Below are 72,089 nucleotides of genomic sequence, written 5' to 3'. Positions count from 1 at the left end.
GCCAGCTTCTTGCCATGGCAGAGGTAGGGGGTAAAAGAAACCTACTCCACAGCCAGGCCTCTACTATTGCCCCTTGCACCTCATAGTTCTAATCGCTTTTTTCTGTCCCCTGAACCAGTGTGCAGGCTTGTTGGTTTCCTGATACCTAAGTGTGATCTAGAACCTCCGTATGAATAGCCTTGTGCTTCTTTCTCTGAGTCAAGGGGTCCTGGAATCCACATTAAAATGAGAGGAAAGTAAATATCCTATGTGAACCATGCTTTTCAGATTTGCTTCCATGGCTCCACCTTTGACCTGCCCTGGATAGTAGGACTGTGTCCAAGGGAGCACCTTGGAGCACCTTTAGGACCTTCCTGCAAGGTCCTAAGACCACCAGCCTGCATCAAGTTTCCCGAATAAAATACTACAAGTCAATGGGCTGTTTTACACATTTGATTTGCTTATTCAAAGCTTTTTAAAATTAAAATATCATTTACTTATTTGTACACCTAAGATCTAAAGACTATGATTTACATATATGGTAATAATACTCTTTAATTACTGATATCAATTAGGATGTTTCTATTGCAAGTAATGTACAATCCTATTCCAACTGATTTATTCAAAAAGGAACTGTATTATTTCATAAAACTTCAAAGTCTAAAGTAGGGAAGTTTTCAAAAGAGGGTTGACTTGGTATTCAAGGAAGTCACTCAGGATCTCATATTGTTCTCATCGTCTGCTCTGCCTTTCATGGTTTTGCTTCATCCTAAGACTGGTGTCATTACCCCCAACAGAGGTTGGGTTTTTGTCCCACACTGGGTTGTGTGAAATCCTCAGGGCTTACTTCATGATCCTCCCCCGTGTCCAGCTCCCACGTCTGTGCTGGGATCTCTGTTCCATAAGTGTAAACCGGTCACAAAACCCTGGCTGTTCACTGGTTTCCAGAAACAAACAAAACTACCATTCTTCCCAAGCATTTAATGCATCTAGAAACAGCTGAAGATTTGCAGTCAAAGGAGGAGTCACTGCAAGCACTAAATGGTCCAGACTCTTTAAGTGATGCTCTCTCCTCACTCTCCCACACACATCCCAGCAATTGTCTTCCCTCGAGGAACAAACATCCTCACTGGCCTCCTGCAGAGCAGCTCTTCCCCTCCTCTCTGAAGCCAGAGCGATTTAGACTTAGATGCATTATGAAGCCATTTCTTTACAAAATAATTTAGTCACCACCATAATTAAAGTAAACAATAGAATAAAGCCATAATAAAGTTTAGCCCCAAATTGCCTTTAGAGAAAATATAACAAGCAGTTGGAGATTTGCCTGGTTCAGAAATAATGACGTTTGTTTAATTAACTGGTACCTATCATTCTGCCTGACCTATATTTGATACAGTAATGAGAAAGGGAACAGAGAGAGATAAATATGGACAGAGAATTGAACTCTGTCTCCATGACATCAGGTCAAGAACTGCCTCCTTCGACATCTTTCACCACCACCTGGGAGATGCTTGTGGAAGAACTAAGCCAATCTCGGGGCTTCCTAGGTGGCACAGTGGTTGAGAATCCACCTGCCAATGCAGGGGACATGGGTTTGATCCCTGCTCCAGGAAGATCCCACATGCTGCAGAGCAACTAAGCCCGTGCGCCACAACTATTGAGCCTGCACTTTAGAGCCTGTGAGCCACAACTATTGGGCCCATGTGCTGCAACTACTGAAGCCCATGCGCCTAGGGCCCGTGCTCCGCAACAAGAGAAGCCACGGCAATGAGGAGCCCGCGCGCCACAACTAAAAAGAAAGCCCGCGCACAGCAAAAAAGACCCAACACAGCCAATAATAAATAAATAAATAAATAAATAATAAATAAATTTAAAAATAAAAAATAAATATTAAAAAAAAAAGAACTAAGCCAATCTCAGCTTCTGCAAACAGCTCTGGTGACATTTCCTTGAATGACATCTGTCACCTGCAGAGACACTTTTGCCTCTCCATCACTTCCCAGTCCATAAATTGCCCCATAGAATAAATCATCTGAAATCCACATGTCATCACGGATGGGAGAGGGGTGAGGACTATAGTGGTAAGCAACAATGTCTTCAGGGCAAATTCTAAAAGCTCAGAGTTTAAATAAGTTGAAGTGCATTTGTCTTATAAACATTATTTGTGCGTAGTTGACCTACTATAGAACACGCCCATTTTAGAATATAGTCAATGATATTGTAACAACTTTGTATGGTGGAAGATGGTAACTGGACTTACTGTGGTGATTATTTCACAATGTATAAAAATATCAAGTCACTATACTGTATACCTGAAATGAATATAATAATGTATGTCAAGTATGACAATTTAAAAATGCTTCCATTTTAAGCATGTAGTTCATTACAGTTTGATGGATGCCACACACCTGGGTAATCAGCACTGTCAAAATACAGAAAATTTCTATCATTCCACAATGTTCCCTGTGCCCACTGGAAGTACTTTTTATTTTTTAAGTCATAGAGCATTTATTTTAACATTTTTAAGTTGGGTAGCATAAAAAAGAACCTGTGCCCTTGCCAGAAACAACATTCAGATCTTCAATCCTTAACATAAAATCAGATAACACTTCTCTAAGTATAGTTTTAGCACAGACTAGCTACTAATGAGAAGCCGTTGCCACAGAGCTCTCAAACCTGGCTAAAATTTGAAGTTTAACATTCCCCCAAAAACCTGAGTAGGAAAAAGGTATTTTCATCTACTTGACATATTCTGAAAATACAAAGATCTACTAAGGCTGCATGGTAGGTAGTTAACACGAGTGAGAGGGTTGAGGGAAGGAGGAACCAAAAAATGGAAAGAAAACAAGACTTCACTTGAAAAATATATCAGATTTATGCATTTATGTTGTAAAATTGTGTGTGTGTGTGTGTGTGTGTGGAAACTGAATTTAAAATATAAGAAATAACTACAGAGACACCTTAATTCTTAGAAAAATGTTAAAAGTCTCCTAGTGAATCCTCTTCAAGACATTTCTTGTTTTATGTCAGATCAAATAATGTTCTCTTCCATCTTAGAAAATACATACAAACTAAAGTCTAAAACAGATTATTGACTGATGGAAATCGAGTCTGAGACCTGGCGTGAAAAGTGCTTTTTCAGCCTGTGGCTGAATATTCTGCTCCAAAAGTGCTTCCCTGCCTGCTTCTGTAGGGATCAATAGCAGATCAGACAGGAACTTTCCCTGCCGCTGCTTTCTAAGAGATGCGGGAATTGGAAAAGTCAGAACACCAGAATTCCTCATCTTAAACCTCATACCCATCTCTGTCACATGGAATCTGTGAAAGCATCTGCAATTAGCAGGCATTTTCAGCCTGCTCACTTCAAAGCAGCCTGCAGCCAGGAAACCTGTGATTTCTAGTACGACTTCTCAACAAAATGTAAAAACTGGTGCACACCATTAGAAAATGAAAATATGACTGAAATTTTATCCCCAAACCGACATTGGTTAGGAAATCTGGGGAAAAAACGTAATTGCATGACAAAGGAAGAGTGGTCTTAGTCCTTTTTAAAATATAAAAGCAATTCATACTAATAAAAATACAGCAAGCTAGAAAGAAGGGAAAAAATTATCCATAATCCTACCTCCCAAAAACTGCTAAAGCTCTGATAAAATTTCTTTTGGAATTTTTCTTAATATAGTTGAAATCAAACTGTATGTAACATTTTGAATCTCAATTTTTCACTTAACATTGTAATATATACATATCATAAGTAATAATAAACACTATTTTTAATGGTTGTCATAATTAAGTCCTACAGAATAATTCTCTTAGCATTTCCCTAGTCTTGGACATTTAAGACAAACACCAATTTTAAGTTATTTTAACACTATGGTGAACGGGTTTGTATGTCTTTTCCTGTATTTTGGGATAGTTCCCTGGAATATATTTTAAGATGTACAAATTCTACATTTGGGTGCAAAAAATTTTATGCCTCTCACTATAAAACTCCTAGAGGAAAACATAGGCAGAACACTCTATGACATACATCAAAGCAAGATCCTTTTTGACCTACCTCCTAGAATTATGGAAATAAAATCAAGAATAAACAAATGGGACCTCATGAAACTTAAAAGCTTTTGCACAGCGAAAGAAACCATAAACAAGACTAGAAGGCAACCCTCAGAATGGGAAAAAATAGTTGCCAACGAAACAATGGACAAAGGATTAACATCCAAAATATACAAGCAGCTCATGAAGCTTAATACCAAAAAAGCAAATAACCCAATCCACAAATGGGCGGAAGACCTAAATAGACATTTCTCCAAAGAAGACATACAGATGGCCAACAAACACATGAAAAGATGTTCAACATCACCAATCATTAGAGAAATGCAAGACAAAGCCACAATGAGGTATTATCTCACACCAGTCAGAATGGCCATCATCAAGAAATCTAGAAACAACAAATGTTGGAGAGGATGTGGAGAAAAGGGAACTCTCCAGCATTGTTGGTGGGACTGTAAGTTGGTACAGCCACTATGGAAAACAATTTGGAGGTTCCTTAAAAAACTAAAAATAGAACTACCACATGATCCAGTAATCCCACTACTGGGCATATAACCAGAGAAAACCATAATCCAAAAAGAAACATGTACCATAATGTTCATTGTAGCACTATTTACAATAGCCAGGACATGAAGCAACCTAAATGCCCATCAACAGATGAATGGATAAAGATGTAGCATATATATACAATGGAATATTACTCAGCTATAAAAAGGAACGATATGGAGCTATATGTAATGAGGTGGATAGACCTAGAATCTGTCATACAGAGTGAAGTAAGCCAGAAAGAGAAAAACAAATATTGTATGCTAACTCATATATACGGAATCTAAAGAAGAAAAAAATGGTACTGATGAACCCAGTGACAAGATAAGAATAAGGATGCAGATGCAGAGAATGGACTGGAGGACACGAGGTTGGGGGGGAGGGGGCAGGGGGCGAAGGGGAAGCTGGAACGAAGTGAGAGAGTAGCATAGACATATATATACTACCAACTGTAAAATAGATAGCCAGTGGGAAGTTGCTGTATAACAAAGGGAGATCAACTCGATGGATGATGCCTTAGAGGGCCGGACAGGGAGGGTGGGGGGGAGTTGAGAGGGGGAGGGAATATGGGGATATGTGTATAAATACAGCTGATTGACTTTGGTGTACCTCAAAAAAAAAATTTTATGTCTCATTACATATTTTCAATTTGCCTTGCAAAAATATATTAAATATATATATATAAAATATATATATACATATATATATATTGCCATGCAAAAATATAATAAGGGCAGTTTGGCAATGTGTATCAAGATTCTCACAAATATTCCTACCCTTTGATCCATTATTTCCTTAGAGAACAATCAGAGGTATATGAAACAATTTAGTGTAAAACATCACAGTATTATTACCATTACCAAAAAAATTGGCCTCAATCAAAATATCCAAAAATAAAAAATCAGTTAAATTATTAAAATCCTATTTTCAAAAAATATGTAATAACAGGTAGCATGTCAAAATATAGCATATCATTAAGACTAAATGGCAAAGTCAGGATATAAAATTATATGTATAATATGAGCTTGAGTACACATACATACACACATATACACACATACATGTATATGTATATGTTCATGGAAAAAAGGCTAAAAACACATCAAAGTGTGTAATGATTATTTCGCTAATAATTTCAGAGGGGATGACTAAGAATTCTGCAGAGCTGTCCAATACCTCTGCTTTCCTCTGTAGTTGCACTCACCATACTTCATCTTAAATGCCTGTGTACTTATTGTACATTGCCTGTTAGAATATCAGAAAAAAATTTTTTGTTTTACTCACTGCTGTATGTCTAGAAAAGAACTTAGAAATTACCCAATAAAATTTGAATGCTTATGTGATTGACTGACAGAATAAATGAGTGATGATTGAATGAATTCAGTGATGATTGAAGTATCTAAAACACAAGGTGCCTGGCAAGGGACAGAAGAGGTGCCACAAAGAAGAAGGGGGGCAGAAAAGGAAGAAGGTATAGACGGACTTCAAAGATAAGCAGCTTGGCAGAGTGGAAAGAGCACAGACTTTAGTCAGCCTCACTGCTATATGACTTTGAGAAATGCTTCAACTTGTACCTGTAAAATAGGATACTATACTCATTTAGTTGTTGTGAGAAGTAACTGAACTATAAATATATAAATATACACATGCTGTGCCCTTCCCATAGTAGGCACTCAGTAAATGTTTTCTCATCCCCTTAGGTTACAGTTCGGTCTAGTTATTTCAATGCCTATGAAAAGCTGATCACAAATTTCTAGAGAAAAAAGTGCACTAAAAATTATTTGCATGTTAATTTTTAAAAGCTAGCCAAGCTAGAAGAAGGTCAAAGGGAAGATGCCCAAACACTTACAAGGTTAGGCAACCGGCCATAAGAGGATGTGGGTATGCAGCACACACTGAAGGAATGGGCCCCAGGGGTAAGTTTTGTACGGAAGAGAATCTCATCATTTTAATGGTGGGACATAAACGTATTCCCAGAATAAGGAAAAACTTCCCTCGTATGGATTTCATTACCCTTTCTACTGATGAGACAAACACATACAATATTAAATTCTGTCCTAGAGCCATTTGGCTAAATGTGTGGGTGTCTAGGGCCAAAAATACATTCATTGATTTGGGGATTAGAATCTATTTATATGCTTTTCAAACAGATATTTCTGTTCACCTTGAAGCGCTGGTGCTCATGTGAGGCTGGATGTTGAGGGATGCTAGTCTTACCACACGGCAAAAATGGGCTCTTGGAGACCATCAGAGCAGCGAGTGGGATAGCTGCCAACCAGCACCTGTGCCTGGCAAGCTGCCACCCTCAGGGATGTGGAACTGAGGTTTTCTCCAGCAGGCTGCTGAGTACACAGGGCTCACTCACCTCTCAAGAACAAGACACTTCCTTGAAGCAAAAGAGATTTTTGCAGAGAAATGAGAGAAATAAGTTATGGGACGAGAGCAGCTAGAATAAATATTCCCGTTCCCAGTCTCATTGAGACTCTGTAAACTAACTTAACAATGAGCATGCGCTTTTATTGCCTCCACAGAAACTCATGGTTCCTGCGTCTGGTGGCAACACAATAACTTGCCACTCTACTTGTTACTGTCTTTGAATTATTAGTTTACCCACCTTTGCCGTTACCAGCCATGGCAGGTTTTTTTTTTTTCAGTTGTGTTTTGTTTGTTCTGGACTGTTTGCACATGTGAATACGTGTGGCAGACTGTATACAAAGATGAATTCACGTCCCCAGAGTGTATTTTTCCCTTTGACATCTTATTTCATTGTAAATTATCAAAGTTACTATATTTTAATGTGTTACACTTTATTTGATGAGTCAGTTGATTTGGCCGATATTAGCCAAAGCCCGGTAAAGACTGGAGGGAGTTGGAGGAAGGAAACACACAGAAGGAGGTGGGAATTCACCACAGCAGCTTGGCTACAATTAGGTATCTGGGGAGAAGCTGTTTGTTCAGAGGTGGCGGAGAGACAGTAGTGGTAACAGGGAACCAGAGAGTGGAAAAAGAGAGCCTTGCTGACAGGTGGGAGGAGGAGTAGCAAGGTATAAACACAAGGTGAGGATGATAGCAAATTGCCAGTTGGCACCGGAGGGGAAGACTTCCTGGTAGGATGTGGTTCAGCCTTGGGGGAGGTGCGGATGATAATTAGGACCTGAAGACGTTGTTCTGAAAGGAGAAATCTCCTCTAGCACCACTACAGTGTAGGAAAATCCACATAGACACAGAACCTAAGATGCTAATGGATGGATAGGCAGACTGACAGGTGGGTAGACAGCTGATTTTTTACAGGAATATAGTAGCAATTTTAAGAATACTGAGGAAGCCCCCCAACCAAAAGAATGTTCCCTGTAGGTCTGCCGGGACACCACCTTTAGAAATTCTGTTGAGTTGTTCAGTGTGTGGTCCTTGGATCTCTGGATCAAAATGAGCTGTTTGCAACTTGTGCAGGTGGGTCCCAGGAGTCTACAGTGTAAGAGGCTCTCCAGGCAAGTTTTATACACGCTAATGTTTGCAATGCCAGGGCTAAGGCATTGTCCCTTGTTGGGTGTGACGGTCATGCTGAATGTATTAGATGCTTTCTAATAGATAACTGGCTGAAAGTCAGACAAGAAGAGAACAGGACAAGAAATATTCAGTGATAGAGAGGCCTTTCCTCTCTCCAATTATCAGGAGGGTCCTAGTCAGTAAGAGCCCCTGGAAATGTCCCTATGGCTGTTAGGGGGACAAAAGAAGACTCAGACTCCCACGGTTGCCACTCAGACCTTAGAGATCGCCAGTCTGTGTATTTTGCGAAGTTCAGGTAAAATGCCAGCCCTTTCACTATTCATGTCACATTCATCCACTGTCACCTGTATTTCTGAGCTCCCCTGCAGAATTTTGTCTACACATCTTTACGGACTTCATGTATTCATTTATTTAACATACACTTATTGAGCACTTACCATGTGCCAGACACTATTCTAGACACAGGGGCAGAGCAGTGAACAAAAGAGATAAAAATGTCTGCCCCAGGGAGCTTAGATTCTAGCAGGGGAAACAATTAGTATGAAAAGTAAATGCATATTAGATAGATAAATGCTAAGGGAGAAGTACAGCAGGAAATAGTAACAGGAAGTGTGTGTACATAACAGGAGACTATACCTTTTAGATAGTCAGGAAAGTCCTCTTTGAGAAAGTGATATTTGAGTTAAGACCAGAAAAAAGCAAGGGAGTGAGCAGAGGGACTCCCCAGGAAAAGCGCATTTAAGCAGAAGCAACAGCAAGATCAAAGGCCCTGAGGCAAGAGCCCACCAGCTTGTTCAAGGGGTACCAAGGTAGCCTTTGTGGCTGGAGGAGAGTACACAAGGGAAAGAGATGCAGGAGAGGAGGCTGTGGGAGGGCCCCACCATCTAGGCCTCAGAAAGCTTTTGTAGCTATTAGAAAGGTTTTGTCCTTTACAAGATGAAAAACCACCAAAGACTGTGAACAGATGAGTTCCATAGTCAGTCTTAAATTTGACATCATCACTGGCTATTTTGCTGAGAATAACTGGTTGGGGAGGTGGGGGGGAAGTTTGGCAGAAAGGAAGTTGGTTTTAAGAAGCCAAGGCAATAATCCAAGAAGAAACAGTACTAGCTTAGACCAATGTGGCAGCAGAGGGGGTGGGGAGAAGTGACCCATTCTGGATATATTTTGAAAGTGGGATGAACAGATAGGGTAAGAGAGAAAGAGAGGAGTGAAGGAGAATTCAGGTTTGGGGCCTGAGAAACTGGGAAAAGCCTATTGCAATTTACTGCAGTGGGGAAGCCTGGATGGGGGCAGGTTTGGGTAATCATCAGCTTATAGCCATGAGATTGGGTGAGATCATCAAGGTAGCGAGTCTAGAGGTGCAAGGACTAAGCTCTGGGGCACTTCAGCCTTCAGAGGTAGGGTGACCAACTGTTCTGCTTTGTCCAGGGCTGAGGGTTCCCAGGACATGGTACTTTCAGGAAAGCTCTAAACAAACTGAGATGGTTGTTCATCTGCTCAGGGTCAGGAAGATGAATGAGAGATCCCTGAAAAGGAATAGCAGAGCCATGGGAGACTCATTGCCCTGAGAGCTAAGTAAAGAATGAGCTTCCATTAGAAGTTAGCTCTCAACTCTGTCAAATGCTGCTGATGGGGCAAGTGAGACAAGGACTGAGAATTAACCACTGGATTTAGCCACGAGAGGTCACCAGCGACCTTGACAAGAACAATTTTAATGGAAGGTGCAAGGGACAGAAAACCTGATTTTAGTGATTTAAGCGTGTCTTTGTGTGCTCACACTGCTGTAGCAGAATACCATAGGCTGTGTGGCTTAAACACAGAAGTTTCTTTCTCACAATGATGGAGGCTGGAAAGTCCAAGATCAAGGCGCCAAGAGATTTGGTTCCTTGTGGGAACCCTGTTGCTGGCTTGCAGAAAGCTGCATTCTCACTGTGTCCTCACACTTTCCTCATTGTGTGTGTGTTGGGGGGATGGGGTGAAGAAAGAGAGAGAGAGAGAGGAAAAGAGAAAGATTGAGACCACTTTCTCTTATAAGGCCACCAATCCTATCAGTTCAGGACCCCACCCCATGACTTCATCTAACCTTAATTACTTCCTAAAGACGCTATCTCCAAATACAGTCACATTTGGGGTTAGGGCTTCAATATACGAATTTGGTGGGGGACACAATTCAGACCATAGCAAAGGGAGAAACTGGAAACAGCAAAAGAACATTTCAGAATCTTTTCCCGTGCAGAAAAGGGAAAAAGTGAACAGTAGCTAGAAGAGTACATAGGATCCAATGAAGGTTGTTTTAGTGTTTTAAGGTGGGTGGAACTCCAAGAAAAAGCATGTGTAATGCCAATGGGAATGATCTAGTAGAGGGAAGAGGGGTCCTTGAACAGGTGAGAGGAAGTGGGACTCAAGGACAACTAGGGGATAGACCTGAATGAGGGCACAGATGGTTTATCTGCTGAACCAGGAGAGGAGTCAGAAGTTATGGACCCCAGATGCAGTGGGTGGGCTTACCAAAATTCCCTTCTATTTACTTCCATCTTCATGGTGAAATAGAAGAAAAAGTGAGAGTGAGGATAAGATAGGAGTTTATGGCAGTTTGAGGTCAAAGGAAAAATTAAGAGAGTAACCTAGGAGAATAGGAGAGTAATGCACTAAGGAAATGAAATATAATTGCCAGGGTACATTAAGGATCCACTTAGCACTTAGCTCCCTTTTAGACTAGAAGTCAAACACTCACACCTTAGCATAATTTAGTATAATACATCCCAGGATGGATGGTGCCCAAGGAATGATCAGAGGACTTGGGGTTTGGTCAGTCAGTTTCATCATTCACTTATATAAGCCACTTAACCTCTCTGAACTTCCTTGTATTTTTATCTGTGAAATCAGGATATTCACACCTGTACTGGCTTCCTCATAAGAATCATGAGATGGAACACAAAGGCTATCTCCTAAAATGTCAAGTGCTAAACACATCAGAGATTACTAGAAAACTAGAGTGGGTTAAATCAGAATAGCCCAAGGAAAAGTAAAGGGCCCTAAAGATTCCTCAGGTCCAAATGAGAGGTCCTTCCAGGACGGAAGACCTGAGGGCACTTAGGGCAGCAGGTGAGAGGTGACATGAAAGGAAAAGGAAGTCGCGGAGGACATTACCAATGACTACTGGCCGCTGTGGCCCAGCACTGGCTGAGGCTAGTTCAGCTGAGGACACAGCATTCAGCAGACTCCCAGAGTCAGAGCTGTCACTCGCCCATTGACACTCTTGTGTGAGTTAGAAATAGGCACCCCTTTCTCAAGACCCTTCATTTACTTCCACTTGTGAGAAAACTGGCCTAGTATACTTACCTTATTAGAATAAGATATTTTCTTGACATACGCCTTAAAATTTTTCAGGCAACGAGTTGAAAGTTTTGTTATACCTAACAGACATAAAAATCCTCACTGTTATTGTGTGAATGGCGCCCCCTAGAGTTGTGTAGTGCACAACAGCACACAGCAGTTCTGTCTTCGCTGACCCTAAACACGAACCAACCCCCTCAGTGACCACCATCTCCAGATTATTCCTTTATGCCTATATTTAAAGTAATATCAGAATATAATGTCATTTTTAAGTGTTTAAGGTAGAAATTGAACATAATTGGCTTGTTTTAGGCTATACTCTTGGTAGCCCTGGATTAGGAGGGCTCTTTGAAGAGCATTGACTTCCAGGAAGGATTTTCATACACATATTCGGCAGGTGGGAATTCAACAGTACATATATTTTACATGCACTGTTCTATTAAAAGCCAATTAGCCATTTAGAGAACAAACAAGTTAGACTCTCATTTCATGGGGGCCCATTTTTCTAACCAAATCCTATGGATTAGAAGCTGAAGTTAAGAAGAGAAAGAATCATAAGACGTTGTTTAGCAAGGTCAAATCCAGTTTTCCTTTCTCACACAGACTTTATCCGTTTCTTGGATAATTGCCACCTTGTGAAATAATCACTAATAATAGCTACCTTTTAGTGGATCCCCAGCCTGGCACTCAGCTGAGTACTTTAAGTGTATCATTGCATTGAATCCTCTCAGCTACCTGATGAGATCGATATTATTAGCTTCTGTACAGATGAGAAAACTGAGGCTTGGAGAAGGGAGGTAATTTTGCCCAAAGTAAACAGCAAGTAGGTTGAGGAGTCAGGGTTCTAACCAACTCCCTTAGTGCCCACAGCCACCTGCTCTCAGTCACTGGTGTGTCGGTCTCACTTGGTACTCTACAAAACGATGATTAGAGTGGTGTTGTGAACATTTTAGACTGCTTGCAGACCATGAAATATTATACCTCGAAGTTTTAAGGACTCAGCTTAGCACTAGAAGACACACCACTGAAGCCAAACATCATGCGTCCTTTTACCTGTGGGATCCAAAGTTGTCATTCAGCATCCTGAACATCCTGCATGTCCTCGGAGCAAAGGCAAACTCAGCACCAGCATCTGAAAAGTAACTCAGCCAATAACATTATTTCTGTATATGAGGGCCAAATGGTATTAGCAAGATAAGTAAGTTCTAATTTTAAAACTCAGGAAAATATTTCAGAGCTAAAACAATCCACACCTTTTTGAAACAAGCCAAATAACTGAACAAAATTTTGTCTACAAAGCCCAAGTTCACCCACCCACCTGTCATTGCTACATTCTTTGTGATGCTCCCCCTAGTGGCCTAGAAGAGTTAGCTGCCTTAACTAGCATACTTGGAGGAAGATCCCACAGTATAGCAGCGTCTCATTTTCTTTGTTTTATTTGATGGAAACTGGTCTCTTCTCAAACTGTGCAGGTGAAATCAGGGGAAGGGTGTGAAATATCAGTTTAAAAATAACCACTTGCCATCTGTTGAGACAAAGGTAGTGAAGGACCTAGTGATTTTTACAATAATGAGCATTAAGGAAAACACTTGAAGCTCCTAAATCCAGCGACTCGACAACTTAAAGTGTGAGAACCAACCCCGCTGACATCATAGATCCTTCCTGCAGTCACAATGCTGCTGGTCCGCCCCTGAAAGATTCCCCAGAAACATGACGACTTTAGTCAAGATGCGATAGAGATTCCTTAGTACTTTGGCTTTCTGAGAGAGAAAATAAAAAAACTTCTGTTCCCTTTGCAAAAAAACATCCAATCAACAAAAAACAAAGTCAGGAAATCAAGCACCATGAGTTCAGGTATTTATCTCATGGATTACTCAGGGACTCTAAGTTTCTTGTACTCGGCTATGTTACTTATATTTCCTATTACATACAAACAAGGTAAAAAATCCCAAAGAAGATCCTCAGATGGCTTGAGCACAATATGATGAGGAATCATTTCCTATTATTTTAGAACAGTTTGATCTAAATGAGTGCATCTTAACAGTTTCCTGACTGTCTCACGGCAGTACCTGAGGTGCTAAGCTATTCTGCAGGTGTGATGAGGACCTGGGGGAGAATTGGGGTGGGGAGGAGGGAAGGGAAGAAGTGTAAAATAAATTGGAAGCCTCCCTTTAAATTTTCACTGTATGTACAGAAACTGCTCTCAATTTAAAAAAATAAATAAAAGATCACCACCACTGCAAAACTTCACTTGCCATAGTTCCTGATCTGATTCAGCATTCTGGTTGCCTAGATACGGATGTAAACAAAAGTGCCTCCCCGATTGCCACGGCTGAGGAACAGTTGATGAACCTGATGGCCCCCTTCCTGGCTCAGCCAGTGACCAAGAAAAGAAAGCAAGTACTTTTAGATATTCATATTCAAAATAGAATGTTTTGCTCAGCTTCTGTAAAGCTTAATGTTGCTTAGAAAGATATAAGCGGTCCTGGAAGAGTTGCTTTTCTTTTCACTTTCCTACATTTCTTGTTTGTTCTGCTTTGAAAAAGTGACTGATGCCAGCACAAGCTGCAAAGAAAACTGATCTCATTTTGTCAATACACCCACTGGACTGACTTTTAATACGTGCAGCTAAAAATTAACAAAAATTTGATAATTATTTATTCTTATGAAGCTTTAAAAGAAGCTCTGATAAACTCAAATTGTAGATGTTATCTCTAACATGAAAAAGAGAATAGCTAAATAGAATTTTTATTGGTGTGTGCTTGTCATATCTTCCCCATTAATTAAAAAGAACATTCAAAGAAGCAGTGCTTTTAGACTTTACTTTGTGATTCACAAACACCGGACCAGCAATGCAGCCTCTTGTGATGGGAAGAGGACTGGAAAGCTAGCACAATATCAACCACTGATTTTTGGTATCTATTGGCTGTACCACATATTGGCTGCGTGACGTGGACAATTACTTAACCTCTCTGTTTCCTCTTCTGTGAAATGAGCTAGTTAGGCCTGCCATATAAAGATGTGGAGTCTGAATGAGTCGCTACGGTAGAGGACAGAGCAGGTAGGAAGGACTCGGTTTGATTACCAACAACATGATCATGAGCAAGTTCTGTGCTGCTCTGATCCTCAGATTTCTCACCTATAAAAAAATGATCTTAAAATCTTTCCATAATAAAGAAGAATTTCAGTTCCTTAAGGTAACTATTGTTATCCATAAGTTAAAGGTAATGATTCCCACTTCACAGAGCTGTTTCAAGAATAAAATCACATCATATATGTGAAAGTATTTTATCGTCCATTAAGCCATAAAGCATTATTATGAAACGGATGAAAACTAATACGTGTAAAATGTCCCATAATAATCACAAAGTTGTTTGTGAGACAATTTTGATATAATTATGTTTGGTCTGTAGGGAGAAGAATGGAATAGCTGACTCCTACCTTCAATTAGCAAAAGTATAAAAATTTAGCCTTAGATACACAAAAAATTGAACAAAGAGGAAATAAATATGCCACAGTGTTAACAGTTTTTGCTCTAGATAGTAGAATTATGTAAAAAAGAGAATTTTTTTCTGTATCTTTTACTTTTTTAATCTTTCCAAATTTCCCTCAATTATCAGTTTAACATTTCTTACTTTAAAAGTATGAGTTGTAAGTGTGCTTTTACAAGGATGCTATTTATAGTCTTCCAAACAAGACTTTTAAATGAATAAAATTAAGATAGATATATATCCAATTGCTTCACTTCAGAAGGAGAAAGGAAGACCGTCACCCAGTAATTTAGTGTCCTTGGACACAATATTCATCACACTCTTTCATTCCACAAGCACTCACAAAGAACTACTAGGTGACGAACATACAAGGCCAGGGATCGACCCACAATCTCCCATAGGCCAGCAGATAGCAGAGGAGAAGAGAGAAGGAAAGAGCTGGCATTAAGTAGGTGAGGCGCCCAGGGCACAGTACTGTTCCAGCCGGAATCCAGAGTGAAAACATGAACCAGGGCAGAAGACCAATCCTGTTCTCTAGGGAGTCAGAATGGTTTCCATACCATGGGCACCCGGTGCCCAGTGTATTAGTAAATCCATTCGCTAGTCGAAGACCTGGCTTCAGAGCATCAGACCCATTGCAAACCACACCTGGCACTGGAGAAACAGGGGCTAAAGCACAATCACAGTGGCTCACTGGCTCCATCTGAGCAGCTCAATTTTTTTTCTGGTTCCCACCACCGAGTGGGCTGGTCAGAAGACCCTGACTTTTGTTGGATGTTCTTATATTAGCTTCCTTAGCTAATATTGTCTTATTAAAGATAAAAAACATATCTTACCTTTAAGTTTTATGGGAGGAGGCGGGTTTCCAATTAAGTTTCTTTGGCCCTAAATTAAGAAGTAAAATGTGGTCATTCCTAAGGCATTTGCAAAAAAAAAAATGATTTCTGTAGTGGATCTTAATATAGTGTGCTTACCTTCTAGTATGTAATAACATAAACCAAGAAAAAATATCCTAGAAACATATTTTCCTTGAATTTTTAACTGATGTGGAATACAGCTCATACTCTCCCTACTGAATCCAATTCAGTGAGAGGCTATAAAAATGAAGGTAAATCTGGGCACTCTTTTTTAAACTTAAAAAATAAAAGAACAAACATCTAGAAACAATAAATGCTGGAGAGGGTGTGGAGAAAAGGGAAACCTCCTGCACTGTTGGTGGGAATGTAAATTGGTACAGTCATGATACAAAACAGTATGGAGGTTCCTTAAAAAACTAAAAATAGAATTACCATATAACCCAGCAATCCCACCACTGAGCAGGTACCCTGAGAAAACCATAATCCAAAAAGACACATGCACCCCAATGTTCATTGCAGCACTATTTACAATAGCCAGACATGGAAGCAATCTAAATGCCCATCAACAGATGAATGGATAAAGAAGATGTGGCACACATATACAATGGAATATTACTCAGCCATAAAAAGGAATGAAATTGAGTCATTTGTAGTGAGGTGGATGGACCTAGAGTCTGTCATACAGAGCGAAGTAAGCCAGAAAGAGAAAAACAAATACCGTATGCTAATGCATATATATGGAATCTAAAAAAAATGGTACTGATGAACCCAGTGACAGGGCAAGAATAAAGATGCAGATGTAGAGAACAGACTTGAGGACACGGGGTGGGGGGGCAAAGGGGAAGCTGGGACGAAGTGAGAGAGTAGCATTGACATACATACTCTACCAAATGTAAAAATAGGTGGCTAGTGGGAAGTTGCTGCATAATGCAGAGAGATCAACTCGATGATTGGTGATGACTTAGAGAGGTGGGATAGGGAGAGTGCGAAGGTGCCGTGGAAGGGAGGGGGTATGGGATATATGTATAAATACAGCTGATTCCCTTTATTGTACAGCAGAAACTGGCACAACAGTGTAAAGCAATTTTACTCCAATAAAGAGCTTTAAAAAAAGAAAAGAAAAATAAAAGAACACTAGAGTTTAAAACATTTTGAGCATAAGCAAAATAGTGAATACACTTGGTAACCTCTTTCTTCCTATAAATGCTACAAAATTATGAACTTTCATACAAGTAGAACTTTCTAGTACTATTTTATTGAATTAGTTGTGTTCATGTGGCCAATTATGTTTAACACTAGAAGTTATGTAAATAACTGTGCTCTGTACTTTTATTTCTCATTGACTATAAGAATTTGACATCCAGATTTCTTAGAAAACAGAATTATTTGAATAGCCTAGTTTTCTCGGTTTTGGCTTTGTTTATGAAAATTAGCTGATTCCTCACAGAATTCACCGTTTCAGGAATAATTCGCTCTCCTAGGACATCTTTAGTTACTCAGCCAATAATCATTTGCTATTTCATTAAAAAATTATCTAAGAATAATCTACGGATTTGACTTTTCCAGAAAGTTTTTCCGGACTATGATACCAAATCTATGAAATGTGACTCTCTAGCAGATGCAACTCTCTTCCCAGAACTTGATTTTGGTTTTATTCTCTAGCAGTACAAATGGAGCATGTGCAAGATGAATTGGGCTGGTGATCTACCATCTATAGCATACATTTTGCTTTTAATTAAAACATTATAAGATGGATAAGATTTCCCTGTAAAGTAGCTAATGATACATTTTTAACCCGTGACCTTTGTTTTAGGTAAGATTATCTCCAGCCAAAATGTCAACCAAGAATTCTACAGATCTAGTTGAATATGTTGACAAGTAAGTCTGTGAATTACAACAGTTTTAACTATTTACTATATTCGATAATTATGTTAGAAATTCAAGTGCCTGAATGAGATCTTTGAGTTCCTCTAAACTAACTCTCTGCTTTCAGAAGGACTGCATCAAACCATCTCAGGAAGACGAACCTCTTTATCTTATTCCTCTCTGACTGACAGAACAAGCCAATTTTACTGCCTCCTCTTTAAATAACCTCCGTAGGTTCCTATAGATTTATGAATAAAATAACACAACATAGGCAATGAATGACATACGACAAGATCAGATATAGTTAACTGTGACTTTCAAAATAAACCAAATAAATGTGCTAACATTTCACGATAAAAACTCAGGAAATTTTGAAATAAATTAATCATCAGGACGTTTTTGCTTCAGCTATTTACAGTGCCACACCTGGAGCTTATCCAGGGAAGGTCTACAAATAGGGACAACTGTGGGGACTTGGAAATATAGCACACAATTGATACATGCACAAAAAGATCCTAGAATTCCAGTTTGTAAAGGCGGGATCACAGGGCAAGGCATATTAGTTTGAGTTTCTATTTGACTATGTCAGAGGGGGATTTGGTCTAACGTGCACATTAACATTTTCAGGGCATTGGGATTTAGTCTCAGGCCTTCCAGTAATTTCCTGCATGACTTCACTCATGACTTCCCATATGTCACTGGGCTTGCTCTCTCATTTACCAAATGAAGAGGCTGAACTGGAAACTCTCTAAGACCCACTCACTGTACCTTTAAAATAATTCTGATCTTAAAATATACATCATGACCACAGGGAGGAAAAAAATGACCGAACAAATGAAATTATTCAACATGAAAAGAAAAATCTAAATACTGGATTTTCATTTTTTAATTACTTTTAACAATGAAGATGATAACATTTTAAAAATCACTAATATTACAGTAGGTTCACAATGAAGAATTTCCCTGTTTCTTAGCCAACTGAATTTAATACATTCCAAATAGTTCAACCATAGTATTTCAGCCCCTCTTTTCTTGCTAACCATAATTTGTATTTGCTTATGTGACAAGGAGAGTATAATTTAGAGAAAATGGAACCAAACAAGGGGAAAGGTATTTTTAATGTTTAAAAATAAGACATTTGGATAGATGGCATTGTTTCTTAGTTAAGGACAACGAATATGGTATGCACAAAGATAATTATTGTAAATGGATCTATTAGCGAACCTTGACATCCAAGGAGAACATGAAGACCTGTTCCCACCTGACTCTCCACATGACAGAGGATAGAAATCATTCTTCTGATCTGTCAGATTCCAATAGGAACCCAAGTGGATTTCTTTAGCCCAGGCTGGTGACCTACCTCATAGGACATGAGAGAAAATTCCTGGAAGATGGCAACAAACAAAACTAAATCCAAGGGAAAAGTTTGCCACTCCTTGGATTTCAGAGAAACTAAAAGTAAGACAAAGGGAAAGAAGTATTCTATAATTCAAAGCAAAAGCATAATGGCCCCAACATTCATTTCTGCCTTGATCTCCCCCACGTTCCTTCTCTCTCTAAGTCACATATCTAAAAACTTTCTATGTACCACTTAAGATGGCTGGTTTTCTTTTGGTCTCTCTCCTCCCATCTTCCAGAGCAGGCTGCAAACTCCCTCAAGGCAGGAACTCTCTGGCCTTAATGCCTTTTGATACCCCTACAGTAGCCTATCATGATGCATTGAATATCAATTCCTAGGGAACTGTAGTTGATAGATTTAATGGAGGATAATAGTGGAGCAATTGAATCTTTAGGGCTCTGCTTAGAGCAGCAGACTCCTGGGTAGCTGATTAACTGGAAAAGCAAAATAGCATTTGGGCATTTCAGTCATCAGTGCAGATACTTTGAACTGACATAACAAATCCAACAGAAGAAACATACAAGACAATAATTTTTAAAATAACTTCTTCCTTCAACTCAGTATGCATTGAATGGCAACAAATGTATTGATATGCAAGCAGAGTGCTCACACAAGTAAAAGTCATTATCGACTCACTAAACAGCCTGAATATATGTTACATATTCTAAGAGGTTCTGCCTTATAAATCTATGTGAGCATATTTATAGGTAATACTAAAAACAAATAATAAAAACAACTGAAAAAGAGTAAAAATCCAGCAACAAAAGAGATAATGCCTATTCTATGAACGAGGTTTGGCACATTAAAAAGACAGGCAGACTGAGTGTGTACAGGGCCCTTCTCAGCCTCAGGCAGTTAGAGCAACACCCACACACTATTAGCACTTGCTAAATGTTAGGTCGTATTAATAATCCACTCAGCAGGGGGAGGCGGCATGCTTGCAATCATTTCTAGGACAATTATGGTGACATTGTATTAAAGGCAATGAATAATTCTGATTTCCACATGTGTTTATAGATTCACAATGAACAGACATCCACCGATTTCATGACAGTGCAGTCAATGCTCACTTAAGCTCAATTCAGCAGAAAAGCACCAGAACCTTTTTCTTTTTCTTCTTTTTCTCCTTTTTCTTACGCTGGTAGAAGGAGCACTGCATGGAGGCCAGGCACCTAGGTGTACTCTTGAATCTGCCTGTGATCAGCTCTGTGACCTTGAGAAACCTAAAATGCCTTCTCTTCTCCAGGCAGTCTCTGCCTCTTCTATAAAGTAGGGTGGGGTTTTCAGTGCCTGAGTCCCAAGGGCTATCTCTGTCAAGGTGAGACCCAGAATTCAGTTCCAGAATGCAGATCAGAGCCACCACTACTTTCTATTTCTCAACTCTGCCCACAATTTACACTCATAAACTCTCTTTTATGTAATAAAGTAAGTGGTTAAGGTTTAAGAATATACATTATTCCCCTATAGGATTTCATCTGGAATAGAAAACAAATACTGCCCATAAATTACTTTTTATTTTTCTTTAATTGACTCTCCTGGAAAAAAAAAAAAAGTTTCTCACCACCAAATCAAATAATTTCTAAGGTCTCTTCCATCCCTTGGGCTCTTTGGTCTTCAAAAACTGGTTATAACCATTTATTCATTTAACAAATATTCATTGACCCCCTACGACATGCCAGGCACTATGCTAGGCACTTGGAGAGTCTTCAGTGAACAAAACAAAGCTCCTGCTCTCATGGAGCTTTTGTGCTAGCAAGAGCAAGAGGGACACGTGGTTAGGTAGTCTGGCCAGGGTAGGGCGCATGGAGAAGTTAGTATCTGAACAAAACCCAGGAGATGAGTGAGTGGGCCACATGGACATATAGAGGAAAGCTACGTCGCTAAGGCAGGAAGCCTCCTGTGGTGTGGCAGAAACAGCATGGGGGCAAAGAGGGCTGGAATAAAAAAGGAGGGGAGGGTGGGGGGGGAGTCGAGGGAGGGAGGGAATACAGGGATATGTGTATAAAAACAGATGATGGAACTTGGTGTACCCCCCCAAAAAAATAATTTAAAAAAAATTTAAAAAAATAATAAAAAATAATAATAAAAAAAAAAAAAGGAGGGCAGTATAAACCTGAGCTGTCATGCTATCTGGGCCAAGAAGATGAAATTATTTTGTCCTGAGGAGTTGTCTAGGTTGGGCTATAGCCAATATACATCTCAGGAATTCTCTCAGGAGTACCTTTTGGGAAGATGGGGGTCTGGCTGACAGCCAAAGGATGGTATTTAAAATTTGGGTACATAAAACTATCAGTGAGTCAAATGAGCAAAATAATAAATGATTAATGATCTCCACTTGTAAGCAGAATAGGGCATTCAGGGTCTGGAAAATATTCATTTTCAAGGTTTTTTCTTAGTACCATGGCAGACATTTTATTACACCGTGATGCCTTGCTTTTGTTGCTACATGATGAGGACAGATATTTCACATTAGGGTACATGAGAAAGGAAGACAAAACACTGTCGGCTGAGCTTTTTACGGGACAGGTCATGTGAGATTGGAGATCTCTCGGGTTTTATTTTGTGATATCATATCCATCTTTGAGGGCAACTAGCTCCCAGGTGAAAAAGCTCAAGACAGCCGGTGTAGCTTATGAAGAGAAAGATACGTGGGGCACTCTGGGTTCTTAGCAAGTTGTTTATTACTCGGCAGACCCCCTGCCACCCCGCACAGTTCTCTGGCCCCACTGACCATATTCAGTGTTAACATTTCCAGCTCTTACTCTGTGTTAATCATCTCATTTAACCCTCACAATAACCCTAAGAGGCAGATCGTGTCATTATTTTAAAGATGAAGTCACTGAGGTTCATAGAGGAGTCAAATCCTTGCCCAAGGTCACACGATGCAATGATAGACCAAGATTCTAACACAGAAATCTGAATCTGTTATTCCAAAGCCTATTTTCTTAACCCCTCCCTATCCACCCCACCCCCCACCAGCTATTTTCTCAATACACACACACACACACACACACACCCTGAGACACCTTGGGACTCTTGGGACATCTTCACCTCCAGCCCATCCCTTGCAGCATGGAAAATACGAATGCAACTATGCCTGATCTTCCTCCACAGGTGTCCCTCTGTGGGGTGTAGGCAGCCTGGGTTCACAGCATCTTAGCTGAGCCTGGGAGGCACGGCCCTCAGCCACAGTGCAGTCTTTTATTCTCTCTCTGGCATCATCTCACTGTATCCCACCCTCCCGGGGATGGGCAAGACTCTGGCTGTGGGTGGACACAGCTACAGGAATTGGGCATTACTCACAGCACCCCCATTTCAGTCAGGGCAGGCGCTGCCCGCATGAAGCTCAGTCCCTCCTACCCCAGGAGGGACTGAATTCTTACCACACCTGAGAGTTGCTCAAGTGTGAAACTATGCTGAGGTCGGGCCGAGGCTAGTCTCAGTTCTCTAGGACAGAGAGGGAGCCCCTCCAACCTGCAGGCCACAAAGAGGACCCTTAGGACTCCACAGAGAGATGTGAGCCAGGCAGAGGAAAGGTAACTGGGGTGAAAAATTACATAATGGTGGAAGCAAGTTTTATATACATATATGTGTATGTGTGTGTGTGTATATATATATGCAGAGGAATATATTTATATTTATACAGGTTATATATAACATTATATATAAACATATGTATCTTGAATATATATATATGCAGAGGAATATATATGTGTAAATATATATGCCAGTTTTATATATATATATATATATAAAACTATATATATAAATATATGTATCTTAAATATATATTTATATATATATGTGCAGAGGAATAAATATATCTTATCTCTCTGAGAAAAATTCATATATAACAGGGAGAACTACTAATTGGTCTAAACAAAGCTGCTGTGATGTAGGTAAAAGAGTCAAAGAGGCAGGTTAAAATGTTTCCCAGCTGGATTACTGATAATCTCCAAGCTTTGGTTTCCACCTACATTGAGAAAAATTTTACTTATGCCAAGGACTAGTTGTGGGGATGAAATGAAATAATGTTTTTGAAAGTGCTATGTTGACTATAGACATTTTGGAGAAATAAAACAGTATAATAATAAATTCCTTACATTTCTCTTGGGCTGGAAACTCCCCTCAAATAATTTACCACTTGTATTACTTTCCTAGGGCTGCCACAAGGCAGTACCACAAACTGGGTGGCTTGAAACAGCAGATGTTTATTGTCTCACACTTCTGGAGGTTAGACGTCTGAACTCCAGTTGTGTGCAGGTTGATTCCTTCTGAGGGCTCTGGGGAGAATCTCTCCCACTTCTCTCTCTTAGCTTCTGGTGACAGCCAGCAACCCCTGGTGTTCCTTGATTTGTCGATGCGTGGCTCCAGTCTCTGCCTCCATCTTCACATGGTCTTCTCCTCATGCCTCTGCCTCCACATGGCCATCTTCTTAGAAAGACATCAGTCATGCTGGATTAGGGGCCCACCAACCCCAGTGTGACCTCAGTAGGTACGACTAATCACATCGTCTATGACCTTTAAGGTCACATTCTACAGTACTAGGGGTTAGGACTTCAACGTATCTTTTTGTGGGGACGCAGTTCAGCCCATAACGCCATCTAATCATTAGTAATAATTATAATAAGAACACACGTGTATGACCCTTGTAGACATTACAAAGCAGTTTAGATACATTATGTAAATGGATAAACTTCAGCCAACTAGGTGGGGCAGGAGTCATCTCCATAGGACACATGAGGAGCTCTCTTTTAATATAAGGATATTAAGTGGCAGAGGCAGAACTTGAACCCCCAGTTTTCCAACTCCAAGTAGAGTGGTCTTTCCCCTGGAGACTCACATAAATAACACACAAACCCCAACATGAGCAAGGTAACATGGGTAAGTGTCTCAAGAGCACTACAAAACGCTGTAAGAACTCCAAACACCGTCAGAACAACTTGCTGCTGCCATTTACGTGTTTCACTGTGTAACCCAGAGGTCCACCAAGCCCCGTGCACCCGGGGACTCAGAAACACCTGCCAACCTGAATGCCTCCACCAGAAAGCCAATCACAACAGGTACACTACTGACTCTGTAATTTTATTGAAAATGTTACTGAACATGAAGTGTTTGCCTCATATGTTACATAACTTGTCTCCGGAAAAGATCCACAACCAGTCTTTCTCTCCCGTCTCTTCTTAGCTGCAAAAGAGACTATTTGGAGTCCTTTCCTTTCCTGGCGGCTCCACGCAGACCCCTTGCTGACCCAACCCCACTGGGCTGCTTTTTCCTGTTATGTGTTATTTAAAACTGGAATTGCCCCGCCTCACCCACCTACAGCATTCCTCCCTGGTAAAACTCAGCAAGGGAGGCTTTTGGAACCACCAAAACCACCTGCCAGGGTAACGGTTAGGAACAAGCGATGGAGAAACCATAGAAAATACATTTTCAACTCCATCACTCCACGCACACACTCACGGATTATTTTTGTGAGGCAGCAAACTATTTTCTGAAATGTCACTTTATTTCACTTTTTTTTTTTGCAGGACTCTACGCACTGAGAATGTAACTAGTCATAGAATAAATCTCACAGAAATGAAAATTCTCTCCCATTATACCCTCTCGTGTTCTAGAAAGGGGTTTAAATTTTCAAATTTTTCTCTTGAATACTACAAGTTGCCGAAATGATTATCAAAATCTCCTAAGTAAATTTAGTGCTCTACTCACAAGAACAGAACAGGCAGAGAAGTGAGAGTCACTATGTACCAATGCATCTGCCAGCAACAGCACAGCTGGTGTAAGTCACACGGAATTGCAGAGAAATAGAACTCAGAGTCTGTGGAAAATCTGTTCAGATTCAGTTGTCAGCTGCACGATCAATGATTTATGTAAAGTCCAAATATCCCTCTGAAAAAGCCCCCTAGGAATACTTCTTCCTGTGGTTAGTAACTCTATTTACACTGGTCTGGAATATTCACTTATATCTTTCCTTTCACAAATTTAGATATATAAGTCCCACTGATATGACAGACTAACACAGCAGTGAATTTTTTAAATTCATGGTAGCCACATCTTGCTGCTAGTGAAAAGCCTCAATTTTTAAGCTTTTGGATGATCTGCTATTTTGAACAACAGTATTACCAGGAATCTCTCTTAGAAGGCTGAGAATATTCATGTGTTGAATGTTATTCCAGTCATTGGTTTAGAAAAGTCATTTGGAAAACAATTTTCTCTTTCCTTATGGCAAAAAAAAAAAGGAAATATATATATAAGCTCTATTTTTATCTTGTAGCAATCATGCAAATAGAACTAAACAGAGCATCACTTGGTGCTTCATTAAGCATCATTAATAAACAATATTAATAATACTCCAATAGTAAATCTCAGGCATGAAAAGAAATTTCAAAAAGCAACACTTCCCACTTAAATATAAAACAACTTTTAAAAATAAATGTTAATAATTAAAAGAAAATAAGTAATTACAGTCCATTATATATATGCCACTTAATGTTCCATGGTTGCAGGCAAATATATCCACACAGCACTAGGTGCTGCCCTGCAAGTCTTCCTTGTATGTGCCAAAGAGCAACAACAGTGAGGCCAACTCTGAAGGCAGGACCACAGGCTGGCATCTGAGCAGAGATGGCAGCCCTGTTCCACTGGTCCCTGGCTTAGGTCTGTTGCCTCAGACGTTCTGGATACAACACTCTTTCTGGATACAATCCCCTTTCTGGATACAATCCTGATACCAGCCGACAGCACATGCAAAGAATGAGTGCACAGAGGACCCTCGTGAGCCTGGACTGCAGTGCAGTTGTAAGCTCTGGTCTCACTGTCCGCTACCACATGCTTCTACATGTGATCTCAGAACTTAACAGCCATACAGCAAAATGGCCCTGTCAACTCTGTCTAAAATGTATGTACTGAAATATTTGGTCGGTAAGCAGTGGGACCTGTATCCTACCCTCTGTCTACCTTGCCTTCCAACTTGCCAAGCTGCCTCTGAATATCTACATGATTTGAAAGCTCATAGTCCACATTTCACACTAAAGCATTTCATTATATATTCTTTAAGACTGCCTTTGTGCCTTTAAGACTGGTCATGATTCACATGACCAGTCTTAAACAAATCCGTGATGTTCAGTCTTTAGAATACATTAGATTCATCTAAGTGCTTATTTAAAATACATATTCTTGTTCTTCCCCTCACCCCCCTAAATTATGTTTAATAGGTCTATGGTAGTGCCAAGGAATCGGCATTTTATCAGCTTCCCTCCCTTCCTGACCACCATGATACTAATGCAAGTTTCTTTACAAGAAGCACCAAATCAGACTAAGTTCCTTGAGGAAACTTTATATATTGTACATGGACTAGAGTAGACATTTAGTAAATAATTACTGATATATTTCTATTTCAACTGACATTTTTATTGGTAAGTTACTAGATACAGATACAGTGCTTTCATCTACACATAAAAACTCTAACCAAAATGACTTAAATGTAAGGACATTGATTACTTCCCATTCAAAATCTAAAATGTGGTTAATTTGGAGGCTTAACAACATCATCAAGTACCCAAGTGCTTTCTGTCCTTCTTCCCAGCCATCCTCTTTCCCCTCATGATCACAAAGTGGCTTCAGCAGCCCCAGGTATCACACACACACATGACTACATCCAGCAAAGAAGAGGGAAGTTTCTTCTTGGGTATCTCTTCTTAAAGGCAAAGCAACCTTACCCAGAAGCCCCATAGCAGGTTTCCCCTTGCATCTCATTGGCCAGTATTGCTTCACATGCTCCTACCTAAACCAACTGCATCTCAACCCAGAAGAATGGGGTCACCATAATTAGCCTGTGAACCCCCTGCCCCGCACTGAAGGACACGGGGGACAGGGGGATGAACCAAATCAGGCAGAAGCAGGGGTGGCTATTAGGAAGGTAACCAACAGTGTCTGCCACACTGAGAACACCTAAGGGAAAACAAACTCTAAGGAATGCAGCATGATTTAAAAGGGTCTGCAGAGAACAGAAGAACAGAGATCAAATACTCTTTCACGGGCAAATCCAGGCTGCGGATTGTCTGGAGGCCCGAGAGAAGCACCAGCTCCAGCTCTGAAGGAAAACAGTAAATCTGAGTTAATCTGCAGTCCATCGCTAGGCTGTGTGTCCCCATCAGCAGGGCCTGATATCCTCATCCCTTCTGCCTGTGACTCATACATCCCATGCAGGGTAGCAGTGTCAGCATGTTAGGACTGCAGAGGAATGGATTTTATATATACGAGGCTCCGTCTGGTAATTTTCCAGAAGAACATTTTTGGGCCAAATGAGTGGTAGATGGAATCTGACTAATGAAACCCTTCGCTGAGCCATCTCTGTTCCTCAGATGTGCAGGTGATAGGAAAGATGAATCTCCCCCACGCTGAAGCTATTTTATACTGCTTGGAGAAAAGAAACTGTAAATCTTGAGTCTCTAACAAGTTGTAGCTTTGTGGAGCCACTTTTTCCCTCCAATTTTCTAACAACTGAGCCTTAAGGAAACAGCCCAGCTAGAGCAATCAGTCAGTCAAGAAATATTTATTGACCACGTACTGTGTGTCGGGCATTCTTCTCAGTGTTGGGGAAACTGTGGAGAAGTTTGAGAAAATGCCTGCCTGCAGGGGAACTTTCATGTTAGTGATGAGGGGCGTAAAATAAACACCAACAAGTAAATAAGATGATTTTAGGTAATGACGACTGTTCTGGAGACGATGAAATGGGGTATTATGAGAGAAAGTGACTGAGTTTCGTCTGAGGAAGGAATATTGAAGTTGATAGTTAAAGAATGGGAAGCAGGCAGCCATGAAGAGACTGCAGGGAAAAGCATTCTAAGCAGAAGGAACAGCAAGTACCAAGGCTCTGAGCTAGGACCTGCTTGGCATGTGTAAGGATCAGAGAGAAGGTCTGTGTGGCTGAATGAGAGTGAATGGAAGGAAGGGTGGGAGGAGACGAGGCTGGAAGGGAGAGCCAGGATTTTCTTTCCAGAGAATGGAGGAGACATCAGAAGGTTTTCAGTAGGCAAGTTCTACCTTCGCATTTTTAGAAAGATCACTCTAGCTGTTGTATGGAAGATGCACGCTTTGTTAGGAGGTAAAAGTAGAGGAGATAATGGTGGCCACCACCGAGAAAAGAAGAAAGAACTATGGAAAGAGAAGCTTTGAAGCCTGAGGACACTTCCGTGTGTCATTTCTGCTGCCACTCCATTAGGCCACATCAGTAGCATTAAGCAACGTGTGTCTTCTGCTTCTGCTTATTATCTCTTAGAATGACAGGAATATATGGGAGTAAAGGTTAACATTTGACTTTGGAGTCAGACAGACATGAGTTTTGAATTCTGACTCTTGCCATCTCCAAGTTGTGTGACTGCTCCTTCTTCTGTCTGGTAGATTTTCTCAGTCTTCTCTCCCAAATCATGAATTCATTCTTCAGCTATTTCTTCTGTCAGAGTTATCCCATTTTTATGTTTCTTTATTTCCACTATTATATTTTTCACGCCTAGTATTTCTCCTTGTTTACTTTATGTTTTCCAGTTGTTTTCATTTTGCTAATATCTTCCTATATCTTCACTTTTAATACCTTTATTAGCTTTAAAAAAATTGTGTATGTTTCAGTCATTCTCTTTTGTAGGAATCTATAATCCAGTAGATTGTTTATTTCTTGGCTAATTGGTTTTTTAAAAGACTGTGCTCCTCAAACGTCCTGATATTTTGGCTGGAGAGTTCATCTTTCCCTGAAGATTTCAGCCAGACACCGGGCACCAATGAAGTGTTGTCACCTCCAGTGAACTCAGGAGGTAGGTGTGGCTGAACACACCACAGGCAGCCACTCCACCATCCTACAGAATAACCTCCTGCCAGGTCTTCACATGTTGCTCCTCAGGAAGAAGCAACCGTCGAAGAGCAGTTGCTTTCCCACCCCTGGGACATGTGGATGTAGTGAGATTTCATAGTATTTGGAAAATGTTTTGGCTTTGTCTTTTTTTCAGAGCTACTCTAGGATCATCAATTATTATAACAAAAGAAGCTCTTAGCAAGATTTCTAGAGATCTGGAAACTTTTTTTGCCTTAATACTAAGAGTATTTTATTGGGGCATAATTAATATGTATCAAAATATACAAAGTATATATCTGGATGGATTTCGACAAATATAATCAGCTATGTAACAACCACCCAAAGCAACATATAAAACATTCTAGAAGCATTTTGATATTTCTGAGAAGCCAGTTATATGTCTGTGACAGTGTGGTGGTTTTTAAATGACCACAGATTCTCTGATATTCCATTTTTCAAGAAGAGGAGCCTAACCCCTCTCGCTTTGATTACAGGCACAACTGAGTGACTTCCTTCTAGGGAATGGACTAAAGCAAAAGTTATGTGGTATGACTTCAGAGCCTAGGTCACAAAAGTAAGCAAAGTAAATTACATAAAGAAAAAGACACAACAAAAGTAACTTGTTCTCCAAGAAGTTTATCTGTGAAGGGAAGGAGTAATTTGCTAATGCCAGTAGGAGCTATTGGGATTTTCATGTTTCGTTGCCCTGGTACTATGTAGCCCTGGTCTTTGTATTTTCCTTTTCTTTTTTGTGGGGGCGGTGGGTGGTGCATTGGGTCTTCGTTGCTGCACGGGCTTTCTCTAGTTGCGGCAAGCACGGGCTACCCTTTGTTGCAGTGCAAGGGCTTCACAGTGCGGTGGCTTCTCTTGTTGCAGAACGCAGGCTCTAGGTGCGCAGGCTTCAGTAGTTGTGGCACACGGGCTCAGTAGTTGTGGTGCAAGGGCGCAGTTGCCCCACAGCATGTGGGATCTTCCTGGACCAGGGAACGAACCCACGTTCCCTGCATTGGCAGGCAGATTCTTAATCACTGGATCACCAGGGAAGTCCCTGTATTTTCCTTTTTTACTTTTTGTTGAACTTCTGACTCTTCTATCTTTGCCTTTGATCTATTATTTCTTCCAGCAATTAGAAAGCAGTTCACTCCTCAGTATAGAATCATCAGGCATTAAACTTATGTGGATCCAACTTGGCTTGTTAGAATAGGAGATAAAATGTAGAACAATTCCTGCTTGGGAAACATGAAAAATACGTGATACAGGATCAAGGCATAAGTCAGACCTAGTTCTCAGATGAGACATAAACCAAGGTTCTAACCATGCAGGGTTTAAAGTCCTACCAGACTTCTTTCAGGGGAGAAAATACAGGAGTAGGCATGCACATGAAAGTTCTGGTTCTGGCTCCTCCAGTTCATCCTTGTAACACCCCTGATGTTGTTTCCTTTCCCGGACCAGGGGTCATTCTTTTCTTCCTGCCATTCCAAACACCCAGAGAAGTCAGCTAGAAGACAGACTGAACAACCAAGATCGCACCATAGCTTTCCTCCTTGAACAAGCCTTCCGCATCAAGGAGGACATCTCTGCCTGTCTTCAGGGGACCCATGGCTTTCGAAAGGAGGAGTCGCTTGCCAGGAAGCTTCTGGAAAACCACATCCAGACCATCACCAGCATCGTCAAAAAACTCAGCCAGAACATTGAGGTAGTTCTTTATCTCCCATATGTTGGCATCATTACTTGACAAAGATTTTCAAGCACCAGTGTCATTTTTCAACTAGAGAAATGAGTCATTATTATTTAAGTTCAAATGATTACAATTTAGTTGCTTCAGAGGGAAATGGTCAATATTTCAACCAGCTCATTTATGCCTAAAAGTAGAAGGAAATTCTACGTTCAGACAACGTGTGTTGAATGTCTCTTTGTGGAAGCAAAGAAAATTGTTTAATATTAAATGTCAGACATCGTGCTAAGGTGCTTATTTTAGTCTAAATCTCCAAGATTCTGTTAATGTAATCATTTCAGACAGAGGTTTTCATAAGGCAGTGGCAATGTTCATCCCACTCTGACCCCCACAATGTCTCTCAGCCCATCTCCCACCGCGCTCTCCTTTGCTCTGGCCACACAGGCCTCCCAGCCCTTCCTAGAACACTCCAAACATGCTCTGGCTGCAGGGCCTTTGCACTTGCTGTGCACTCTGGGTGGATCATGTTCCCCTAGATACTTCTATGAAGTATCCTTCATTCCCTTCAGGTCCCTGCTCAAAAATCACCATATCAGAGAGCATTTCCTTGACACACCATAAAATAGCCCCCCTCCCCACCCCAACAGTCACAGTCTCTCTTAAACCCTACATTATTTTCATTATAGCACTTATCACAAACTACCATGGTCTATATTTGTTTATTGTGTTTCCCCTTCTAAAATATAATCTCCGTGAGGGCAGAGATTTCATTTTGTTCACTGCTAAATCCCACACCAAACTGATGACAGCATATGAGAGGTAGTCAGTAATCGGTAAATATTTCCTGAACAGATAAATGAATCAATGAATGATGTTTAAAGTGTTAAAGGAAAAAATCGAGCTTCTGATCAAAAAAGAAAATACTTGGGTTAAGCCAAGACAAGTAGATTCTTACATCTGGGGTAGCAAATTTCAAGCAAAAGTTCCAGAGAATACCTTTTAAAGATCTAGCCCAAAATGTATGGAATTATGACAATTGACAGCAATGCCCTCACATAATAATGTCCTTTTCTCCTATCAGATACAATAGTGGATCAGATAAAAAACAAACAAAAACCATGAGATTGACCCAGCAATGACTTACTCATGGCTTTGTATTTAAGGCTAAGGATATTTGTTAATTTATTTTCTATCTGTAGACCCCATAATGCCATAGTGCATTTGAGGGAGTGTGGAAAGTTAAAAAATCTTGGTGAGCTTTTAAAAGACACTTTATTGGTATTTAGCATATAATGAACTGACAGCAGTGCCTAAAGAGTCAATGTTACTTCTCAAAGTGGCCAAAGGTGTATCCAGGCATAATGAACTGTCACAAAAGTGGCAAGAGACGCATGGCTCAGTGCCTTTGAGATGATGAGAAAATCAAGTATAACACCAACACTAAACTAAGATCCTAATTTAGGAGTCAAAACTTCTTGGTAATTGAAAAGAGAACAGCATAATCAGAAATATCAAATGCTTCTAGAATGTTCTATATTTTGATTTCAGTGATTGTTACATATTTGATTATATTCATCAAAATCCATCCAGAGATATACTTTGATTTATACATTTTAATACATATTAATTATACCCCAATAAAATACTCTTAGCATTGAGGGGAAAAAGTTTCCAGATATCTAGAAATCTTTCTAAGAGCTTCTTTTCCTATAATAATTATCTTAGATTCCTTCTGAAAAAAGACAAAGCCAAAACATTTTCCACATACTATAAAAATCCTGAAATAGTCACAATCCTGTTAAGGGTTGGCATATACAGGGAAAAATGACAAGGACTGGTCTGACTGTACAGAAAACTGAATTAAGAACTATTTAAAGTCTGTAAGTGTGAAGTTAAAACATTATGAAGAAGAAACTATTAAACTACCATTACTAAATAACTAAGACTATAAAGTAATAAGCATTTATACAGAAATGGATGCTATTCAAGTATTTTTTTAAAAAAACCTAAACTCTAATCAGATCAGCTCATTTGTAAATTAACCAGCAAGATAGATCCAAGTGTGAGCAGAAGCTTGACTTGGGTTTTTAAATGAAAAAAAAATTGTTTAATCAACCATAATTGTAGCAGTTTTAAATCAACAAATTTTTTTAAGCTGACAGCTAATTAAAGTTTGAAAATTAATTTATTTTTAATTCAGGAAAAGAGAATTTCATGTACAACATTGCTTTATTGTTTTTTTCCCCAACTTATAAAAGCAATACTTGTACATTGTAATTATTTGGAAGTTTAGGAAACAAGTTTAAAATCTAGGAAAAATTTCTCACAATTTCACCACCAAATGGCAATCTCTACAAATACCCAGATGCATCTCCCTCTGGTCTTTCCAGGCATTCCCTTTAGGAAGTGGAGACTACGTGTGTAAGCACAATTTTTAATATAAAATTGTATCATAAACTCTTTTGTATATCATTAAAAGCTTTTTGCATGCTGCATACATCATGGTTTGCTTAATTATTCTAATATTGAAATATCTTTGTGCATAAATGTGTCTACGTTTGGATTATTACTATTGTGTATGTTCTTGGAAGTGAAATTACCAGAGTAAGAATACTGTAAAAGCTCTTTACACATATTGCCAAATTGGTTTCCAGAAAGTTTTTATCTATTTACACTTCCATTAGCCTTATATGAGAATGCTTTTTTCACTGTGCCTATGCCAGCATTGAGATTTAATGTTTTAATAATTGCTATTTTGATGGGATAGAAATGAGTTCTCTCTCTTTTTTTCACTTTCTAAAAGTGACTGTAACAATTTTCTCTGTCAATAATCTGTTAATGTCTTTTGCCAGTTTATTTTTGGGGGATTTAGTACTTTTTAATTTTTATTTATGAGTTTTTTTATTAAGAATAATAAGCAGTGATGCTTTGGTAAATGTTTAACAATCAGCAATCAGTTTTTTGGAGGGGATAAAATACCTGGTTCATAGTATTTGCCTATTTCCATGATGTAAATACTCTCACTATGATTGATTTTAAAAACAAACTGATCTTACATTTAGGTCTTTAATCCATTTTGAGTTTCTTCTTGTGTATGGTGTTAGGAAGTGTTCTAATTTCATTCTTTTACATGTAGCCTTCCAATTTTCCCAGCACCACTTATTGAAGAGGCTGTTTTCTTTCCATTGTACATTCGTGCCTCCTTTGTCAAAGATAAGCTGCCCATATGTGTTTGGGCTTACCTCTGAGTTCTCTATTCTATTCCATTGATCTTCCTTTCTGTTTTTGTGCCAGTACCATACTGTCTTGATCACTATGGCCTTGTAGTATAGTTTGAAGTCAGGAAGCCTGATTCCACCAACTCCATTTTTCCTTCTCAAGATTGCTTTGGCTATTCAGGGTCTTTTGCGTTTCCATACAAATCGTAAGATTTCTTGCTCTAGTTCTGTGAAAAATGCCATTGGTAATTTGATCGGGATTGCATTGAATCTGTAAATTGCTTTGGGTAGTACAGTCATTTTCACGATGTTGATTCTTCCAATCCAGGAACAAGGTATGTCCCTCCATCTGTTTGTATCGTCTTTGATTTCTTTCAACAATGTCTTAAAGTTTTCTGCATACAGATCTTTTGCCTCCTTAGGCAGGTTTATTCCTAGGTATTTTATTCTTTTTATTGCAGTGGTAAATGGGAGAGTTTCCTTAATTTCTCTTTCTGCTCTTCCGTTGTTAGTGTATAGGAATGCAAGAGATTTCTGTGCATTAATTTTGTATCCTGCTACTTTACTAAACATAGGCAGAACACTCTATGACATACATCAAAGAAAGATCCTTTTTGACCCACCTCCTAGAATTATGGAAATAAAATCAAGAATAAACAAATGGGACCTCATGAAACTTAAAAGCTTTTGCACAGTGAAAGAAACCATAAACAAGACAAGAAGGCAATCCTCAGAATGGGAAAAAATAGTTGCCAACGAAACAACGGACAAAGGATTAACCTCCAAAATATACAAGTAGCTCATGAAGCTTAATACCAAAAAAGCAAATAACCCAATCCACAAATGGGCAGAAGACCTAAATAGGCATTTCTCCAAAGAAGACATACAGATGGCCAACAAACACATGAAAAGATGCTCAACATCACTCATCATCAGAGAAATGCAAGTCAAAGCCACCATGAGGTATCACCTCACACCAGTCAGAATGGCCATCATCACAAAATCTGAAAATAACAAATGTTGGAGAGGGTGTGGAGAAAAGGGACCTCTCCTGCACTGTTGGTGGGAATGTAAGTTGGTACAGCCACTATGGAAAACAATTTGGAGGTTCCTTAAAAAACTACAAATAGAACTACCATATGACCCAGTAATCCCACTCCTGGGCATATACCCAAAGAAAACCATAATCCCAAAAGAAATTTGTACCATAATGTTTATTGCAGCACTATTTACAATAGCCAGGACATGGAAGCAACCTAAATGCCCATCAACAGATGAATGGATAAAGAAGATGTGGCATATATATACAATGGAATATTACTCAGCTATAAAAAGGGATGAGATGGAGCTATATGTAATGAGGTGGATAGAACTACAGTCTGTCATACAGAGTGAAGTAAGTCAGAAAGAGAAAGACAAATATTGTATGCTAACTCATATATACGGAATCTAAAAATGGTACTGATGAACTCAGTGACAAGAACAAGGATGCAGATACAGAGAATGGACTGGGGAACTCGAGGTTTGGGAGGGGGCGGGGGGTGAAGGGGAAGCTGAGACGAAGCGAGAGAGTAGCACAGACATATATATACTACCAACTGTAAAATAGATAGTCAGTGGGAAGTTGTTGTATAACAAAGGGAGTTCAACTCGAGGATGGATGATGCCTTAGAGGACTGGGACGGGGAGGGTGGGGGGGAGTCAAGGGAGGTGGGGATATATGTATAAATACAGATGATTGAACTTGATGTACCTCAAAAAATAAATAAATAAATAAATAAGGAAAAAAAAAAAAAAACAACTGATGTTGGGACTTTCCTGGTGGTCCAGTGGCTAAGACTCTGCACTCCCAATGCAGGGGGCCTGGGTTTGATCCCTGGTCAGGGAATTAGATCCCATGTGCCTCAGCTAAGAGTTTGCATGCTGTGACTAAAGATTCCACATGTCCCAACTAAAGATACTGCATGCCACAACTAAAAGATCCCACATGCTACAACAAAGCTCTCTCATGCAGCTATGAAGACCTGGTGTAGCCAAATAAATAAATAAATATTAAAAACAAAATAAAAACCAACTGATGTTACTAAACACAAAGATGGGAAGATATATATACACAATCGGCTCTCAAAAACAGGTGTATATTGATTGCAACACACCGTTGAAACTCTTGGCAGTAACATTTGTTACAAATGTTTTTCCAGCTTGTTGTTTATATCTTAATTATATTTATAATGTTTTTTTACAAGTTTTATATAAAGTTAAATGTTCCAATATTTTGCTTTGTGATTTCCCTCACTACTTTTAAGAATAGAAATTTCCTTCAGAAATTTCAGAGATGAAATAATCTCCTCTATTATCTGTTAGTTTTATGGCTTAACTTTTTAAATATTTTAAATCTATTTTTTTCCTAAAATCTATACTCATGTATGATGTGAGGTAAGAATCTAAACTGATTGTTTTCTGAACAAGTAACCAAAAATATCAACAGCATTTGTGAAATTCCTTCCCCATTGATTTTAAGTCTCATATATAGCATATCTTTCTTACATCTACCAAGATCTTCATTAAATTACAATGATCAATTTAGCTATACACAGCTATTTAGCTACACTCATTTACTTATCCTTGTTTTTACAAAATGTTTTACTATTTAATAGGGCAAGTTCCCTTTTATCACTATTCTTTACCAAAACAAAGCAAAACAACACCTACTGTTATGGTCTGAGTGCTAGTATCCCCATTTAATTTGTATGTGAAATCCTAATGCCCTATGTGATGGTATTAGGAGAGCTTTTGGGAGGCACTTGGGTCATGAGAATGGAGTCCTCATGAATGGGATTAGTGCCCTCATAAAAGAGATCTCACAGAGCTCTCTGGCCCGTTCCACTGTGTGAAGATGCAACAAGAGATCAATAGTCTGCAGCCCAGAAGAGGGCTCTCCCCAGAACCCAACCACGTGGGCACCCTGATCTTGGACTTTCAACCTCCAGAACTATGAGAAATAAATCTCTGTTGTTTATAAGCTGCTCAGTCTGTGGTATTTTGTCATAGTGGCCTGAATGAACTAAAACACCTAAGGCACACAAAACCAAGCAAGCAAGCCAAAAACACAAACAGAAAAAATTCTAGCTAGTGTTCTTGACACTTTTATGTCTTCAGTTAAAGCTATATTTGCTCTTGGGTCATCTCACTCTGCCAGTGTACAAATGGGCAAGATTCTGTACATAGTCTTTGAAATTTCTATAATTCTTTTCCTATAAAAATCACTCTTTTCCTCCAAAAATTCATAATCATAAATTTAACATGGTTCAGGCCTTGCTAAAATATAGCAATTAACCTTTAGTGTTTCCCCACGTCCCAAAGTTGTTTGTTTTCCCATCCTCTCAACATTTTTCATAGTAAACAAAAATTATTTTTTATATGTCTTTACTTTTTCATTTGTTTAAATGTCAAGCAAGTATAAATTTTTTCTATGGACAAGCAAAATTTTTTAATTTTTATGTATGAGTGCCAAATATTAAAACCCACTGTTTCAGGGGCCATCAACCCCATGGTATAGGATGGTCAGCTTCACTTCAGAACACCAGGACCTAATGAAGACATGACGAAGGGTACCTGGGGCAAAATCTGAACACACTCAAGCCATAAATCTCTCACATTCTCTAAAAAACCTAGAACAATAAACCTTTTTCACTCCATGTATGTGAAACAGTATGATTCAGATTTGCTTGTGTTAGTTGTATTAGCTTCATTGCGGTTCTGATTTGACCTATAAAGGGCCTTGCCTGACGGCATATGAAAGGTCCCTTTTTCTAAACTTTACCACCAATTATGGAAGAGGTTTTCGTGAAACGCCTTTATGTCGATGATGGTCATAATGGCACAGTAAATATGTTTTGTTTGGCCCATATGGTGTTTATAAAAGAATTTGAATAAGATGTCAATATTTTTAAATTGAGAAATTTAACATAAAATCTGGATTTCCAGCTTCTGTTGAAACATTGTGGAACCATCATGCCCACCTGGTAAAAATCAGCAGGTCTCAAGCCATCACTGCTTCCCTCAGATAAAGCCTGCCTCCCTCAGGCTTCTCTCTGACATAGGACCCTCTCATTCACACTATCAGCTTAACTAAGAAATGTACTTGATTTTGTAACCTCTCCTTTAAATGATATTTTTTTATCATGTGTGATGGGAAATTAATGGGAATTTTAACTCAAATATTGCAGATGTTAGAAGAACAAATAAAAGCCCGAGACCTGGCGGCCACAGGAACTAATTTTGCAGTACAGGACCTAAACACCAAACACCTTCAAGGAGTTGGAGATCTTCGAGGAAGAGTAGCCAGGTGAGAAGAAGTGTATTAACTAATGCTTAGCAGTCAGTTGTTGGCCACTGAGTTCTCATTCCTAAATAAGTTCCATATTGTAGAAAATAAGATACTGTCTTTAAGCTAAATGATGACATAGTAATTTAGAAAGCATATTATGAAATTTGAAAGTTTCATGCTACCTGTGAGATCCAAGGGTTTTGTAAAGGACCTCTTGTTCAGAATGCCCAATTTGGTTTCATCTGCAAATGACAAGAGTCTTGTCTCTATGACCCTTAATTGTCCAAATGCCAACATCTATACGAAGACACACATACCCTTGTAACCACATACAAAATTCCCAGATGTCAAATTCTAAGGACTGAAACATTTAAGATATAAAAAATTGCACATAAAAGCCTAGAAAATGGATTTAATAGTCAAATGAATAAAATTTGGAATGACACCTTTTCGTATGAGACTTGTAAATCGAAAGAATTCATGGTGTACAGTTCAGCAAAAATCTGCAGGTATTGACAATGGCAGGACCACTCTGGTAGACACGTCAAAGATGCCTTGTGAGTGGCTGAGCATGGACACATTTCCATCTCTACATCTTCTGCCAGCACCTCCTTCCTTTCTCCTAAATACCCCACCTTCAGCTTGTTAATCTGCTTGGAAGTGTTAATGACCAAATAATAATTAGGTGATTAACACCTAAGACACACCTCTCCTAGGGTACTCATCCATTCAATTCAACAAAAAATGTATTAAGCACTTACCATATGTCAGGCAGTATGCTAGGATTCAGGGATTCAGCAACATGGTCCCCTTCCCATAACTTCACAGTCTTCCTGGGAAAATATAAACAATGAGGTGAGCACTGTAATGAAAGCCTGGGGTGCTATGGGAATCTCCAAATCAGATTAGGGCATATAGATGGCTTCCTGGAGGAGGTGATACTTGAGATGGGTTTTGAAAGATTTGCAGCAGTGGGCTAGACAAGAAAGGATAGGAAAGGCACTTCACATGGGAGGAATGTCATGTGCAAAAGAACTGAGGGATAAATTACCCTGACATGTTTAGAGCCTCCCTGTGAGAAGAGTATTTTAGTTATGGTGTTTTGGATTTGCATTTAGGGAGAGATGGGAGATTGGGAGATGAAGCTGGAGAAATGGTCCAGAGTTGGATGATGAGGGATCTTTGGTAAAAAGTTTGAACTTTACGTAGAAGGTTATAAATAGCCATGGGAAGATTTTAAGTAAGAGGATGACATTTAGTAACCTTCTAGTTATAGCTGAATTGGTGGGGTACAGAAAGAAGGTATGAAGATGAAAGAAAGCCTATTGTAGCAATCAAGGTGAGAAATGTCAGGGGCCTAAACTAAAACACTGCCATGCAAGTCCAGAACAGGTAACAGACATGAGGAAAACAGAATCTACAGGGTTAGTACGTATGTGTGTATATGATATATACACACATAGGTACTATATACGTGTATATACATACATATATAATTGTGTACTATGTGTGTACATATTTTATACTACTAAAACACATAAAATTATGTACTTTATCATATAACATTTGATAAGTAGAATTTTTACAATATTGGGGTAAGTTATGAAGCAGGATAAACAACCCACCACCCTAGTGAGATGCGCCATGATTTTACAAAGAAGAAAAGCACAAAAAATCTCTTTTGAATCAAACATGAAATCTGGCTCACTTTGGTGGTGTGCTGATGACACTTCAACCAGTTATTTTTTTTCCTGCAAACCACTTAAGAACCTACTATTTTATTCTTGTAAATCCTGTCTTACATACAAGATAACATCACAAACAGATTTAAACGATGCCGAGAGATGACTGGAATAATACCAAGGAAAAGATGTGCCACTTTGCTCTACTTCAGTTTCTTTTTTTTCTCCTCTTTGTTTCCTTTCAAAAAAAATTTTTGTATATATTTAGAGTATACGACATGATGATTTGATATACAGATACATATTAAAGTGATTACTATAATCAAGCTAATTAGCATATCTTCTCCTCACATGGTTACCTTCTTGTGTGTGTGATGTGAGCACCTGAAATCTACTCTCTCAGCATATTTCCTTTCTTCAGTACAGCATTCTTCACTGTAGTCCTCGCACGGTGCATTGGGGCTCTAGACTTATGCAGCCTACAGAACTGCTACTTTGTACCCTCGACCAACATCTCCCCGTTTCCCCCACCTCCTCAACCCTGATAACCACCGTTCTACTCTCTGCTTCTGTTTTCAACGTGTTTAGATTCCACATATAAAAGAGATCATGCAGTTTTTTCTTCCTGTGTCTAGCTTATTTCACTTAGCATAACGTCCTCCAGGTTCATACATGTTCTCACAAATGGTAGTCTTCCTCTTTTTTGAGCCTGAAAATTTTAGAGTGTGTGTGTCTCTGTATATCACAATTTCTTTATTCATCCATAAAAAGATACTTAGGGTGTTTCCATATCTTGGTTATTGTGAATATTGCTGCAATTAACATGGGAGTACATATTTCTCCCAGGTATTCATTTCATTTCCTTTGGATATATAAACAGAAGAGGGATTTCTTGATGATATGACAGTTCTATTTTTAATTTTTTAAAGAATCTCCATACTGTTTTCTATAATGGCTGTACGAATTTACATTCCTGTTAAGTGTGTAGAAGGATTCCCTCTTCTCCACATCTGCAACAATACTTATCTTTTATTTTTTTGAAAATACTCATTTTAACAGGTATGAGGTGATAGCTCATAGTTTTTACTTACATTTCCCTGATGATTAGTAATATAGAACACATTTTCGTGTACCTGTTAGCCATTTGTATATTATCTTTGGAGAAACGTCTATTCAGGTTTTTGCCCATTTTTTAAAAATCATGTGACCATTTTAAACTCCCTCTTTGTTTTCTGTGGTCCCAAGGGATTCACACATGAGCCCCATCAGGTCTCAGAGAGAGGTGATTTGGGAGCCAGTCTCTTGGGTAGATGTATGGTCCACATCCTTTGCTGCCCAGGGAGAATCTGGGATTTGGGGGTTCTCTCCCAATTATAAGGTGCATCACCAGGGTTGGGGCTTGCGGCATGTGTGTGTCTCAACTTTTTAAACCCAGTGTGATGTGGGCATTTTCTTAGTTGCCTGACGTGTAGGAGTCACTGGATTTTTCCCAGAGGGACTTGATCTGAATTTTGCTGCTTATTTGGTGCACCTTGTTCTCTGATTGTGTACTTACCTTCCCCTTTACTATGAAGCAGTGATTTTAGGACAAGATTTTATTTTTCCTTGAAATGTCTCCCTTTTATAAAAATTTCTTAAATCTAGTGATTTGAGACCGATTCTGACTAAAAGTCATGAGATTTAAATTCACCCTTCCTCTTTTTCTTTTCCGTATTTTTGCAGGCAAGTGACGCACGGACCAGCTGAGGCAGATTAATTACTTTTCTCCCACATATGCTGACCTTAACTTCAGTTAGCATTTTGGCATAAGTGAAACTAAGTTGATTATTTTAACATAATTCCTAGCAAACCTTTTACTGCTTCATAAGTCAAACTCAACATTTGATAACAATGTAATTTGAATTTTATACCTTATTTCCCATTCCAATATAGTGGCGGTTTAAAAGCAAGTGCTTCCAATGAGATGAGGCTATCAACGTTGTCTGGCCTGCTTTTGACACTCTGTACTCTATTTGATAGATTAGTCTCATGTGCAAAACAGAAAAAGGCAAGTACGTAAAGGGCAGCCATACAGGTGGCTTCCAATCTGTAGAAGCAGCCAGAGGAGGCCAACCCTCTATCCACATTTGACCATTTGGGACCCCAAGGCAGATCTGCCTATAAAAAATAAGTTGTATTGATGTGGGATTAAGTGGGTAAGTCAGTGTCCTTTGAAGAAACAATAATGATATTATTTGGATACTGTAAACTTTTGAAAAGAGTGGGGACTTTTTGTTAAAGATATTTTTCCTCCACTCCTCTCCCTTGAGACATCTCAATGCCCGTAAACATAAAAGGAGGAAAACAAAAGAGTCATCTTTAATATAACATGGAAGTTGCCACAACCACTAACCACAAATGAACACATTTACCAAATACTGAGATGTTTGGACTGACAGTGTTCTCCTTCAACCTTAAACATAGTGATTTCATCCAAATCAGGAAGCGTAATCCAGAAAGGCATAGACCAAATATTTTGAACACAGTGATATTACCTACGGGATGGGGTAAGTCACAGGAGACATAGGAACCATCCCATGAGAGATTCAGGTCAGCAACAGAGAACAGCAGAGAAGGCAGAGCTGAAGATGCAATCATGTGATCTATCATCTGGGGCCTCCCTTCCTGCCCATTCATGCCCGAGAGAAACCAGCTGGGGTGCAAAAGGCCGAGGAAGCAGAGGAGACGATCGTATCACATTATAGAATCTATGGTGATGATTTGCTGTGAGACATACCAATCCGATTTTTGAGGAGATGTGGGAGATATGTCCCCTTCCCAGGGCCTAAAGAAACAACAGATTGGATAACAAAGAGGCTGAGTAGAGGAGGTGATCTATTCCCCACCAAACACACACTCACTCACATATATACAATGGAAAATTACTCAGCCATAAAAAAGAATGAAATAATGCCATTTACAGCAATAAGGATGGACCCAGGGATTGTCATACTGAGTGAAGCAAGTCAGACAGAGAAATACAAATATCATATGATATTGCTTGTATGTGGAATCTAAAAAAAAGGGTACAAATGAATTTATTTACAAAACAGAAATAGTGTTACAGGTGTAGAAAACAAACTTATGGTTATGAGGGGTTAAGGGGGGCGGGGAGGGATAAGTTGGAAGATTGGGATTGATATATACACACTACTATATATAAAATAGGTAACTAATAAGGACCTACTGTATAGCACAGGGAACTCTACTCAAAACTCTGTAATGGCCTATATAGAAAAAGAATCTAAAAAAGAGTGGATATATGTATGTGTATAACTGATTCAATTTGCTGTATACCTGAAACTAACACAACATTTTAAATCAACTATACTCCAATAAAAACTATAAAAAATAAAAAACAAAAAACAAAAAAACAAGAAACATACACTCCGCAGGTGGCCAGAATCACAGGAAAATGTGAAAGCAGGAGTTAGGACGAATCTGGCCTGTGCATAACAGCCACCACCACCACCATCAATAGATAAATGGGTGGGTGGGTAGATGGATGGATGGATGGATGGATGGATGGATGGATGGATGGATGGATGGATAGACAGACAGACAGACAGACAGATGGATGATAGATAAAAGCATAAGACCGATGAATATATCTCATGACAGGAATTACCCAGAAAAACACGAGAAGAGTTCAAGTCAAAGTTCTCTTGGTTTCAAAGAAATTAAGAGCAAAAGAGAGAGAGAAAAGAAGATTGCTGATTGAACTGTCACATGTAATGTTGCTCCTTTCAAAAGCCCCACTAAGTCTACAGTAAAAAAGATTTTTCTCTTTAAAACATAAACCCACAAAGACAGGGGCTATCAGCCTAGAAATGTTGGGACCTGGAAGACAGACAGACGTGGAAACTGACTTAGCAGATGTAATGAGACCAGTGTGGGACAAGCTGAGAACCACCTGGTTTCATACCACAGAATTCTCACAGGCTTAGGAGTGGGCTGCGCCAGGCACCTCCGAGAGTGTGCGTGAAGGTGGGCGCCTGCCTCCTGGGAGAGGAACTGGGAGAGGAGAGAGAGGCAGAGCCAGGAACTGCTGTAGCTTGTTATTGACTTTCTCATTATTATTGACTTTTAAACTGTAAACACGTTTTACTTTGATTAAAATAAGAGATAAAGGGTTTCCCCCAAAAAAGGGATATCAAATAACAAAAGGAGATAAACTGGAATTGCTCAGGGACAGGTGAAAGAAAAAATTAAAATATTACAGAGATTCAATCTACTTTAGAAGCCCCTAAAAGAGGATTCATACAACTAAAAATAAGATTTAAAAAAAAAAAAAAAGCATGCACGAACCATACAAAACAAAAAGAAAATACTTTTCCATATATATGTGTTATAGAGAAGTGATGTACAGGGCAGACAATATAGACCTCATTCAACAGAGACGTAAGAGGTGCTCCTAAAGAAGGAACAGAACAAATTCTTCAGAGGAAAAAATATTTGTGGATATAAGAGGAGAAAGCTTTCTTGAAACAGAGATTTGAATTTGTAGATCAAAAGCGAAAACTGCAACCCTAGAAAATTTAAGAACAATAAAACTAAGATATCCTGGTTGAAGTTACTGACTATTAAGGATAAAGAATCACTAGATTAAAAAAAAAAAAAAAGGAACATTAGACATCTAGGTAGACAAAACAGATCACATATAAGAAGGAAAATAACGTAGTCATCTCAAACTTCTCCACCTCAAACTGTGCCAGATAAGAATGGAGCAATATCTACCATGTTCTGAACAAAAGACAAAGTGACCCAATAATGTTTTCTTAACCAAATTACCTTTCAAGTAGAAGATAACAGGGCTTCCCTGGTGGCACAGTGGTTAAGAATCCACCTGGCAATGCTGGGGACATAGGTTTGAGCCCTGGTCTGGGAAGATCCCACAAGCCACAAAGCAACCAAGCCCATGTGCCGCAACTACTGAGCCTGTGCTCTAGAGCCCGCAAGTCACAACTATTGAGCCCATGCACCTAGAGCCCATGCTCCTCAACAAGAGAAGCCACTGCAATGAGAAACCCACGCATCACAACAAAGAGTAGCCCCCCCTCACCGCAACTAGAGAAAGCCTGTGTACAGCAACGAAGACCCAATGCAGCCAATTAAATAAATAAATAAAGTATAAGAGACACAGGCATTCTCACGCACTCAAGAGTTTAAATATTACAATGCTCATGGACCCTTCTTTTGAAATCTGGATGACAAAATCTGGCCAACCAAGGAATAAATCAAAATAAAGATCTCCGATAAGAAATCATAGTTTTAAAGGACTGTCATTGAACAGAGTCTAAATATAGAATGAAGATTAAATGAATGAGAAATCTAGTTGCGGAACATACCATGAATGTTATAAAAACTGATATTTTAAAATATTAACAAAAACTGTTGAAAGAGCAAGGATCTAAACATTTAGTTTTTCATTTTTTGGCATATGGGCAATAGACAGTGTCTAAAGTCGAAATGGTAGCTGTAAAAAGTATTATGCTTCCAATGTTAACTTTTTATAACTTTGTTTTTTAGAAATATCTCTTCTAGTGAGGAGATATATATATATATATATATAGTTCAGCAATTTCTTCATTTTTTCACTACAGTTACCTTTCCTTAGGTTAAATTAAATTAAAATTCAATGTACTGTACTGTTTTTAACTAAAACTGGTACATATAATCCTAATATTCTGAAATTATCTTATTATATTTCTATCTTTCTTCCTATCTCCATATGTATATATATAAATATAACTACATACCATATCTACATAATGTGTATATATAGTACAATGGTGAATGAAATAAGAACCAAATATTAGCAATGACTATTTCTGAAAAGTGGAATTTGGGGTGATGTTAACTCTCTTCTTTGTTCTTTTTTTTGTATTATGTGTAATTTTTTAAAAAATGATCATGTATTATTTTAACAGAAACAATAAAATCACTTCAAAGGAGCGAAAGAGAAACTTCCTATTGAAATATGGAGTAAAGCTTTGAAAAACCACTAGTCCTTGACCTCAGTGTGTGGGCTTAAGCTGGTTGGATGGAGATGGGATGGCCTTGACCTCAGCATGTGGAGTTAGGCTGGTTGGGTGGGGATGGGATGGGGTGAAAATGTATAGGTGGCAACTCTCAAGTTGAAGAAATAAATAAGAGCTGCTGATCCTGTGTGGGTGCTTCCTCTGTGCCAGGTACTGGCTAGTCACTTTGCATTCATCACCTCCTTCCATCTTTAAATAACCCTAGGCAGGACCACTCTTCAGGACATGGTTTGGAAGGCTGAGCATGCAGCACTCCAGGAGACAGTGTTCACATTGCCGCCCGTGTGTCTGGCACCCCCTGGAATTGTGCAGGGGACAAACTGTGCAGCTACATGCAGTGACCTCAGCATCATTACCCCCTTTTCTCAGATAAGGAAAACTGGAATTTACAGACTTTAAGAAAATTGTCCCAGATTACAAACCTTAGGAAGTAGTAGAAGCCAGACTCAAAGCCTGGTCTATCTGACTAAATCCTTAACCAACAGCCTACAGCACACAGACCAACTGTCCCTGAGGGTGGGAACAGGTGGGGCTGGGTGGGAGGTGGCAGGGAGAGGTGAGAGCAGCAGCTACTCCCATGCAGTCTTTGGGTGTCTTAATGTGAACTCATGTAAGAATAGTCTAACCAACAGTAGAGGTGGTTCTGACAATAACAGTTTATATATACAAATATGTGAAATGGCTTTTGCCCATAACTTTGGTGCTCCCATTTTTTATCAGAATAATTCCTAATTTTTCCTCCCAGCAGTCTCCCCACCCCTCACCAGTTATCTGGTGCCCCTTCAAGAGGTTTCTCAGGAAAATTACCATCCTTAACTTACCTTTGGCTCAACTTTGGCATGAAAAATCTTAGGAAAATGAAATTCATTTCTAGATCTTAAAAAATGCTGACAGTCATAAAATAATATTTATAGCACTTAGCATCACAATATGAAAATATAGTTCCTAATAAATATTATTTGATGACAGTCAAAACAGTTATTTTATAAAATGACAAACTTGAAAGTTACCAGAGGGTAACTCATGTACAAAAACACAAACCTTCTGTGCTCTCCATCCTAATTTTCATGCAAATATGAGAGTATTGAAACCGATAACAAGGTATGTAACCTGCTCTCTCCCAAGGGAAGCCGTGAGTCTGGTAGTGGGTGGGGTTGCCTGACATGCTGGGAAGATGATTAATATGAACTCCAACCCCATTTCATTAGGATTCCTTCCCGAAAATTCCAAATGCCACCTTATGGGCCAAAGCTTGATACACATACTAGTGTGGATTATTTTTGTCCTAACATAAGACAACACTTGGCTGAAACCACTCAAGGAGCAGGAGTTTTAATGGGGCCAAGAGAAAGGACGTTGTCTTTTGAAGATGGGTTGGAGGACTCTGGGGAGCTGGGACACTTTTTCTAGCCAAAGAAGAATTGACAATCTGGGAGCCAAGGAAAGAGGCTAAAGGGAGGAAAGAGGATTCAGAATACAATATAGAAGAGGAAAAGTTTCAATTTTCCCTGGGCAGCAGGGAGTATGCCCAAAACATCAAAATCTGTTGGAACTCCTATGACTGAGCTAACATATCAGGCCAAATATCTAAAATTTTACCCAATATCCCCCAATGGTTTCATCTACTCCAACTCAGTGCTTTGATCTGGGTCAATGTATCATTATCCAAACCTGGTTTCTCTCTCATCAGGAAAAAAGAGGAAGATGAGGGAGATTTCTGTTTATGCTCCTACATCTGCCAACTCAATATTCAAAGAACTTTAGAACTTTTGCCATCAAAGAAATGCACAGATTCTACTATAGTATCAGAAATGTTATAAGCCTATCGATCTCACATCCGATTTTCATCTTGCAACTAGATGCGATTCCAGCATCATGAAGCTTTCTGGAGACATTCACTTCATCAGGCATGAGCACCGGCAACTCGAAAAAACAATTCAAGAGCTCACGACTGCCCTAGAAACTGTTTCTAAGAACTGGGACGTGAAGGTAACTGAAAATATTTGGAACTCTTATGTGTTACTGTCGGAAGATCATTATAGCTTATCAAAATGCTCAGTCAAGAGGTAATTGATCAAAAGAACTCTTCTCCTCCAAAGGGTTTAAATATGACAACTCGTGCATATACACCATGAGTACTGTCAGGTTAATCAACAAATATTTAATTAGTGTCTCCTATGTTCCAAAACAGCTGCCCATTGTAAGTATATACCACTTTGATTCTACTGTTGCCATTATTTTCTTACTCTCTGGGTTCTTCTCTCCCCTCTCTCTCTCTCTTTTTTTTTTTTTTTTTTTTTGGCTGCACCACGCAGCATGTGGAATCTTAGTTCCCTGACCAGGGATCAAACCCATGACCCCTCCATTGGAAGCATGGAGTCTTAACCACTGGATCATCAGGGAAGGTCCTCTGGGTTCTTCTTAAAGGTTGTACAACCAGAGAGAATAAGCAAAGGAATTTCCCATGGAAGTTATTACTATAAGTTCAGCATAAATGTGAGTTGATCACATTACATCCCTGCAATGGGTTATGTCGCTTACAGAATAATACAGAAGTCCTTTGGCTTGGATTTTAAAGACCATCTGTACACTGGCCCCTGCTTATCTCTACAGCTCACCCTCTGTGCTTCCTGGCTCACCCTCTACACCCAGTGACACTGAACTACCTGTAGGTAGGTCCCACTCACACCAAGATATTGCACTGCATCTATGTTCTCTGTGCTCTTTTTGCCTGAAATGTCTCTCTCACTTTACACCTTCCCAGGCAATGGTTTAACAAAAAGAGCCAATGCAAACTCTTCCATGCCCAACTTTGTCACATAACTTACGTGAGACAAGCACATCTCCTCTGAAGTCATTTGGGCAGAAAAAGTGGAAATCCTTTGGGAATTGGGGGAAATGAAAGCCTGCTCTTTGATTATTTGTTCATGCAGCCAGTTTATCAAGAGCAGAAGGTGCACAGGGGCACATAGTTTACTCCAGTCCCACCAGGCTTATCCACCCCCCTACAAACCCCTCTCATTTGTCCTAAGAGTTTTGGGGCTGATTCTCATAGTTTTTCAAGGTAATCATATCAACAACAAATCATAACAGCTTTATCTCTAGTTTTCTATGTAAAACTTCATTACTTTTTTTTTAAGGCCTTGATCAGAACTTCCAGAGTACTGTTACATAAAAGTGGTCAAAGAAGACAGCTTATCTAGTTCCTGATTACACTGGAAATATCTTTGTTGTTTGCTGTTGGCTATTGGTTTGACATGTTTTTAATTATATTAAGGAAGTGTCCAGCAATTCCTGCTTTACTTAGTTTTTATTAGGACGGAACATTTAATTTTATAAAATGCCTTTTGGACATTAACGAATGCCTAACTCAGCATGGTTGTTTTTTGGTTTGGGGTTTTGTTTGTTAGCTTGTTTATTTCTTTGGCCTTCTAATGTGCTACATCAAAGCATTTCCCAGTGCTGAAACATTCTGGCATTTCTGCAATGAAAGCTATACAGTCTTTTTGTAATAATTCAGTATTTAACTTTACATCTAAATTCAAAGGTGATATTAGATTCTAGTTTCTCTCTCCTTAGTTTTTTTTAAGGTGATACATACATATGATTCAAAATAAAACTATATGAGAAAATACACCCCAAGAATTTTAACTTCCACCTCTGTCACTAATGATCACATCCATTCATGCCCCTCACAGGTAACCATTTTTATTAGTCTGTTGCGAATCCTTTCAGTATGCTTTTATAGACACAAGCAAATAAAAATATATATTCTTATTTCCTCCTTTTTACACAAAAGATAACATATGTGTATTACTATGCACCTGTTTGTTTTTTAACTAAACTAATATATCCTAGAAGTCCACCATATCAGTACACGGAGAGCTTCCTCATTCTTTTTCACAACTATCTACTCTTCCTCTGTGTATAATAGTTCATTGAACTAATCTCTCATAGGTGAACATTTGTATTCTTTTCAATAATTTGCTCTTTCAAACAATGCTGCAACGTATAACTTTGCATTTATGTCATTTCGTGTGTCTATATGTATGTCTATAGGATAAATACCCAGAAGTAGGATTGCTGGGTCAAAGGTACCCATGTTTGTTATTTTAAAAGATCTTGCTCTCAAGATACAAAACTGAAAAAAAAAAAATCTTGCTCTCTGTAGGGCTTTTACCATATTGCATACCCACCAGCAATATATAAAATGTCCTATATCCCCATTGCCTCATCAATGAGTGTTGACTTTTGAATTTTGCCTTTTTTAAAAGAAAAAGATAGCATCTCTATTTTAATTAGCCTTTCTTATTACATCATTCATATATTTAAGAACTATTTGTATTTCTTTTTCAGTGAGCTGTCTGTTCATGTCTTTTATTCATTTCTCTATTGGGCTATTTTTCTCTTTCAGTTTCCATTAGCTCTTCATATGTTAGGGAGGTGAGCCCTTTCCCTGTGGTGTGAGCTGCAAATACGTTTTCCCAGTTTGTCATGTGTCTTTTGACTTTTGATATGTACATGTTCTCTATAGCTGAATTTATCAGTCTTTTGTGTGTATGTGGCTTCTGGAATTTTAAGTCACAGAAGGAGCTTCCCCATACAAATGTGTGAAAGAATTGTCCATATTTTCTTCTAGTACTTTCATGGCTTTATTGTTTATATTTAAATTCTTGATCCATTTGGAGTTTTTCCTAAAATAGGATATGTCTTAATTATTATTTTAATTATTGAGACCTTGTAGTGTTTTTAATATCTGGTAGGGCTAGTCCCTTCCACTGCTTTCCTTTTTCCCCTTTCCTGGTGATAATTGTTTGTTTTTGCGTGTGATTAAAATCAGCCTGTCTAGTTCCAGCAAGTAAATCGACAAATAACTCTGCTTTAATTTTTATTGTAATCATGTTAAATTTATCAGTTAACTTTAGGACTGACATAGTTGTAATGCTGAGTGTTTTATTAAAGAATGTAGCATAATTCCTGTTTGTTCAGGTTCGCTTTTATATCCTCCAGAAGTGGTTTCAAATTCTCCTCATGTAGGTTTGGCATCATCTCAAATGTATTTTGAGATTTAGTCATCTTTTATCTTTTAGTTTATTGTAATGGGAGTTTCATTATATCTTCTAACTAGTTGTTGTGTATTGTAAATTCTGTATTTTATATTTTTGTATAATTTTATACTTTTTTGTATAATTTTATACTCAGTGAATTCTATTCTTGATTATAGTCATTTTTCAGTTGGTTTTTATTTTTTCCAGGCACACAATCATATGATCTTTAAATAATAATGATTTGACCTCATCTTTTTCCATTTTCATACACATAATTTCTCTATTTTCTGTTTTGAGTAATAACTTCAGTGCAATATTAAATAGTAATGCAGGGAGAGTGGGCATCCTGGTCTTGTTGCTGACTTTAACAGAAATGTCCTCATTGTTTCTCCTATGATAGAGGAAGTAAGTTTTCTCAATAAATCTGTTTAATATGCATTTATTCTTATTTTAGTAAGGTTTCAAAAATCAAGAAAGATTATAAAAATAAATGTCTTATGGACATAATGTACAGCAAATGATTACAGTTAACAATACTGTATTGTATATTTGAAAGTTGCTAAGAGAATATATCTTCAAAGTTTTCATCACAAGAAAAAAATTGTAACTGTGAGGTGATGTGTTAATTAAGTTATTGTGGTAATCATTTTATAGTATGTACATATATCAAATATTATACTCTACAAGTAAAGGTAATACAGTGTTAAATATAATTATTTCTCAATTAAAAGAATAATTATGAATTATGTTAAAAAACTTTAGTATTTGTGCAGATATCAATTTTCTCCTAAACTGTACTAGCATATTTGTATTAATACATTTCCTATTATTAAACCATCCTTACTTAAAAAAAAAAAATCAATTGCACTTGATTATGATGTTTCTCTATTGTGCTCTGTTTTTGCTGACACTTTAAGAATTTTGCATTAATGTTTATAAATGAGATTAGTCTTCAGGGACATATTTTGTGCAATCTTTTTAAGATTTTGGAATTAATGTTGCACTGACTTTATTAAACTAATTTGAAAATTTCTTTTTCTATGCTCTGAAACAGTTTAAAGAGCATTATAATTTTCTATTCATTAAGGATTTGATAGCTTTTCTTCTGAAAGTGTCTGGGTCTGATGATTTGGTGGCAAAGGGATGTTGATGGGTTTTGAGCACAGCAGTCAAGGCCCTTGGCCATAATATGCTGTTTATAGTAGGTGATCTGAGAGGCACATTTTCATGTGAAACACTGGAGAATTAAATAACAGATTTTTTATTCAAATGGTTAGATTGTTTATACTTTTCTTATTGATTTCTAGTTTAAATGCAGTGTAGGTAGTTGCTTTTCCTGCTTTTTAGAATAATTTGTGTTTCTTTGTAGTCACGTGTGCTTAGTTGTAAATGCTCAGTGGGCACTGGGAAAGAATGAGGGTTTTCTGCTGGCAAGTTAGATTGTTTTGTTTGTAAATCTATAAATAAACTATATTTTTCCTATCTTCTTACATACTTATTTATATTTTACTTATTTGACCAGTAAGTCAAGACAAGTCATTTAAAATCTCTAATATATTGTTTCTGTTAGTTTATCCTTGTAATTCTACAACTGTTGGTTTTTAGTTCAACATATAATGTATATAAAGTTTCAAAACTATTTTTCACTGTGTATTTTATAGATAAAGAGAAATCTTATTTTTTTAATACATCATTTATTTATTTGGCTGCACTGCACAGCATGCGGGATCTTTTTTCTTAAGCTCTTTATTGGAATATAATTGCTTTACACTGTTATGCCAGTTTTTGAGGTACACCAAAGTGAATCAGCTATATTTATACATATATCCCCATATCCCCTCCCTCCTGCGACTCCCTCCCACCCTCCCTATCCCAGCCCTCTAAGTCATCACCTATCATCTAGTTGATCTCCCTGTGTTGTATGCGGGATCTTAATTCCCCAACCAGAGATCGAACCTATGCCCCCTGCCATGGAAGCACAAAGCCCTAACCACTGGACCGCCAGGGAATTCCCTGATAGAGTAATCTTTATCTATAACAATGACCATCCTTGTCCCCTTTAACATAGTTTGCTTTGAATAACATTTTATCTGATGATGTTTCTCTGCCTGCTTTCTTTTCCTTTGCTTTGGCCAGGCTTGTATTTGCCTATATTTCATTGTTAACAGTTCTGCTTTTGAGTATACTTCCTATAAATAGGCTATTTTAAGTGTATCTCCTATAAATAACCATTCATGTGCTATTGGTAGCCCACCCAACATTTACCTAACCAAATCCTTCGATTATTAAGAGAACTTGGATTTTGTTAAGTATCCATTCACCTCCATTTGACCGTCTCTTCCAGGAGCTGAGTTTGTTTGGCCAAAGGCAATCGTGTAGTTTCATTCCTGATGACAGTGATTAGTTCAGAGGTGATTATGGGCTGCAATTCTGCATCTATTTCCCAATCCAGTCTTTTTACCTAAAGAACTTTTTCACTGTTTCCAGCAATGAGGAAGGCACTTTTATCCTGACTTCCAAACATGAGCTTGGTTTTTTTCTATTTTTAAAATGCCCTAAGTCATTTCACTTGGGATTTACTTGTGCTCATATCAGAATCCTACCTGGCAATTCCTGAGGCCTAGTCTTAGGCCACTCAGGTGTTTTCTGTGCAGAGCCCAGTTGTGCATTTATGCATTTATTCGACAGCATTTGGTGAGCATGTACCATCGGTGATCTAATGTGCACTGAGGATACAGTGGTGATAGAGGATAGAGTCTCTTACATTGTAACCAGGGAGACAGAAAATAAAGAAATAATCAAATTAACACATTGATAAACTAATGTCAATAGCATGTTTTTGTTACATCATTAGGTAGTCTATTATCAAAAAGAATATTATAGACAGCAGAATGGAACACTCCCCTATTGTTCTTTCCCTGAAGATAGTGCTGTAACTGTTGAGTCTTTCCTTTGAAAAAAGTCATTTTCAAATGCAAACATGCTTTAGGCTCAAGTCTTTATTCAGGGCTCCTCTAGGAATAAAGTATAATGTAAGTGCTAGTGGTTGTGTTCACACGCAAAAAAAGCTCCCTTTTGTACTTTCATTAGGTAATGCAGCTCTTAGGAAAGATAGAGGCTTCCCGTTCTGAGCAAATCTCAAATTTAAAGATGGTCCAGGGGGATTACCGCCACGAAATGAACCTTTTGGAGTTCAAGTAAGTGAATGGAAGATTTTTAATTCGGTTTAATGCATTCCAAAGGGTTTTGCCTAATGAAAGCACTGGCATTAAATAAAATCCTATCCCAGGAATTTGAACCTGGCCAAGAAATAAAGCAACAAACTGCTGCAGAGAATAGTTTACACTAAAGTAATTCATACAATATTCTTAATTTTAAAATATATTAATTTGTCATTCTCTTTGCATAATAATCTCAACTAAAATCATACTTTCCGATAGCTTAATTTTAACTTATCAATTGTATATTAAAATGCTTCAGTGTAAAGCACTATTGAACATACATCAATTCCACAAGATTATCAGATAATTTTTTTATTAATTTTATTTATTTATTATTTTTGGGGGGTACACCAAGTTCAATCATCTGTTTTTATACACATATCCCCGTATTCCCTCCCTTCCTTGACTCCCCCCCTCCTCGAGTCCCCCCCACCCTCCCCGCCCCAGTCCTCTAAGGCATCTTCCATCCTCGAGTTGAACTCCCTTTGTTATACAACTTCCCACTGACTATATCAGATAACTTTTTAAAAACTTTGATTCACAAGTTTTTCTTTTATGATTTCTTCTAAGACGCTCTACTTGCTCCTTTACAGTGTCCCTATTTTAATACCAGTCTCTATCCCACATTACGCTGAGTTTTCCCTTGTAAAATGGAGAAAGCACTAAAGAAGACAAGACTTCACAAACATGCAAACTACTGGCCTCCTTATCCTCAAATCCTCCTTTCTTATTTAAATGACCACCATTTCCTGGCACCATGGTACAGGCAAAGGGAAATTCTAGGCACTTGGATGATACCACCTTACTGCCCCTTCTGTTCTTGTTCTTTCTCTTTTCTGTGCCACATCATTTGAGTTTAATGCCTTGGTCAAATTGTATTCTGAGTGTACTCTTTCTCCATTTTCCCCCATCTCTACCATATTTCATTAAATCTAAGTGCCATTGACTACAAGATGTACCATTATATTCTTGTACCTCTAAGACATGAAGCTAACAAACCATAGTATGCTATCATTTTAAGACATCTCCCAATTTCAGAAATGTTAAATTAGGAAAAAACGTGTCTTAGAAATTGATAAACAAGAAGAGTAGTCATCACGAAAACTCAGAGAAGTAGGTGTCTTGCGTAAACAGAAAATATTTCCTTCATCATACTCTAAGAAAGCACGTCTAGGTTCTTAAATTCTAGCACAGTGAGGGTGCTCAGTAAATATGCTTCATGATTGATCTAATCCCTTAATTCTAGTTTAGAATTAAGATAGAGAAAAATGTCCAAAGGAGAAATTGAAAAGTAAACTCTTTCTAGAAGTACAATTTAAGAATAGATTTTATTGGGGGAGGAAAAGGACATAGTCTGGAGTGGAAGACTGGCTTAAAGGAATCAAGAATATTAACAAATAGAAAAGAGGGGAAAAGGAAATGTTTGAGATCTAGGTCTGACTGTTTCACTGAAGATACTGTGTACTTTTTCCACCTTCAGTCCTGTGGAAAATCAGCTTATAGATGCATCATCTAAATAGTTAAATCTGAATCTGGACACTTTTGTAATAATATAAACTGGAATCTTTTCCTTACTTGAAATAATGAAGTCTTAAAATTTCATTAGTATTACAGTAGGTAACGGTGAATTTATAAATCAGATTTTTCCCCAGGAAAGTACTTATAAGCTCTAGTAATTCAATTACACAATTGACTCTTTTTTATTTAAAGTTTCTCCACTTATTTTTTTAAATTAAAAATATGCATTCATTGTAACAAATAAAATAAGACAAAGATAAAAATAGAGGTCACCATTCAAGCTTCCTAATGTAACCAATGCTAACACCAGGGATGTATCCTCCCCCACTTTCCCCCTTGTTAATATAAATATGTAACAGAAAAGGGAGATTTTATATATATATACATATATAATATATATAACATACATATATACAAAGAGAGAGCATGGGTTTTTTAAATAAATCCTATACACATTACTCAATCATTTTTTTTTTCCAGTACATCTTGGATCTCTCTCTCTCTAGATTAGCGAATGTTGTTCTAGCATTCTTTTTCACAGCTGTATACTATTTTAACTTACAGATATGCCATAATTAATTCACCCATTTATGTTATTGATGAATAGATTTTTTTCCAGTTTATAGCTATCACAAACAAAACTTATTGTGTGCATATCTTTAAATTTCCTTACATATAGGTGCTTTTATTTCTACAGGCAAGATTCTTAGGTCAGAGTTTATGTTTTTATTAATTTTTATAAATTTCTTTCTAAAAATGTTGTAGCAATTTACTCACATCAGCTATGCATGAGAAGATCTTTCTGTACATTCTTGTCCATAATGGATATTCTTTTTTAATATTTGCCAATTAAAGAATGAAAAATAGCATCTCTTGTTTTCATTCGCATTTCCTTCACCCTTTGAATTTCCTTTTCTGTGAAGTGCCTATTCTTATCATTTATCTTCATCACTTTCTTATCAATTGGTAGGATTCCTTCACATTAGGGATATTAACCCTTTGACTGAGCTATGTATTGCAAAGTACTTTGCTCAAAGAGAAAAGTAAGGCAGGTAGGGCTCTTTTTTTTTTTTTTTTTCAATCAGAGCACTTCTCAAAGCAAAGTGGATGGGGTACAGAATTTACTTTACTTTTTTAAGAAACAACTGTTTCTGAACAAAGGGATTAAAAGCTTTTAATAACATTAAAGGGTAAGTTTAACTTTAGAAAGTTAGAAACTTTAGAAACTTCAACAAACTCAGGAACTTCCCTGGTGGTCCAGTGGGTAAGACATTGTGCTCCCAATGCAGGGGGCCTGGCTTCGATCCCTGGTTGGGGAACTAGATCCCACATGCATGCCACAACTAAGAAGCCCGGGACCTTGTGCAGCCAAAATAAATAAATTAATTTAATTAAATTAAATTAAAATAAAGAGGAGGCACTGAGTTTGCTCTCAGCTTAAAATAAAATAGAAAAGAAACTTTAACAAATTCAAGTTTAATGGTCGACTAAACATATTGTGTACTGAACTTAAAAGCCACAATATTGTCTTGGGGTTTTCTAGTGAATCTGTGGGACTTTGGCACTGATCACTAGACCTGACAAAGGAAATGCACAAGCTGTGTCACCTGAATCCCTGCACTGAGCCTCCTCTTTCCAGAAGGGCCTTAGTCAGATGTTCAGCTAAGTAATGTCCTGAGCCGACACCCGAGTGCTTATAGGGCAAGAATCTCGGCCATCATGAACTATGGCTCTTTTAGCAAGGGGTTGGCAGGGCCAAGGCCTACCAGTCACTCCCTAGATAGCTCTTGCTGCTGATGCTATTCAGTTGATAGTGATTTATAAGAAAAATATTTGGTCAATGAAGCAAATGCATAGAGTCATATCTTACTACATGGCTTTGAAGATGCTATCACAGTAGAAAACGGACCAGAGTAAGGACCTGTCTCATTTATCTTTGTATCCTCCACACCCAGCACATTCAGACACAAATAGAAGCCAATGAATGAATGGATGTTTTGAGCACCCATAATATGTACCTTGTGTTACATATCCAAAGACATAATCGTGACCATATACAGTGGAGGAGAAAACACATAAGTGAAAAGCTCATAACAGATAAAATAAAAGTTGAGATGATGTTAAATGAGATATATCAGTAGGCAGAAATAATAAATATCCACCGTCATTTATAAATGCCTACCAATCCCTAAGTGCTCAAGTGCACCCAGCTCTGCAGGCTGAGTCTTATCCTCATTTCAAAGACAAGGAAACTTATAACCATGCAAATTAAACAATTTGCCCAAAGTCACACAGCTAGAAAGCGTCTGACTCCAAATCTCAGGTTATTTTTGTCAATCTGTGATGCCTCCATCTCATAATTCCACCTACTATAGTAAAGTAACTGCGCTACTGAAATTCAGGGCCGGGAAAAATCACGTGTGCTCAAAACTATGACAGTATAAGGCTATGAAGATACTGGGATTTTAACTCAAGTACAGGGACTTCCCTGATGGCGCAGTGGTTAAGAATCCGCCTGCCAATGCAGGCGACACAGAGTCGAGCCCCGGTCTGGGAAGATCCCACATGCATGGAACAACTAAGCCCATGTGCCACAACTACTGAGCCTATGTGCTGCAACTACAGAACCGCAGTGCCTAGAGCCCAAGCTCCACAAGAAAAGCCACCGCACTGAGAAGCCTGTGCACTGCAATGAAGAGTAGCCCCCACTCACCGCAACTAGAGAAAGCCTGCACACAGCAACAAAGACCCAACACAGCCAAAAACAGAGAATTAAAGTGAAAATGAAATTATAAAAAACCTATTAAAAAATAAACAAAAATAAACTCAAGTACAATTTAGAATGAACAGTAAATAAGTCTTTCTATCAGAGTGGAGTTGGAATTGCTTTTTAATTAGTGTCACTAATTAGAAATCACAGAACATTGAGACAAAATTAATTTGATATATAGATATAAACTTAGTAGAAAAAAGTTTCTTGAAATTTCTTGCTGCTGACATGAAACTAAGATTCTTAGACTCAATCTCTAAAGAAACAGTAGTACCTAATCTAAAGTATTTATTCAGGTATGACTACAAAAATGAAAACTTCTTCTGTGTTTACACCCCATCAAAGGGCACTCAGTCTTTTTATATTCCCACTTGGTTAGAGCCACTATCTGAATTCTTGACAGCCTGGTAATAGTAGCAGTTTCCAAGAATTCAAAGTGTTCATGTCTTCTAAAAAAAGTTAATTCGACAGATTGTTGAATGCAAGACAACTGGGTTTGAGACCCAAGTGAACTGGTAAAACTAGCTCAGGATGGAGCTATGTCCTCATTTATGCAAGTCATCTGGAACCAGGGAGGTCACTGGGATATTTGTTCCAAGCCCCACACTCTGCCCTCACCAGGCACTATCACCACGGCTCTCTACCCAGGCTCTGCTTGTGTCTACAGAGCCCCGTTAAATTTTCTTTTAGTCGTCTGTAACTTTCTCCCTTCTAATTGACCTTGGTGTGCATTTTAACCTGATTCCATTAGTATGAAAATTTTTTTTAAAAAACAGCCTTTACCTCACATTTATCCTAGTGAGGTTTCTGGTTATAATTTAAATAAAGTCTGACTTGTGTTTTGAGGAAAAAGAAAGAAAAAGCTATCTATCAATCTAACCATCTATCTACCTAGCTACCTATCTTATCTAACTACATCTGATTCAATTACTCTCATAACCACTGGTATAGAAGATTTAGGAACTAAAATGTGAGTGTCATGCAAGATAAAGTCATCCTATTGAGATTTTAACTGTATGTTAAAATTAACACACAGTTAACATAATAACTATGTTATAATTAACAGAAAAATAATTCTTACATGACAAATCATGTCAACTATGTTAGGAAAAAGTCTAAAGAAAGAAAAAGATTTACATAAACATCTATTTTTATCCTTTCTACCTTTCAAGGAGAGTGCTTTTTAAATAATGCTTTCATATTTTAATAAACTACCAACAGACAGAGTCTGACTTCTGATTGTTACCAGGAAAGTGAGTCTCCAATTGCAGGCAAAACCTTGTAATAAGGGGATATAAGAAGTAATTCAGTCTTTATAGTTTATTTTAATTTCAGAGTTTCAATTACTGCTATGTCTTTCCAGAAATATCACCTGGGTACATTTAATGGTTCCTTGGTTTTCAGAGGGATTTTAATATTTGATCAGTGATGAAAGTAAATGTTCTCATTTATTTACACAGTGAAGGTGAGCACTGAAGGACGGATTCTCGATTGTAAAGCCACTCTTAGTTACCTGGGGATTTACTCTTCCCCTTAACCAGCACTATTAATTAATTCTTCCACCAGAGATAAGGGAAGATGAAAATCAAAGATTAGGTCTCTAAATAGCTTGACAAGTCTATGATTTGTTATTTGTGAACAGCCCAAATAAGAGGTATTCAATGAGAAAGAATAAATCATTTATTCAACCTCTACTTAAATGAGCACTTTCTGTATTCCAGGCATTGTTCACAGCCATGAACAAAGCAAAATCCTTGCTTTCATGTGCTGGTGGAGAAGAGATATATATATATATAGGTATAGAATATTTATGAAATATAGATTTAGAAATATAAATGTGCATATTTATGTATGTATAATATATACCACATGATGATGAGCATTTTGGGGGAAAATGAAGCAGGGTAAAGGAATAGGGAGTGTCAGGTGGGACAAAGAATTTACCTTTTTATTTTATTTTACTTTTTAGTGTTGTTAAAAACAAGAAAAACTCATGTGATAAGGTAGTGCTTGAATATAAATCTGAATGAAATTAGAGCAGGAGCCATTATATATTCTTAAGGAAAAGTGTTCCAGATAGAGGTAACAGTTGGCTAAAAAGAGATTGTCCACCTATTAGTTGGGGGCTTATTTGTCTGAGATCCAACAGCTGTTATAAGCCAGCAGCACGAGTGTTTAAAAATCACGATTAGACTAAGAACAAGAAGAGTAACCAACTTCATCTTCTTCAATGTTGAGATACTCATCAGCATCAAGGTATGCTTTCTATGTGAAAAATATCCCTCTCTGTATCAAGAAGTGTTCATTCAGAAAGATGATGGTCAGAGCTTAGCTATTCGACTACAACAAACTTATTTGTTGGAAAAGTAATTACTTTTCCCATTCCTTGATTTCATCATCCAAATCTGAGCTTCTGGGCGCTATTGGCATTTTGGCTGGATAGTTCTTCGCTGTGGGGCTGCCCTGTGCATTGCAGGATGTTTAGCAGCATCCTGGCCTCGACCCGCCACAGGTCAGTAGCACCTTCCATTTGTGACAACCAAAAATGTCTCTAGACATCGCTAACTGACCCCGAGTCTAAATAACAATGGGAGTGACCTCACATAACTTGAAAGGTAAAAAACCATTAGTCCAAACACTTTTTCAGGAGAGCTAAAGAAGCATAGATGTGCAGTATATGTCCAGCATGCCTTAGGCAATTTCCAGTGATAAATATCACACACTAAATTAGCTGCATGCAACTTTTCCTGAAATCATTAGAGTAACTATTAGTTCAAGTCACCCCACATTTTAAGGTAGTCTGAAAATTTTCAGTAATAAACAACAGGCATTTTTCTTGCCAATCTAATATTTAGCCTATTTTAAAGAGGAATTTGAAAGTGACATCTTACCATGAGCAAGTCACAAGCAGAAGACATGTACAGAAACAACTCGCCAGTCCTTATCCCACCTCTTCTCGGTCCTGTACTTCTCAATCATTTCAGATTAGGGTTGCCCTCTCAAACTCTCAACCACTCTATAGTGAATTTTCAAATTGATAATACATGATTCCAGTCCTTTTAATCTCTGTAATGACATCTACTTCTGTTGTTTAAATCCTTCATTCTGTTATTTAATACTCCTATTGTGCATCAACTTGATGCCAGCAATTCCTTCCTGCACGCCTCTTTTGTTATTTCTGATTTTGCGCCACGTGAGTAACTCAGCATCTCTTTAAGTGCCCCGTCCCCCCGCAAAGAATCTACCCACAGAGATCCACTGGAGACAATGAGGGCTTTACTGAAGATTTTGCCTGAAGCAGAGAAGACCACCTAAGAGTATCTCACCTGGACACCCTGCTTCCCCAAAGTCCTTTTGGGGCTCCCTTCTTTCTCCCTTCCCTGCTTCTCTGACTGTTCTCTCCTCTCCTAGACAGTGCAAGTCCTCTATGGCCCAACTCCTCCCCCAGCCTCATAGTGGCCCTCGCAGAGCAAAAGATTTGGAAAACTACTGTCCTTAGCCAGTCTGCGCATAGCTAAGAATGGTTTTTACATTTTTTAATCATTTTTTTAAAGAGAAAAAATATACTTCATGATGTGAATATTACATGAAATTTAAATTTCAGGGTACATAAAGTGGTAGTTAGACCACGGCCATGTTCATTTGCTCATTATTTCTTTATAAATAAGCCAGGCTAATTTGCATCGCCTGTGGCCTCTTTCCTGCTGCCCTGGCAGTTGGGCAGTTGTGACAGAGACTACATGGCCTGAAAAGCCTGAAATATTTACTATCTAACCCTTTATAGAAAAAGTGTGCTAACCTCTACCACAGAGTAATATCATACCAAGTGACTTGTCAGAGTAACTCTTCTGCACACGTGCACGGCACCCTGGGCCCTGGGAGAAAGCCTGCGTGGATGACAAGGGCCTTTCTATGTGCGTGAGCTCCTGTCACTGTGCGGGCACGCACGGCAGGCTGTGCGGACTGGGTGTCAACAGCAGGCGGGCTGAACTTGACCTCGGGGCAGGGACCCAGCGTGTACTCCCTTACCCCCCCCCCCATCACCCTGTAAGTGCTTGCTGGGCAGATAGGCCCTCAACATCTGGAAAAGAAAATGCAGACTTTTCAATAAATGTTGGTTTTATGTTTACATTTACTTATTAAAATAGAACTACTTTTTCCCCTAGATTTAATTCCCTTTCAAAGCATCTATATGAGGAAATGGAGAATCATCACAAATGGACAGAAAACCAGTTCATCAGATATGAACAGGGCCACCTCGGCCATGTAAATCAGCGTCTGAAGCTCCTGCAAGAGAAACTGGTGAGGGATTCTGTTATTCATGAAGTAAAGAGCCGCATGGTCACTGCCTAGCTGTGAGCCATGAGTCACAGTCTCTGAAAGCCACACTTAAAAATTCACAGCAACCCTCACTGCATCAGTAACTGATTTTTTAGCATTGGAATAGGAATCCAGAGGCCTGCCTTCTGGTCCTGTTTGCTACTCCCCAACTCTGTGAACCCACACTTCTCAGAATGTACTCTACCTGTACCAGAATAACCCAAAGAGAATCTTTAAAAGTACAGATTCCTAGTCCCACCCCAGAGCTGAAGCATCAGATCCTCCAGGGCCCCCCCTGGGAATCTGTGCTCCCAGACAAGCTCCCTGGGTGATGGTTAGATACAATAGAGCCTGAAAACTGCCTTAAACAAGTCATTTTACCTCTCCGGAGATCCACTGGTAGATTAAAGGTTTTCAAAACTCCTTCTTCAAGTCAGAGCTTGTAGAGACACCCCCAAGCTTTGGGGTGAGGCGACTAGGACAAATAGGAGACGCATCCCAGGCTTCCCTCTCCGACTCCAAACAGCACAGCCGGCCACGCTGCTGTCTCCGATGGGAGAGCAGCACAGGGCCATGAGCATCACTGGTGGCTGCCAGCCTTGCAGGTGATTCAGATCAGACGTTTCCGGAACTTCGGTAGATGGGCTTTAGGCAGCCCAGTAAATGACGCTCCCATCACCCCACCTGAGTGTGTTAAAACTGCTAGCGGCAGCAGTCCAAGTGAAGGAGGTAAGAATTACAGCTTCATCACTGAGAGGCTGGTGAAGTATGTGCCGTCAGATCTGCAGCCAAGTGGGCCTGCTGGTTCTGCTCCAGATTTAGGCAGACTCCTCCACCAGTTCTAGGCAGCCCTCGGTGACGACAGGGTCACCTGAGGGCAGAAGCCAACCATCCCAAGGAAGAGAGAGACTGGAATCCACCATTCTTGAGGCAGGTGGGACCAGAGAGAATCAAAGGTGCCGAGACAGTCTCTTGCCCCGACTGGTAAATTCCCGAAGCGGGGCAAGGAGTGAAGACGCTAATTAGCCTCAGGCTGCCTCTGCAGCTCCCACCCTGCTGCACATTGGCATCACCTGGGGGAGCGTTTAAACGCCATCATTCCTGGACTTCATCACAGACCAATTAAATCAGAATATTGTATGGCAGGGGCGAGGGGTGGGGGTGGGGGACGGTAATGAGCCAGGTGATTCTAATAGACAGCAGAGGTGGAGTATCACTATTCTACCTGAAGCCTGTCCACACAGAGATAGGAAGCTCAAGGGAATAAGAACACCTAACACTTAGCAGCATGTCCAAGGAGCTCAGGTCAAACAGTATCTAAAATGCCTCCGTCGGCTACACTTCTTTAAGTGCTAAAATTTCAAATCCTCCAGGCACTTCATAAAGACCACAGCCCTTTCTTTTCTCCCATACATGTACAATTCCAGAAACTACAAATGAACAAGGCCAAAGGAATAAACTTACACTTGTGAATAGCTTTAGATACAAGGGAACTTAGTTTGAATTCTCATGTTTAACATAGAAAAGCAAACTTGTTAAAAAGCATTCTCTAAGCTGAAATTCAAATCCACGAAGATTTTCTGCAGTTTTATCACATGATATCTTTTGTAGGACACGTCTGAAAAAAAAATGGAAGAAAAATTACTGAAGCTTTCAAGCAAATTAGAGAATTTCATTAACACACAAAACCAGGAAGCAGATCTAAACAAAGTAAAGCATATAGAAAATAAACTGTCCAAAAAGATGAACCAACTGGAAAAGCATATCTGGGGTGAATTAGAGAAAATGCAGAATGAATATCAATCAGGTGAGCAGATACCTTTGATTAAGTAAAGAACATCTGTCCTTTCCTATCCAGTCCCTCAGGGTTTTTCTACTTTGAGCTAATGGCCAGGGATCAATCTTGTCATTAGTGAAGTGACATCCTTTGTATTGAATTCGACTTTCCTAAATATCCGATAGAATGTCAGCATACCACCGGAAGGTAGGTAAATATGTAAATGCACTTTCTCATTCACACTTGGCAGTGTCACAAGGTTGCCATTGCCGTGAGATTTTTTTTTTTTTGCTAAGATCATAGAATTGTAAAATTGTTAGACTTGGAAAGTCCTTGCAGATCATCAAGACCTGACTTGTGGATGTCATGAAATTAGGAGCCTAAGTCAAATGTCCCTCACTGAACTGCAGGTAATGAGCCTGGACAGTTGTCAAACGGGAGACCTGACCTTTAGAAGTAAGAAAGAGAGATGGATGCTTTGCTTCTTAAGGAGGCTAATGGCAGCAGTGTCAAGCTGAGCTAACTTCAAAGAGGATTAATTTGAAAGGCTCATCTAATTTGTCAAAGGGAAAGACAGGGGGACAGTTGCTGTGGGGCTGCCATCTGCCTTGAGCCACAAATCTGACAGAATTACCAGGAACCAGGAAGGTTCCTTTATGAGAGACAGCCTCAACTCATTTTCTGTCCTCTAGATCTCAGAAAAATTCATGGAAATTCTACCAAATTTTGGTCCTGTATGGAGATGCCTTAGAGGTGTCTCATTTCCTGCCTGGAAATCAGGCCCTCCCCCCTCTTCCCCACCAATCTCCACCACCAAATCAAAGGAATGAATTATTTGGCCAAGAATCCTGTCCCAAACTTAACTGACCATTCTTTTAGGGCCCTGCTTGCTACGTAGCTACCAGAGGTTGAATTTACTCATTCTGTTAGTACAACTCCTGGATGAAATGAAGAGCAGTTTGCAAACTACATGTTTCTGCGTTTTACTAAATGGGAGTTTAGCAAATGGGGACTCCCAACTAATGGTTTGCTCTTTTACGCCTTTTAAGAAAAATGTGTTGAGAAATGACTATGTGAAAGCCTCCAGTGAATAAGAAATGGGCTGTACCCTGAGAAGCTTGAGGTCTGGTGGTCATGAGTGGCTAGACTTGCATAAGAGAGATACAAAGTGCTGGCGCCAGGGGCAGGGGAGCTGCCTGCGAGGGACCATTCCTTAGGTCCTTCAAACAGGCTGCTTTCAGAGAAGGTTTAAAGTTTCATCTGTGGCCTTTACCTTCAATTTGGTAACAAGAATAGAAAAAGGGACCATCCAGATTTCTTGGCAAATGTACAGAAAGAAGATATTTTAAATTTCTCTCTTGAAATACAGAATTATTTCATTATAATTGAATTTTCACAATGAAGACAGATACAAGTGGAAACTGTTGCTAATGCATATTCATGACACAAGAAATAAATTATTGTACATTTTTAGACTGGTCTTAGTGGAATTTATTATGCTTTGAATTAAACAATGATCAATTATGGCAGGACTGCTGATCAGCAACTTTTGTTAAAAAATTTAAAAGTTCCAATACATTGTTTAGTTTCAGTGTACTTATTTTCATATCCTCTTTCAGGATTTAAATCGATTTATGACTCTCTCAACTCCCTCCAACGAATACAAAAAACAAAGATGGATTTAGAGAAATATAAAGTACAGAAAGACCTAAAGAAATTGCAGCGTAAGATAGTGGAACTCCAGGAAGTATAAACTTTCCATCATCTTCTTTTTCACCAGCTGATGGAGTGGTTTGTTGGGAAAAGTTGGCGAAAAGAAAGTTACTATCTCTGGGATGTTTACTGCTTCATTTCTTAGCACCTTTTTAAGGAGATGAATGTACCAGGAAACCCAATAAAGCAAAGAAGCTTTAAGATGTCTTCATTAATTTATTAGTGAAAAAATTAAGGAGTTTCTTTCCATACATGCCTTTTATATTTTTATTTGCCCACAATCTGCATATTGTACATAATTGAGTGAAGTAGGGCTGGTGTAATATATTAAAGAATGGCAGAAACTGTGGAAAACTGGAGACCACTTACCTGTCTAAAAATAATAGCAACTACACCGTTCCAGTCTATTATTTACATGCATATAATCCATTATTGCTAAAAATTTTATTTTTAAAAGAAGCCGGAAATCTGGTTTTATATGAAACGATTTATAAGCATTAGCAACTAGTTCAAAAAAGTTCTTAAACTATGAGGAAATGTTTGTGGAGCAGATACAGTCAAGCAAACTGTCAGATTGCAAATTCTGATCTAGAGGTTTTAGTTTTCTAACAATCCCAATATTTACAGCAAGTCTAACTTATGCATACTTGGAATATTCACTTGTTGTACTCATTATGTATCAGAATTGTAAGCAAGTAAGAGTTAACAATGTAAAATAAAAGAATACAACAGTTTCCATGAAAAATATCCAACATAATTTTATCTTGGTGCTAAATTCAGAAATACTTCAAAAATAGTAATTAGGACTTCCTAGGTGGCACAGTGGTTAGGAATCTGCTTACCAATGCAGGGGACACGGGTTCGATCCCTGCCCCAGGAAGATCCCACACCCTATGGAGCAACTAAGCCCGCAAGCCGAAACTATTGAGCCCGTGTGCCGCACCTACTGAAGCCTGCGTGCCTAGAACCTGTAATCTGCAACAAGAGAAGCCGCCGCAATGAGGAGCCTGTGCACCACAATGAAGAATAGCCCCCTGCTCTCTGCAACTAAAGAAAGCTCACATGCAGCAATGAAGACCCAATGCAGCCCATAAATATTTAAATAAATTTAAAAAAAGAGCAAAAAGGAAAACAATTTTTAAAAAAGTTTAAAAAAATACTAATTAGTCTCCCATAAAATTAAAATATTTCTAACTTTTGTAGATACAAATGTTAAATGGAGAGCCTGGTACTGGCTGGTAAAATCATGAAAAATAAAAACAAACTATTCATATTGATGAGGAAAGTGAAACTTCCATGCTTGTAATTGTTTACTCTCCTCTATCTTGCAAAGGCCTGCTCGCCACTCTCAGTTAAACAGTAAAATGAATTAGTAAGAGTAATCAGATAAGGGAAGACTGTCTTGCTCTCAGGCACCCCCCCCCCCAAGCCTTTGTTTGAGACCCTTTGCACATAGACTTGTTAAGTGACCATTAACTTCAACCAGCAACCAATGTGAGAATGCAAATTGTGACCTTAGTCCTGATAGGAATGGAATGTCCGGCTCCTACAAGTTGCTATTAGGACCCCCTACTATGTGCATAACCCATGGCAACTCCCGCGCTATGTAACGGCCCCTGACCTATAGTAATTTGTAGCCAATCAGTTTGTAGCAATTATAGCTGTATGTTTTAACCTATGTAAGGAGAAGACTCCCCTGAAACGGGGCCCCCAGAATTTTGGAGCGTTAGCTCGTCTGGGTCCGCCGGCTCAATAAACCTGAGTTCTCCAACTCTCTGAGTGTTGTGCTTGGTTTCTAGTGGGATCAGTTCTTTTCTGCAACAATATCATACACTATGTAGAAAAATGTGTACTCTCTTACATTATTGGGGAGTCTACAAATTGGTACAATAATTTAAAGGGCAATTTGGAAACATCTATTAACATTTTAAAATGTATGTAACCTTTGACCCTGGAATTCTACTGCTAGAAATTTATATTACAGGAGGGGGAAAAAAACCTTCCAAAATGTGGAAAGATATATGAACAAGTATGCTCATTATAGCACCATTTCTTGTAGTAAAAAAAAAGAAAAACAAAAAAAACTGAAAACTACCCAATTAAAAGGAACTGACTGATGAAATTAATGATATCAATAACAAATGCTATCCAACCCTTAAAAAAAAGAACACAGAAAGATATCCAAGATACACTGGTAGGTAAATAAATCAAGTTGCAAAGCTATACGGATGTGATCCCACCTTTGTCAAAAAATATTTTAAAATAAGTTAAAATACACATACTACAGTATGCTAAAAAAAAAAAAGAATTTACAGTAGACTAACAGTGACTGAATTATGAAGAATTTTGTTTTCTACATTAAGCAATTATTAATGCTTTCACATTATTACAATATATCTGTTTCCAGTAAAAATATGTTTTAAAAAAACAACCACAACAACAAACACACTACGGAGCGCAAAGAGTAACTAAGGGTTAAATTAGAAATTCACACAGATCAAGAGCCAAGTCATCTCACTCAGACCCACACTTTATTCTACACATTCAGCAACAGAAGCAGTGACAATATACAGCAAATAGGAAAAAAAAAAGTTGATTCAGTTTTTCCCTTGTAAGCAAAAGTGCTCTAACTTGTAATTCAAATAATAGCGCAAGATCAAGCCAAAAGCTTTCCCAGAATGGGTCTTTTGTATTGGTGCTGACAGGGTAGAACCATGTAGAACTGAATGTAAGGCAAGCAAGTAGGGGCTCAAAGGATCCTCTGCTAGAATTCTCTTGCTCAGGATCCCAAGTTGGGGTGTTCGGAGGTTTGCAGACTCTAGATGGCCTGAGAACTATGCCTAGTGAGAAGATGGATACACATTTGTTGGGCCTAAAGCCTGTACAGTTATAATTTGTTGTTGATGTCCTGTCCTGATGAGTAGCCATGGTAGTCTGTAGGAATATTCCTGGAAGCCTTTGCTATCTTAGGACAGCAGCAACTTAACTCCAAACAGAAGTGACTGTGAACAACATACATATAACCCTGGAACTCAAATGTATCCCCAACTCCACTTCACTTTAGCTGGATCCAAAGATGTCCACAGCCACTCCAAGGGCAACTGACATCAGCAGAAGTGGGGGTGGAAAGAGTGGTCTTAATCAATGGACTTATTCTAGTTAAAATACAAATTTTACAACAATCTTATAAACACATTGGTAAAGCTCACATAAGTGAGGGGCCCTGTCGCTCAAGAGCCGTCATTTCACAATAAATTCACCTCTGCTAGGGGGACCAGCAGAACACTGGGTTTCCCTCCTTTTGCATTTATTCTGCCACAGATCCAAAAAGATGACAAAAATGAACAATCCCTCTGGAGAAGCTCAGGTACATGGCGTTTTGTTCTTTGCCAAACACCAACACTTCATCCTCTGGGAAATGTCAGACTTCTCTCCCCACAAACACAGGAGAAAATCTGAGCATGTTCAAAGTATTTTGCTTCCCTATTGAAGATGAAGGACAAATCCCTCACCTTCTGTTACCCAGGTAACCTCCTTCTCAGCCCCACTGCGAGGTGGATATGCCCACCACCTGAGAGCCAGGACAGCAATAAGGGTCAAGGTCAAAGAAATAGCATCCCCAGAGTGCTCTGGACACCACCAGCTCTCCCCTTTTCTGCAGAAAGTTACCAAACATCGTTTCCCTTCTATGGGAGACCAATAATATCAGCAAGTAGCATCCAAAAACACCAAGAAGGAAAAACTTGGTCTATAATGTACATGTTTTTACCTTATAAATGGGGTCTCCAAGCTTTTGTGAGATATTAACTTTTATATTTTCAAAGCCTTCATTCATTCATGTGCTAGGCACTGGGGATACAATACAGCAGGGCTCCCCAAGTCCCCGGGCCTCGGACCAGTATCGGTCTGCAGCCTATTAGGAACCGGGTGGCACACCGGGAGGTGAGCAGCAGGCAAGCAAGCAAAGCTTCACCTACCTCTCCATGGCTCACATCACCACCTGAAGCATCCCCACCCCACCTTTCACCCCGGTCCGTGGAAAAATTGTCTGCCGTGAAACCGGTCCCTGGTGCCAAAAAGGTTGGGGACCACTGCAATACAGAACAAAATACACATGGACCCTGCCCTTAGGGGACTTATAATCTAGTGCAAAAGACCAACAATCAAACTTGCAAATACCTGGACAAGTAAAGAATGTGATGGGAGCACGTGGGAGAGGCACTGAGCATACACATGGGGCATTAGGAACAGGGGTCTTTCAGAAGAAGGGAGATCTAAATTGAGACCTCTAAAGTATAAACAGATGATAGCTGAGGGGAAGGGGCTTGACTGGTAGAGGTGGGAGCTCAGGCAGATGGTGCAGCCTAAGCAAAGGCCTGGAGGCCAAAAGTATGGGGCCCATGCCAGTAACCGAAGAAGTTCAATGCGGTCAGAACCTAAAGTGTGTGTGGTGGGAGATGGGGGAGGGAGAGTGGGGGAGTGAGCAGGAAAGGAGAAAACTGGAGAAGTTAGAGGAGTAGGGTGTCTGGTCACAAAGGGCCATATTAACCCATGTTGAGGAACTTGTGCCTTATCTTCAGGGCCCAGAGTAGCCTTTGAAGGATTCTGAATAGGAGAGTGAAATTACTCGACTTGCATTTTAGAGAAATCCCTCTGGCTGTAATGTAGAGAATAGATTACAGGCATAGTGGAGAAACGAATTTGGATGGGACAGGAGGGAGATAACGTGGGAGACAGAGGATAATGATGTCAGTTTTAAACTAACTGATTTGAAGATACTGATGGGCTGTCCAAATGGAGCGTCCTGTGATTAGTGAGACACAAGGACCTGGAATGTGAGACAAAGAGCTGAACTGAAGATTTAGCACAGAAATGTTAGGGGACTTATGAGTGAGAAAGGAAGAGACTGCCTAGACTTGGGAGGGGTGGGTGTGTGAGACACGAAAATTACAGTGAGACACACAGACCAGGGAAGAACCTGATGACACCAACACCTAAGGAACAGGCAGACGAGGAATCTTGGTGAGTATATGGAGACAGCAGTAAAGTAGGAGAGGAAGTATCATAGTTTGAGGGTTTCAATCTTCCCTGGGAGTTCCTGCTGCCTCATGGTGTAAACCATCAACTTGGAGTTCTACCAGTAGTGCTTTAAGACTGAGGTTAGCTCTCTGCCTGTCAAAGAGGCCGCTGTCCTATAACATAAACTTGAAAGTTGGGTGTATTACACAACTCAATAGAGAAAGGTCATAAATTCTTTCCTGACTGCCCTTCCATATAAAATAACTGTGCTGCATCTTCTCAGACGCAGAGAGGATGGTGGGCCCTCCCAGACAGAGGCAGGATTATCACCAGGAAAAAAACATTAGGCTATTTTGGCCCCTACCCAGCTTGGCATCTCCCTCTTCAGGAGATTCCAGTCACACACATTTGTGGTAAAGGTTTGCTGTTTAAGGTCTTCTCTTTATTATACAGTCATGAAATTTTCTAACTCCACAGACTAAACTTCCATAAGCCCATGTTCCTTGGTAGAATTTTCCTACTTCATTTCCAGAAGACATTTACACGTGTGATGTGAGTAAAAAACGATTGATGTACTCAGCAGGATGTCATAAACCAGGCCCTCTATTACAATCCCCAGAGACAAAAACTGAGAAAACAGAGGGAAAAAAAAATCCTAACTTCTACACTGAGAAGTCTGGAGAGATCTTGAGGTCTGACAGATCTGAGTTTAAAGCCAGAACCACCAATCACTATATGCGCAACTTTGGATATGTTCTCTAACTTTGGAGTCTTAGTTCACTTATCTTAAAATGGGAATAACACCACAAAGAATTAGAAAAACATGTATTAAGC

General features: G+C 38.9%; 1 protein-coding gene across 1 annotated transcript; it reads left to right on the top strand.

Moving 5' to 3' along the window:
- The first annotated feature begins 13,226 nt into the window (after positions 1–13,226).
- On the top strand, positions 13,227–66,276 carry FAM81B (family with sequence similarity 81 member B). Its single transcript, XM_057703113.1, is given in 11 exon segments — positions 13,227–13,275; positions 13,715–13,762; positions 13,765–13,817; positions 17,583–17,647; positions 30,337–30,580; positions 38,007–38,125; positions 47,729–47,858; positions 54,008–54,114; positions 62,593–62,728; positions 64,358–64,553; positions 66,143–66,276. Coding segments are annotated over 11 exon segments (1,242 nt in total). The 5' UTR covers positions 13,227–13,265.
- Positions 66,277–72,089: the final 5,813 nt, after the last annotated feature.

The sequence above is a fragment of the Hippopotamus amphibius genome, chromosome 1 (assembly GCF_030028045.1).
Source record: "Hippopotamus amphibius kiboko isolate mHipAmp2 chromosome 1, mHipAmp2.hap2, whole genome shotgun sequence".
Taxonomy (NCBI): Eukaryota; Metazoa; Chordata; class Mammalia; order Artiodactyla; family Hippopotamidae; genus Hippopotamus; species Hippopotamus amphibius.
The sequence above is the reverse complement of the archived record's forward strand: the minus strand, read 5'-3'. Positions and strand labels throughout refer to the sequence as shown.